This window comes from Schistocerca piceifrons, chromosome 2 (genome assembly GCF_021461385.2).
Source record: "Schistocerca piceifrons isolate TAMUIC-IGC-003096 chromosome 2, iqSchPice1.1, whole genome shotgun sequence".
NCBI classification, from domain to species: Eukaryota; Metazoa; Arthropoda; class Insecta; order Orthoptera; family Acrididae; genus Schistocerca; species Schistocerca piceifrons.
In genome coordinates this window covers 116970526-117042614 of record NC_060139.1, presented here as the reverse complement: position 1 = coordinate 117042614, position 72089 = coordinate 116970526, and the positions used below count along the sequence as shown (strand labels likewise).

The window sequence follows — 72089 nt, the reverse complement described above, 5'->3', positions numbered from 1 at the left end:
GTAATATAACGCGGAATTTAAACCTCATACATAACTGTATTACAAATAAAGTAAAAAGAATTGCTCGTAATGAGGACTGATCTTGAAACGTTGCATTTTGAGTCCAGTACGCTATCAATTACGATGTATGTGATTACGTAATGCAAGTACTACATAATGGGCTAATATTTAAGCTCATTGTTAAGTAATCTACAATGAGAGATATGTTTCTTTATTTCATGTAGTCTAGCAGACTCGTATGGAAATGTCCTTCCTTCTACTTCGATACAGCCGTATATAGCATCTTTCCGCAATCCTGCCCAGTCAAAAACGAAAAAAAACCCTGCCCCACCCTCTGCCATCGAATAGCAGTTTACTGCACGTCACTGCGGCACTCTTCACAAAAGATTACTTGACACGTTTTATTATGTTCTTAATTCGATATAAAACGAGTCAGTAAGTTTGACACGCCACTGGCCATAAAAATTGCTACACCACGAAGATGACGTGCTACAGACGCGAAATTTAACCTACAGGAAGAAGATGCTGTGATATGCAAATGATTAGCTTTTCAGAGAATTCACACCTACTACGTGCTGACATGAGGAAAGTTTCCATACCGATTTCTCATACAGAAACAGCAGTTGACCGGCGTTCCCTGGTGAAACGTTGTTGTGATGCCTTGTGTAAGGAGGAGAAATGCGTACCATCACGTTTCCGACTTTGATAAAGGTCGGATTGTAGCCTATCGCGATTGCGGTTTTTTCGTATCGCGACATTGTTGCTCGCGTTGGTCAAGATCCAGTGACTGTTAGCAGAATATGGAACCGGTCGGTTCAGAAGGGTAATACGGAACGCCGTGCTGGATCCCAATGGCCTCGTATCACTAGCAGTCGAGATGACAGGCATCTTATCCGCATGGCTGTAACGGATCGTGCAGCCACGTCTCGATCCCTAGTCAACATATGGGGACGTTTGCAAGACAACATCCATCTGCACGAATAGTTCGACGACGTTCGCAGCAGCATGCTCGGAGACCATGGCAGCGGTTACCCTTGACGCTGCATCACAGACAGGAGCGCCTGCGATGGTGTACTCAACGACGAACCTGGGTGCACGAATGGCAAAACGTCATTTTTTCGGACGAATCCAGGTTCTGTTTACAGCATCATAATGGTCGTATCTGTGTTTGGCGACATCGCGGTGAACGCACATTGGAAGCGTGTATTCGTCATCGCCATACTGGCGTACTAACCGGCGTGATGGCATGGGGTGCCATTGGTTACACGTCTCGGTCACCTCTTGTTCGCATTGACGGCACTTTGAACAGTGGACATTACATTTCAGATGTGTTACGACCCGTGGCCCTACCCTTCATTCGATCCCTGCGAAACCCTACATTTCAGCAGGATAATGCACGACCGCATGTTGCAGGTCCTGTACGTGCCTTTCTGGATACAGAAAATGTTCGACTGCTGCTCCGGCCAGCACATTCTCCCGATCTCTCACCAATTGAAAACGCCTGGCCAATGGTGGCCGAGCAACTGCTTCGTCACAATACGCCAGTCACTACTCTTGATGAACTGGGGTATCGTGTTGAAGCTGCATGGGCAGCTGTACTTGTACACGCCAACCAAGCTCTGTTTGACATAATGCCCAGGCGTATCAAGGTCGTTATTACGGCCAGAGGTGGTTGTTCTGGGTACTGATTTCTCAGGATCTATGCACCCAAATTGCGTGAAAATGTAATCACATGTCAGTTCTCGTATAATATATTTGTCCAATGAATACCCGTTTATCATCTGCATTTCTTCTTGGTGTAGCAATTTTAATGGCCAGCTAATAGACCATTCTTCCCACTTACTCACATGTACTGCTTGGGTCCAAATTGGCAGCCTTGTACCAAGTGATGCTCAACTGCCCAATGGAAGCGCTCGGTTATCGGCAATCCACATATAAAAGCTTGTTGCTCTTTCTTTATTCAGGGCTTTAGTATGGCATATTGAGACACACGAAACGTATACCCACGTCGCATAATGCCTGAGCGTTCGACAGCACGTTCAACGGCGACTGTTTAACGTCACCATAGTCCACGTTTCCGCATGCACGTCGGAAAAACACGAATGCCACGCTATTCCCTTGCGTACGTCGGTCTTACATACTCGCGTCCGAGGCGCTACGTCACATATACGCTGCAGCAGTGCCCTCAAACGGAAACTTTTTGATCGCGTCTTACATTTTTAGTGTCTTTATATTCTGATTTAATTCCCTCGACATTTAACTCGACTTCATCCAGTTACCCTTTCTCACTTTTGTTGATGTTCGTCTTTAATATCTTTCTAAATACTGCCCACTACTTTCAATTGAAGTGTGCCGTCGGCAAATCTCAACGTTTATACCTCTTCTCCCTAAGTTTAGATTTGCTTCCCAAATTTCTCAATCACCCTCTGTCCTTCCCACCGTCTGTATTCCCACATCTGCTTCACCTCTGCCTATGATCTCCATATTTCTCCCCCCTAATAGACCCCTACCCCGCCACCTCTATGAAACATATTCTCTCCTCCCACAATACGTTTTCACCCAGTGCAGGTCCTTCAGGTTTTGAGTAAAAGTGCAGTGCTCCACCGCTTTTTTTCTTTTTTTCATGGAAGAATATCACCTCATCACCACTGTTTTTAAATTGTGTATATTTTTTCACCTTTTAGTAGTCCGCCATTAATCTTTTAACTTAAAACGTAAACAGTCCTCATATTTTTATTTTTCTATCATATTTGGCATCTTTTATGAATACTCTTGGCTGAAGAGCGGAGTACTGTAACGCGCAGACACCTTTCCCCCCACCCCCACCCCACTACCCCCGACCATCAAACATGTGGGGCGTTGGGATGAAATAACAACAAAGAAAAGAAATTTTCTCAATGGCTTCCTTTACTGGTTGCTGAATTACATTGGTGATAGGTTATTACCATGTCACATGCCCTTCTAAACTACTGCTTCATCTAAATATCCTTCAGATTTTTAGACTGTAGTCTGGTTTGTGTAAAAATAGTAGCTAACTGTTCGCTTCCTGTATTTTATCTCCTGCTACCCTTGCCGGCCGAGGTGGCCGAGCGGTTCTAGGCGCTACAGTCTGGAACCGCGCGACCGCTACGGTCGCAGGTTCGAATCCTGGCTCGGGCATGGGTGTGTGTGATGTCCTTAGGTTAGTTAGGTTTAAGTAGTTCTAAGTTGTATGGGACTGATGACCTCAGAAGTTAAGTCCCATAGTGCTCAGAGCCATTTTGAACCCTGCTACCCTTCAGAATTTGACGTGGTCGATTCCAGTCAACACTGTCAAAAGATTTTTCTAAATTTAGAAATTCTATCAGGGCAATAGGGCGGATGCTCGACTGTCTCGCACTTGAGTTGGCGTATGCAATGCGACTAATGTTCGTAATTCCACTTTTGCGGAGCATTTATTATTATAGGATTGCAATCCAAAAGGTGTAGTGAAATGACGATTCTACATAAAGAGAAGAAAGGGTGGAAACTTGCTCTCTTGGAAGAACTTGATATCGAATAAAAATCTCTCGGTGTACATGCCGCGTCAATTCAGGACAAAACTCCAAGCTGTCGACCACTACCCCTATGGTCGTCGCCTGAATTGACGCGGCATGTACACCAAGAGATTATTATTCAAGAAATACGTCGCGAAAGACTTCGTAGCCAGAACTTGATATCTTTAGAATATGGTCAGTAACGATGGCCTCATCTTAAACAAACAATTACAGTCGCGAAACAAAAGCTTCCTCGACGTCTTCAAACCACTGGTAGCAACTAAATGGTGCTGTGGTTGATGTTTCCGTTCAGTTCCATTTCGGAAACGTTGTTTGTCCCTTTCCTTTATCGACTCTCTACTTCCTCACCGATTGTACAATGTGGTATACCACAGTCTGTTTTGCAGATTTTATCTAAAGCACATTTCTCCCCCCCCCCTTTTTTTCATATTATAACATCTTGATTAAATCCTGCTACAGTACGTTCTTTATTCTCAGAACGTGTTTAGGATTAACCATTTTATTCATTTATGGTACATATTGTCTTAGTCATTTTAAATTAAATATATTTTATTAGTTTTGTATCTTTTACACAGCCTGTCTTTTACGCTACATACAATTTATTTTGTTTAAAACAACGATATATGTATCATGCCGATGTATAACTGTGCCTTGCCGCAGGGGTAACACCGGTTCCCATCAGATCACCGAAGTTAAGCGCTGTCGGGCTGAGCAACCACTTGGATGGGTGACCATCTTGTCTGCAGAGCGCTGTTGGCAAGCGGGGCGCACTCAGCCCTTGTGAAGCAAACTGAGAAGCTGCTTGATTAAGAAGTAGCGGCTCCGGTCCAGTAAACTGACATACGGCCGGGAGAGCGTCGTGCTGACCGCATACGCCTCCATATCCGCATCCAGTGACGCCTGTGGGCTGAGGATGACACGGCGGCCGATCGGTGCCGTTGGGCCTTCATGGCCTATTCGGGCGGCGTTTAGTTTAATTTGATGTGTTATTGTAACAGTTAGGTATTTCATACAGCTGAGCGTTTACCACGCTACTATCGCGTAAGTGGCACGCTCTAAACCATGTTTTGTAACTAGTTGCCACACCATCTGTCCAATGTGTGCTCTTGTAACAAGCTGTACCTGTGTAACAATTTTTGCTGTTTGTATGGAGGACTTTATTCCATATTTTCTACCGTTTGACTTGAGCTCCTTAGCTCATCATGTATATTTACAATTTTAACGTCATGTAATTAAGTACCATTTTTATTCCAAGTTCACCTTTTCAGTAGTGTCAAATATTAAGTACTTTAGATGTTTCTTTTATAATATGTTTACTTTACAATTTGTTTCGTTCTGAAGAAAGATACCCTTAGAAGTATTGACACCCGCTCAATGTATTTTCATTGTAACAGAAAAGTTATTTTCTAAAATTTTAAGAAACGTATTTTTGAAGACATTGTTCTTTTTATGTATTTTTCAGTAAGGATCCCTTAACAATGATTTAAAGTTCACAGGCTCGGTGAGGTTTTGAAGTTGATGTAGTCATTGAGAATGTTAAGTATGTATGTGAACGGTCAGTGTGCCCCAGAGTGTAATAATGCTGAGGTAAAGTGTAAGAGGAACGAAAAACTACATTCAAATTGGTATAACCTGACTTATTCAGCTGCTTCAGAATGCAAGCTACAATTACATATTAAACAAAATTAATACTAAAAATTCTTGAAAAAAATTCAAGTCCTTTACAATATTCATTGAACGTAAAACATTTAGACTGATGTCAAATTAAATGTATCCCTGCTGCCTTTTGGTTTTACCCGAGCAAACAGATTTTCGTAAAACTACTGCTAAAATGGAAACTTTCATGGCTGTAAATGTCACACTTATTAAAATATTCCAGGGTATTGTGTTATTGTCAGGTGAATTTTTCGTTCACACTCAACAACAAGAAATTCATCCAACAGTGGAATAACAGGCCAGAACATATTAATAAAAAACATTGCAACACTTTTCTGACACAGAATTTATGTCGTATCAGCTGTAAGTGAATATACGTACGCATTTGGATTTTTGGTCCCGCTATAGAGATATGTCGCTTCCTAGTCACTATCATGACCTTCATTCCTCGTCTGAGTTCTTGCCAGGCAGTCCTATGAAAACATAACTGGCACAAACATCTGGGCTAATGCTTTCTTCTTTGCCCTCATTTTTACCTTAAAAATATCTCCATTGTCTGATTAATCTAAAGGATTACACACTTTGCATTTCATTGTTCCATGCGAGTCATTTTCTTTGGAAAATGGATTTCTATTGTTGGTTGTAGTTGTCATTTCGCGTATCGTCACACACTGTCTTAAATGATCTTCAAACATCTTTTTTAATTGGCTTATCCGTTGTAATACAACTTATTCCCCTCTTTGTGTTTCTTTGGTTGTTCACTTTTAGGGCAGCCTCGAAAAATATCAGGACAAACAAAATCCTGGTATGGTACTTCCTCATTTGGTGTATTACATAGGTCTTCCTGTGACTCACTTTGGCCTTCCTCACAATCAGTGGCCCTAGGACTTATATTGCACAGTTTACACTACTGCAACGGTGTTACAATGTGCCCCAAGTTAAACTGTTACACTGTACCCCATACGGCAGCTTTGTATATTTTCGTAATTTTAAAAAAAGTGCAAAATGTTACGAATTTTTCACAGTGCGCTTTGATGATGGTCGAAGTAGAGAGGATATAAGAAGTAGACTGGCAATGGCAAGGAAAGCGTTTCTGAAGAAGAAAAATTTGTTAACATCGAGTATAGATTTAAATGTCAGGAAGTCGTTTCTGAAAGTATTTGTATGGAGTGTAGCCATGTATGGAAGTGAAACGTGGACGATAGATAGTTTAGACAAGAAGAGAATAGAAGCTTTCGAAATGTGGTGCTACAGAAAAATGCTAAAGATTAGATGGGTAGATCACATAACTGATGAGGAGGTATTGAATAGAATTGAGGAGAAGAGGAGTTTGTGGCACAACTTGACTAGAAGAAGGGTTCGGTTGGTAGGACATGTTTTGAGACATCAAGGGATCACCAATTTAGTACTGGGGGGCAGCGTGGAGGGTAAAAATCGTAGAGGGAGACCAAGAGATGAATACACTAAGCTGATTCAGAAGGATGTAGGCTGCAGTACGTACTGGGAGATGAAGAAGCTTGCACAGGATACAGTAGCATGGAGAGCTGCATCAAACCAGTCTCTGGACTGAAGACCACAACAACAGTTTGATATGCTCGTACATGACTAGTCATAATACTCAGAATTACAGCCATTTTTCATGGGCATAAATAATAGAGATAATATTATTTTATGGTAAAAATTTACTTCACATACCTCAAAAGATATTTTTTCCCTACATATCAAATATGAACTTTAATCGCTTCCAAAGTGCGCTGGCAAAAAGTGGAAACAAACGTACATTGTAAAAAGCTAAAACACAAAGCTACCAACATGATAATGTACACAAAAATCGAAATGTTACACTGTGCACCATTTTAGACTGTACACCACTTTCGACTACGTATTATGCATTGAAAATTTATTTACAGTTGCTGCTATGAGCCAATGTTTAAAATTGTGAAATACCATAAACGTAGATTTGCCGAATTCTAATCTTAGAATCTAAGATAAAACGTAGGGTCAGTATTACTCGCTTCTTGGCTTATAAGGGATTCTATATTTTGTACCACAAAAGTCGCGTGGAAAAAGCGCGTACTTATTACTCAGACGTGCTTATCTGAGTACAGCTTTCCTTAACACGTCACTCGCTAGAGAGGCGCAACCCAGTTCCTTGTGACACACCCGGGCCGCGGAAATCTACTCCGCCTGGGAGCAAGTGTTTGATCTCCCGAGCACGTGGGCGACGATAAGGGCACTGGCGCGGAGGAAGGGGAAGTCCCGTGCAGAGTCAGCTCCGGCTGACGCCGGCCCAAGGCCGCACTGCCTGCCCACTGCTGCCAACGCTCCGCACGCCGCTGCCCGGGCACGCGCGCGCGACACAGGCGGCTGATCCGTATCAGCCGTGGACCCGGGTGCGACGCCTCATCAGGGTCGAGGAGTCACGGTCCTGTCCCCATACCACATTTTAATATAAGCGTCTATACAAGGTGTCGCAGGGGAAATACACTGCCGGCCATTAAAATTGCTACACCAACAAGAAATGCAGATGATAAACGGGTATTCACTGGACAAATATATTATACTAGAATTGACATGTGATTACATTTTCACGCAATTTGGGTGCATAGATCCTGAGAAATCAGTACCCAGAACAACCACCTCTGGCAGTAATAACGACCTTGATACGCCTGGGCTTTGAGTGAAACATAGCTTGGATGGCGTGTACAGGTACAGCTGTCCACGCAGCTTCAACACGATACCACAGTTCATCAAGAGTAGTGACTGGCGTATTGTGACGAGCCAGTTGCTCGGCCACCATTGACCAGACTTTTTCAATTGGTGAGAAATCTGGAGAATGTGCTGGCCAGGGCAGCAGTCGAACATTTTCTGTATCCAGAAAGGCCCGTACAGGACCTGCAACATGCGGTCCTGCATTATCCTGCTGAGATGTAGGGTTTTTGCAGGGATCGAATGAAGGGTAGAGCCACGGGTCGTAACACATCTGAAATTTAACGTCCACTGTTCAAAGTGCCGTCAATGCTAACAAGAGGTGACCGAGACGAGTAACCAATGGCACCCCATACCATCACGCCGGGTGATACGCCAGTATGGCGAAGACGAATACACGCTTCCAATGTGCGTTCACCGCGATGTCGCCAAACACGGATGCGACCATCATGATGCTGTAAACAAAATCTGGATTCATCCGAAAAAATGACCTTTTGCCTTTCGTTCACCCAGGTTCGTCGTTGAGTACACCATCGCAGGCGATCCTGTCTGTGATGCAGCGTCAAGGGTAACCGCTGCCATGGTCTCCGAGCATGCTGCTGCGAACGTCGTCGAACTGTTCGTGCAGATGGATGTTGTCTTGCAAACGTCCCCATCTGTTGACTAGGGATCGAGACGTAGCTGCACGATCCGTTACAGCCGTGCGGATAAGATGCCTGTCATCTCGACTGCTAGTGATACAAGGCCATTGGGATCCAGCACGGCGTTCCGTATTACCCTCCTGTACCTACCGATTCCATATTCTGCTGACAGTCATTGGATCTCGACCAACGCGAGCAGCAATGGCGCGATACGATAAACCGCAATCGCGATAGGCTACAATCCAACCTTTATCAGTCGGAATCGTGATGGTACGCATTTCTCCTCCTTACACGAGGCATCACAACGACGTTTCACCAGGCAACGCCGGTCAATTGCTGTTTGTGTATGAGAAATCGGTTGGAAACTTTCCTCATGTCAGCACGTTGTAGGTCTCACCACCGGCGCCAACCTTGTGTGAATGTTCTGAAAAGCTAATCATTTGCATATCACAGCATCTTCTTCCTGTCGGTTAATTTCGCGTCTGTAGCACGTCATCTTCGTGGTGTAGCAATTTTAATGGCCAGTAGTGTAGTTCCATTTTCGCTTCGTTATTATGAGGTTTACTCTGAGAAAAAGTGAGGGGTGATAGTAGTAGTGATTCTGAGCAAAAAACTTCATATCGATATACGCACTATTCAAATGTTTTCAGAGATAGAGCACATTTAATATCACTCTAGTACGATTTTCTTGAATAACACGCTAACGGAACACTACAGCGAAAATGTGTCACAATTAAAAATTAAACTATATTAAATTTCCTACGAAAAGTCCTATTAATTATTTTGTCCATGACTAATAACTTGCGTGAAGACAGCGCCAGAATATTGAAAATCTCGCGAGACGCGCATGCGCCGTAGCTTACGTAGGTTCAGTAAGACAGTTTGAGGTAGTTTTCCAACTTGACAGACCACAAGAAGTCCTGCATCAAATTGTTCTTCTCAGCTTCCTCTACATTACTGTGGTACGTTGTAAACAAAACCAGTGTCTGAATAACGCAGATAATAAATAACAATGTAAATCAAATGTGTTCTATCTCGGAAACCATTCGGTGCAGGGCGTATGTCTGTATGAAGCTTTTGTTGAGAACCACTACAGGGGAAGTTATGCAGAGAGATAATTGTTACGAAAAAAATCGATATATTGCGCTGTTTCCGAGTTATTTAACGTCGAAGTTAGCCAGTCCGACCGATATGCTCTCAAATGCAAGCCTCTGTAAGCGCTAAAATGCGGTAATTCACAGACATCTGTGGGTCTTTGAGTTACCACTTGCTACCAGTTAAAATGTGCCGTCCTCGAAAGTGATGAAACATAAGCTAGATGAGCAAACGCTTCGTTTGTTCGGTTTAAGGAAACCAAACAAATTTAGCTACACAGTCTCTGGCAGGATGCTTGAATCTGCGCGTGCGAGGACATGATTGGCTAATTTCAGTGCCAAATAACTGGGAAATTGAGCAATGCATAGAATCTTTTTCTTAACGATTATTTCTCAACTCAACCTTCCCTGCAACACCCTTACAAGCTTTACATACTGTTTCTGACCAGCCTATAAATAACTATTCTACACAAATTCCAGTCGCTGAGAAGCTAATCATAAGTTTATTTCTTTAACAGCACATCACACAAATGGCCTACATCATTGCCTACGAATTGCTGAAGCCGTTCGCAAAAGTTCCTCATTAAGTTCTCAGTCATTTCTATAGGATTGGCCTCTATCTTTTCCCAGATTACGGCTTTAAACTCACCAGTATTGTGGAACAGCAGTGGAAAACCTTAGTTCTCCACAGAAGAAAATCTGGGGATGAAAGATCAGGTGATCTAGCCGGCCATGGCACATCACCGAATCGTGAGAGTTATCGATGTGATATGTGGCGCCGAAGTGCAGTCAATGAATTATGGACCGTAGAGGTTTTAGCTAGGTTCAAGCTATTTACGGCAGTGTCCGGTCAACTGTATTCAAGTTCGACCTATGCGGCTTTCATTAGGCTTTTTAGCGCTGAAGTAGAGAACGCACAACTAAGACCCGTTCCAAGCTAATGTATGATCGAGCAGTTAGTGTAAGGAGATACACTATACACTATAATATATATACCAACCGATGGTCTTCTTAAGGCCGGCCGCGGTGGCCGTGCGGTTCTAGCGCTGCAGTCCGGAACCGCGGGGCTGCTACGGTGGCAGGTTCGAATCCTGCCTCGGGCATGGATGTGTGTGATGTCCTTAGGTTAGTTAGGTTTAAGTAGTTCTAAATTCTAGGGGACTGATGACCACAGATGTTAAGTCCCGTAGTGCTCAGAGCCATTTGAACCATTTTTTTTCTTCTTAAGGCTGTGTCAAATGTTTTTCTTTGCAGGACGAATAAATTACTTTTAGCTTATTTTAACAAAAGATTATCTTGGAAATAAGACAAAGCACTTAGTTGCTATCATAACACTGCAATTGCACTGGAAAGTTGACTGACAGATCGCTGTGGACTTCACTGTAGAGCTGCACGAACTCGTCGGACATTTTCCGGCATTTGAACTGCATTTCAGCCCGCTGCTTTTTGATAATCATGGATGAGGTGATCAAGAAGGTATTGGTTGGTCGTGGTTATAGAATGGAAGACGAAGAAATAAAAATCATATTTTACGCTGACGATGCAGTTCTGCTGGCAACCAGAGCAGATAGCCTACGGAAGCTTCTGTATATATTTAACGTGGCAGCCAAAAACCTAAATACGAGCATATCCATTCAAAAACCAAATCTGGAACTAATTAGACGCAAACTGAAAGTGAATGAAAAATTATTCAATACGTAATGGCATTTAAATATCTTGGTACGGATCTTTTCAGCAGTGGGAATGTCGAAAAGAAAGTTAGAGAAAAAGTAGCAAAAGCAAACAAAGTGGCAGGGTGTTTAAATGATACTATTTGGGAAAAGAAGCACATAGAAAAAGATGCAAAGGCAAGAACATACAAAACAATAGTGAGACCAGTTATGACATACACAGCTGAGACAAGTACGGAAACATAAAAAACTAAGAGACGAATTGTAATGATGAAGTACAGGAAGATCCTAGATAGAAGCGAAAGGCATGAAACGCAAATAACGACCAAAACGAATTTTATCTGTGCAGTCACAATAATGTGACCAACTGTCAAAAGCCCTAATGACCCCCTCTTTAACCATGAAGACCTCTACGACACCTTCAGGAAGAGATATAGAATTTCCTTGAGACAGAGAAGTTGCTGTCCATCCATCAGCCCGGCTTTAGAAAGCATCGCTCTTGCGAAACGCAACTCGCCCTTTTTTCACATGATATCTTGCGAACCGTGGATGAAGGGTATAAGACGGATGCCATATTCCTTGACTTCCGGAAAGCGTTTGACTCGGTGCCCCACTGCAGACTCCTAACTAAGGTACGAGCATATGGGATTGGGTCCCAAATATGTGAGTGGTTCGAAGACTTCTTAAGTAATAGAACCCAGCACGTTGTCCTCGATGGTGAGTGTTCATCGGAGGTGAGGGTATCATTGGAGTGCCCCAGGGAAGTGTGGTAGGTCCGCTGTTGTTTTCTATCTACATAATGATTTTTTAGATAGGGTGGATAGCAATGTGCGGCTGTTTGCTGATGATGCTGTGGTGTACGGGAAGGTGTCGTCGTTGAGTGACTGTAGGAGGATACAAGATGACTTGGACAGGATTTGTGATTGGTGTAAAGAATGTCAGCTAACTCTAGATATAGATAAATGTAAATTAATGCAGATGAATAGGAAAAAGAATCCCGTAATGTTTGAATACTCCATTAGTAGTGTAGCGCTTGACACAGTCACGTCGATTAAATATTTGGGCGTAACATTGCAGAGCGACATGAAGTGGGACAAGCACGTAATGGCAGTTGTGGGGAAGGCGGATAGTCGTCTTCGGTTCATTGGTAGAATTTTGGGAAGATGTGGTTCATCTGTAAAGGAGATCGCTTATAAAAAACTAATACGACCTATTCTTGAGTACTGCTCGAGCGTTTAGGATCCCTATCAAGTCGGATTGAGGGAGGACATAGAAGCAGTTCAGAGGCGCGCTGCTAGATTTGTTACTGGTAGGTTTGACCATCACGCGAGTGTTACGGAAATGCTCCAGGAACTGGGGTGGGAGGCTCTAGAGGAAAGGGGGCGTTCTTTTCGTGAATCGCTACTGAGGAAATTTAGAGAACCAGCATTTGAGGCTGACTGCAGTACAATTTTACTGCCGCTAACTTACATTTCGCGGAAAGACCACAGAGATAAGATAAGAGAGATTAGGGCTCGTACAGAGGCATATAGGCAGTCATTTTTCCCTCGTTCTGTTTGGGAGTGAAACAGGGAGAGAAGATGGTAGTTGTGGTACGAGGTACCCTCCGCCACGCACCATATGGTGGATTGCGGAGTATGTATGTAGATATGTAGATGTAGAGTCAGTGGGGTTGCGGAAGATACCGACAGGGATATGCAGCCGTGCTCACTCCAGTACTGTGGCCAGTTGCGCTACGTTTCTCGGCTGAGGATCCGTTGCGCGTACAGCCCAATCGAGATGGTCCCACAGATTCTCGATTGGGTTTAAATCCTGAGAGTTTCGTGGTCAGGCGAGTACAGTAAACTCATTCTGTTGCTCTTCGAATCGCACACGTACACTGAAATCTGTGTGATAAGTTGCATTGTCCTGCTGGTAGATGCCATCGTGCCGAGAAAAACAAACTGCATGTAGTGATTGACTTGGTCATCAAGGGTAGATGCCTTCTTGTGTTGATCCATTGTCCTTTCCAGAATGGCGAGATCATCCACGGAATGCAGACATTTCGCAGACTATAACGCTCCCTCCTCCGGCCTGGGCCCTTCCGACGATTGTTGAAGGATGTTTGCTTTCAGACGGTTCAACCCGAACACGTCTACAGCAACATCTACATCCATACTCCTCAAGCCACCTGACGGTGTCTGGCGGAGGGTACCTTGAGTACCTCTATCGGTTCTCCCTTCTATTCCAGTCTCGTATTGTTCGTGGAAAGAAAGATTGTCGGTATGCCTCTGCGTGGGCTCTTATCTCTCTGATTTTATCCTCATGGTCTCTTCGCGAGATATACGTAGGAGGGAGCAATATACTGCTTGACTCATCGGTGAAGTTATGTTCTCGAAACTTCAACAAAAGCCCGTACCGAGCTACTGAGCGTCTCTCCTGCAGAGTCTTCCACTGGAGTTTATCTGTCATCTTCGTAACGCTTTCGCGATTACTAAATGATCCTGTAACGAAGCGCGGTGCTCTCCGTTGGATCTTCTCTATATCTTCTATCAACCCTATCTGGTACGGATCCCACACTGCTGAGCAGTATTCAAGCAGCGGGCGAACAAGCGTACTGTAACCTACTTCCTTTGTTTTCAGATTGCATTTCCTTAGGATTCTTCCAATGAATTTCAGTCTGGCATCTGCTTTACCGACGATCAACTTTATATGATCATGCCATTTTAAATCACTCCTAATGCCTACTCCCAGATAATTTATGGCATTAACTGCTTCCAGTTGCTGACCTCCTATATTGTAGCTAAATGATAAGGGATCTTTCTTTCTACGTATTCGCAGCACATTACACTTGTCTAAATTGAGATTCAGTTGCCAATCCCTGCACCATGCGTCAATTCGTTGCAGATCCTCCTGCATTTCACTACAATTTTCCATTGTTACAACCTCTCGATATACTACAGCATCATCCGCAAAAAGCCTCAGTGAACTTCCGATGTTATCCACAAGGTCATTTATATACATTGTGAATAGCAACGATCCTACGACACTCCCCTGCGGCACACCTGAAATCACTCTTACTTCGGAAGACTTCTCTCCATTGAGAATGACATGCTGCGTTTTGTTCAATTCAATCACACAATTGGTCTGATAGTCCCTATGCTTTTACTTTGTTCATTAAACGACTGTGGGGAACTGTATCGAACGCTTTGCGGAAGTCAAGAAACACGGCATCCACCTGGGAACCCGTGTCTATACCCTCTGAGTCTTGTGGACGAATACGCGAGCTGGGTTTCACACGATCGTCTTTTTCGAAACCCATGCTGATTCCTTCAGAGTAGATTTCTAGTCTCCAGAAAAGTCATTATACTCGAACATAACACATGTTCCAAAATTCTACAACTAATCGACGTTAGAGATATAGGTCTATAGTTCTGCACATCTGTTCGACGTCCCTTCTTGAAAACGGGGATGACCTGTGCCCTTTTCCAATCCTTTGGAACGCTACGCTCTTCTAGAGACCTACGGTACACCGCTGCAAGAAGGGGGGGGGGGGGGGGGCAAGTTCCTTCGCGTACTCTGTGTAAAATCGAACTGGTATCCCACCAGGTCCAGCGGCCTTTTTACTCTTTTGAGCGATTTTGAGTGGACGTTTGTCCGCTGGAGCATTAAACATGATTCATCAGTAGACGTCCAGCTGTGCTACTGGCTTGCAAATTCCAGCCATCGTCGCTGATTAATAGTAGTCAACATGTGTGCCATGAACCATCCGCGTGCTACAGAGGCCCCTAGGCAGCAACGTTCGCTGAACAGTCGTTGAGGAGACGCTGTTGGTAGCCTCTTGGTTCATCTGGACGTCAGTTGCTGAACAGTTGCGCGTGTATGCGCTCGTACACATATCCGCAGCCGTCGTTCGCTCCTGTCATTGATGGCCCCTATTGCACCACAGTTGCATCGGGGCCGGTTTTGTGTAGCGCCATTATGCCATGCGTGGCATACTATAACCCCGGTGCCAAGCGAACAGTTTACAGTTTTAGCCATTCTGAAAATGCTTCTGCCCATGCCCCGAAAGCGAATGATCTTGGACATCCGTATTACAACAACAACTGCACTGTTTCCCGCGTCCCCCGACACGCTTCGTATACCCTCCACTGTTAGTGCTGCCAACTGCCGTCTGTGAGTGGTTACTGCACGCTGACGTCGAATGTAAGCGGTCGTCACATTAATGTGGCTGGCCCACATTGTGAGCGAAGCCGTTAAAAACAATTGAAAGTTCGGTTTCTTACCTATAGGTATACAGGGTGTTACAAAAAGGCACGGCCAAACTTTCAGGAAACATTCCTCACACACAGAGAAAGGAAATATGTTATGTGGACATGTGTCCGGAAACGCTTACTTTCCATGTTAGAGCTCATTTTATTACTTCTCTTCAAATCACATTAATCATGGAATGGAAACACACAGCAACGGAACGTACCAGCGTGACTTCAAACACTTTGTTACAGGAAATGTTCAAAATGTCCTCCGTTAGCGAGGATACATACATCCACCCTCCGTCGCATGGAATCCCTGATGCGCTGATGCAACCCTAGAGAATGGCGTATTGTATCACAGCCGTCCGCAATACGAGTACGAAATGTCTCTACATTTGGTACCGGGGTTGCGTAGACAAGAGCTTTCAAATGCCCCCATAAATGAAAGTCAAGAGGGTTGAGGTCAGGAGAGCGTGGAGGCCATGGAATTGGTCTGCCTCTACCAACCCATCGGTCACCGAATCTGTTATTGAGAAGCGTACGAACACTTCGACTGAAATGTGCAGGAGCTCCATCGTGCATGAACCACATGTTGTGTCGTACTTGTAAAGGCACATGTTCTAGCAGCACAGCTATAGTATCCCGTATGAAGTCATGGCGGTGAATCGAGGAAGTACAGTACATACTGACGAAACTAAAATGAGCTCTAACATGGAAATTAGCGTTTCCGGACACATGTCCACATAACATCTTTTCTTTATTTGTGTGTGAGGAATGTTTCCTGAAAGTTTGGCCGTACCTTTTTGTAACACCCTGTATAGTCAACAGATTGCGCCATTCTATAAAAACAATGAAAACAAATTTTCGAAATCTGAGGTGTACAGATTGAAGTGCAGAGACTGTGATAAACTTTATATACGTCAAACTGGCAGGAATTTTGGAATAAGGTATAGGGAACAAACTAACGAGACAATAAGAGTTCATTGGGAAACCATCTAAATTTCGAGGACCATAACCTTGACCCCAGTAAAGAAAGCCTTATAACTCTACATAATGAGCCTGAAGATCATGTTCTCAACAATTTAGAGGTGCTTGAGATACGTTTACACAGAAAAAGACAACCAGAACTGGTGGTAAATGAGCAGAATGATTATAGTGAGAATTTGTTGTTTGATAATTTTTTATGACTTATTACGACGTCCGACTGCTCCATCAAACACTTTCCTCCTCATACTTTCTCTTGTCTTTCTTTCGCCTACATCTTCATCATTGAGACTGCATTTTAACTGCTGACTTTTTACTTTCATCCGGGTTCCACGATTTTTCTCACCTTAAAGTAAGTGTTACTTTATTTAACATTTTATGCCATTTTAATATTTTGTGAACTCTTTTATTTTTATCATGTACGTGATACGTTTATATTTTTGGCATCCTTCCTTCGCTTCTAATTTTGTTTTGACGTTTTACATCTTTTTTTATAAAGCTTTCTCATATTGTTTATGGTTATGTAACGACATGTTTGTTGAAGTTTTACGAGATCTATAAACATGCGTATGCATTAATCTACAGGGTGTTTATAAATGAATATCGAGGTTTTAACGCTTTATAATATTTATTACATTAAACTTACAGTTATAAATGATATGTCAAATGAAAGAGCAACTCAGTTTTAGCAAGAACGTTATAAATGTTCAAAGTTTTTTTTTGTGCCGTATCCCGTCGGGAAGTTTACGGGACTTTCTTTTTTGTGAACCTACTGTAACTGGTACTTCTTACCTTGATACACTAATGCAGTGGCTCTTCCCCCAGTTGGAAGAAGATGAGCTAGAGAACGTCATTTTCCAGCAAGATGGTGCGCCACCTCACTGGCATAGCGAAGTATGCGATTGGTTGAACTTCACTGTACCCAAGCGCTGGATAGGCCGCAAGGGGCCCAATGACAGGGCTTGCTTTGCATGGCCTCCACGTTCACCCGACCTAACACCATGCGGTCCGCCTCCGTAGCGTAGCCGTAGCGTTACCGCTTACCAAGCAGGGAGCCTGGGTTCGATTCCTGGCAGGGGACTGCGTGTTTTGTGTCCTTCACCATCACTGACTCGCAAGTCGCTGATGTGGCGTCACCCAAAAAGAAGTTGCAATAGGGCGGCCGAACTCCCCCTGATGGGGCTCCCGGCCGACAATGCCATATGATCTCTTCATTTCATTTCAACGCCATACGATTTTTTACCTTTGGGGCTTAATCAAGGATCGTGTGTACGTGGCTCCGCTACCAGCAGACCTCCCTGAATTAAGAAACCGGATTGAAGCAGCTGTTGCTACAATCACTGAAGACACACTTATCAACGTTTGGGAAGAACTTAGCTATAGACTTGATGTGTACCGCGTTACAAATGGTGTTCACATTGAACATTTATAAGGTTCTTGGTAAAACTGTTTGAGTTGCTCTTTCATCTGACATATCATTTATAACTGTATGTTTAATATAATAAATATTATAAAGCATTAAAACCCCGATATTTATTTGTAAACACCCTGTATATGGATGTCTCATTCATTGTTTACTGAAATATGGAAACAAATGAAAGGTGTAACTTGTATTTTGCTTATTTCGAACCCGTTCTACTTTTATTAAGGCAGATTGCCCTTTTCTTGGGTTTAGGGTGCCTTGTGGTGACGGATGAAGCATTGACTTTCACGTCTGTGACCTTGTTATCCCTAGTAAGTGTTTAATGTTGAGTACGATCATGTACCATATAACGTAATACACTGTATTGATTCCTTACGTTATAGGTATGTATCTTTCATACCTGTATACTGCGTTTCTCTTTCATCAGTTTGTGAGCACATCTCCTTTCTAGTAATAAATGAAATAGCGTGTTCCCATGTTTATTCGTTTTTGTCTTGCGACAGAAATAAAGTGCGAACTAGACAGAAAAAAAAAAAATGTATAAGTGCATCATGGCCGCAGACCGCAACAGAGACTTCTCGACATCCATTTCCTAGGAAATTACGACTTATCAATGAGCAGAACACAGCCAGATGTTGCGTGTTTTTTTTTTTTTTTTTTTTTTTTTTTTTTTTTTTTTTTTTTTTTTTTTACTTCCACAGGTTTCCATCGTCTGAGGCGAGTCTCCTCAGATACTCATTAAGCTAATGGAAACACGTGACTATTTAAAGGGACCCCTCGGTACCATTGTCGACACGAAGTTGCGCGATGTTGGGCGGTTCTGTTAGCGTGTAAAGTGTTTCCACTAGCGCAATGAATATCCGAGGTGACTCGCGCCTGACGAGGGAAACCGATCAAAATAAATCATATACGAATAACACGCGACCTCTGTCTGTTTTCTGTGCATTCATTACAACGGTCGCTGTGCCCCTGGCAGTCGAAGCCTGAGTCTGTTAAGTGCGAGTTACGTTTCACGGCGTGTGCTTTCCAGTTGCTTGCCTGAGGGTTCAGCTCGCGTAGATGGGCTTGTGGCCTGGCCGGCATAGGAAGAAAGGAAAAAAAAGTGGCAGCCAGGAAAGGTCGCCGGGTCACTTATTGAAAACACATGCTGCCAACAACAAACCAGACAAGTTGAGTAAGACAAGACAGACAGGAGAACAGCCCCCAGCAAGGAAAAAAATACAGAGAGACCAGCTGTCTGAACGGAGATGGAGAAGATTGAACGAAACAGCATTTACGCACTCCCGTAACCTTAGTCTGCGATCTGTGCTCGCATACTGTGGGTCCACATTTTGATTTCATAACGTGTACTTTACGAGAGTTGTGACAGTTGATTCCTACTATAGCTCTCAAATCATTTACATGACAAATGTAGTAGGTGGTTATAATTAGAGTACAGCTACTCACAGAGATCCAGTGTGGGCTGTAATTGGCTGGCTCTGAGCACTATGGGACTTAACTTCTGAGGTCATCAGTCCCCTAGAACTTAGAACTACTTAAACCTAACCAATCTAAGGACATCACACACATCCATGCCCGAGGCAGGATTCGAACCTGCGACCGTAGCGGTCGCGCGGTTCCAGACTGTAGCGCCTAGAACCGCTCGGCCACCCCGACCGGCTGGGCTGTAATTATCGTATGGCAGCGAAACTTGGCAGATTTTCTAATGCATTAATGTGGAACCGATTTACGCTTGGGAAAAAATTAGTTCTAATTTTTGCCACCAGGTGCAAATCTGGCAATGTGAATGCAAGAAAGATGTATAGAAATGTTTCAGTGTGTAATGAATTAGTAACAGGATGTGGGCAGAAAAGGTAAAACAACTGAGAAAGGCACACACTTTATTATTAACCCGCACTTACACAATTTGTTCAATACGAGCGCCAGAGATGTAGAGAAGATGCTGCACAGCGCCAGATTTGCACCTGGTGGCCAAAACTGGAACTAATTTTTTCCAAAGTAAACCAGTACCGCATTACCATATCTACCATGTTTCGCTGCTGCACAATAATTGTGGTACACACTGGACCTATGTCAGTAGCTGCATTCTAATTATAACCGCTCAGTACTTCCACAGTTTTGTGATGAATTATTTTCAAATAATGTATTTTTCTGAACTCCAGTTCCGTGGAAGTTATACTAACGCGATGTACTAAGCACTGATGTAACAAAATCCAAATCAGTGGTGACGAGAAGTTGTACTTGCGGCGGGTTTCAAAATGAACCATACCACCTAGAAACTAACCTTGGAACCGTGCCTGATCAATGCATCTCACACAGCGATGCCACAGGCTCCGCGATGTTTGGGAACCAGCAGGCGCACTGGGGGAAATTAACCGCCCGAAATTTTGAAATGAAAAGAATAGCATTGTTTTGGCTTATGTACCTATTATTACGCACCGCTTAAATAATAGATTATTGACATACAATTGTGTGTACTTGAAGAATACATTCGTTCTAGTTCTGCTTTATTAAACCACATGTTACGTAGAGCCTATATTATTACAAAAGGATAGAAAAGTTTTAATTGCTCTTTCTGTTGTACCCTGGTTTGCTTTACATTACTATGAACTTGCGCCATAATATTTTGACAGGGATTGTTTATTTCTCATTGTTAGAAAAACTCGCCAAAAAATTCTTCGTTGTGTACAATTTACGAAACAGAGGAACGAGTGGAGTTGCTATACCTAGCTGTGACCTCTTTGGACACTCTGAGATGGGAGTGTAGAAATGAAGTAAAATATTTATTTAATATAATTAGCTTTTATTTAGAACACAGTTACATGGCGGCAGAAGTGTTCTGGCAGCAGCCGTTTTCTTTCACCAGTCCATTGGGCCGACATCAACAGAAATGCTCTTTTCGCCGTGGCGTCGTGTGCGGGGACAGAAAACAAGTACTAGCATAATTTTAGCAGTTGCCATTTGCGTTCAGGATTTTCGGTTTCCTCAAGAAAGTAAATCCAACATTCTTTCATGGAGTGTTTAGACCTCCATTCTTTCGAGTCACGCTTAGTTACTACAAGGCTCTTCAGATACATGTCCAGACGGTTCAAATGGCGCTAAGCACTATGGGACTTAACATCTGAGGTCATCAGTCCCCTAGACTTAGAACTACTTAAACCTAACTAACCTAAGGACATGACACACATATCCATGCCCTAGGCAAGATTCGAAACTGCGACCGCAGTAGCAGCGCGGTTCCGGACTGAAGTGCCTAGAACTGCTCGGCCACAGCAGCCGGCGTACATATGTTCCTGAAAACAATTGTCGCCTGAAATCTTTACATCATTTTTATTCAGGTATATAATGTTGTGTTTTCAATCATCACCCAATCTGGCGTTTCAGATAGCGTCATCCAATCAAATACTTGATATTTATTCAAACAAATAGTCCATTTCTCTAAGTAATTAAATGCTATGGTATGGAAGGCCTTGTCTATTCCTCATATTTCAAAAACAAATTAATTATCTCTCCGTTAGGATTCTCATTCTTTAATATGTTCAAATTCATCTTGGTTTGCGTGCCAATAACATTGGCAGTCTTCCTTTCATTCAGACATCTTTGAGTGAAGATTAATGATTTCTTATTTCAATTATCGAGACTCTATTGTTCTCCACGCTTTTTATTTTTTTTTTTTCAGAGTCTAGTTTTAGTGCAGAAACATCAAGTAAATTTCAGTAACAGGACTGCTGAAAAAATCTGAAATTGTTTTAGGTGGTCTGCCTTCAGCGTTAAAAAATTATTTTAATGGATTCCAAACCTTAAGGATTCTCTCAACTGCAGGCATTAACGACAGCCATTTGTTTTTCAGTGAGACAGAAAAGTCTGATGATTTACATCAACGTATAAGCAGAACTATTTCAGCTTCTCTGTCCTTGCCGTTTATATTGAAAAATAATTAAATATTTTTATGACTATTATTTCAACGCCGACAATTAAGACTTCAGCAGCGCTTCGTGTAGTATTGCAGAGAATATGGGCAGGGCATCCAATTGCTTCTACATTTTTTTCCTAGTTTTTCTTTAATTTAGTGAAAGAAATTCCTCTGGCAGCGTCGATAAAGCCCTCCAAAGTTGGTATGGGTATTGTCTCTACAAAAAGAGATTTATTTATCTAACGGAATTTTGCAGTTGTCTTATAGTGCTTAGACCTTGCTTTGCAATAGTCTCCGATGTTTCTTTATTCAGCGAATCAAACTTCAACAACTTCTGTTGGATTCCGTCAGTTCCAGTATTGAACAACTATAGGAAAAAAATCTTCGTGGTTCGATGGCTCGGTGCCTATGCCGCAGAATGAAACTTCTTGAAAACTGTCTGATGCATTCTGACACGGAGTGTGGTGTGAGAACATTTTTAAAAATCGCTGAAGTTTTGGTCCTGCCTGTAGACTATATTGCGGCGACTTTGGAGTCGAAAACGTTGCGACATTCAGTTTTACGGTACAGTCAAGGAACGGAAGGACTAGCGATGCTTGGCAACTTTATAAGCTGTTGTTAGTTTTGCAGCAGCAACGAGCAATTGTTCCTGGGTATCTTATTTAATCACGAATGTAGAAACAGATTTTGATATCGATGCCACCGCGAATCTGTTTGTATGATTCTTCATAGAAATGTGATGCTTCACATCCGCCTTACCTCCGTGAGTTACTGTGATGCAACAGCTACAAATCTCACACAACGCTTCCTGATCCGTACATCCTATTCTTGACAAAAGACAACTCTTTTGTGTAATCATCCGAAAAGTGACACTCTCTCTTTCCATTCTTAGGTATTTTTGTAATCTGTGATAAGAAAAGTTTATTAGACAGCAAACAGTCGGGAATAACACTTTACACTCGTCACTATACACTCCATGCCCTGTATAACCACAGTAAACATTTTAACATTACTAACTTGCAGACATAGCTAGTATTACGTTACGAAAGAATCATCTTATCATTTCACTATTCAAATCAGAACTGCGCGACTCACCCACGTGGACCTGCTTAAATAGTTCGAGCCCTGTACTACTGGAGAAGTCTGGTATTTTCTCGAATGATGGCTCCGGATCTAGAAGATGCATCTTCGATACAAGATATGCAACATACAACGCCATCTGTGAGACGACCTTGTCAACATAAACTTGTTGACATAAAACTGAGGCTGCATTTACATGTTGCTCTAAGAGATGGCGTTACTTAAGTACTTGAGCCAATCTCGGAACATTATTTTGTAAAATCGGGAAGTCGGGACAAGAAGGTCCGTAACGGTGACTGACCCGATATATCAGTGCGGATAACAACCCTACGATCGAGGAGAACTCGTTTAAATGTAAGTTGGAGCTGTGAAAAGTGGCGAGGGCGACGATTCCTGTGTTGCAGCGAAATTGTGTACAGCACTCTCACAGCAGTGTTTGTATTGGAGCACACTCAGCAATAGGCTAAGTAAGCAGCGATAAGGATGTCGATAATCCCTCCTCCCTAGTAAAATAGCTGTCAGCCCTGCATTACCGGATCAGCAGTACAAAAACTATCATAAGTACGTTCACTCTGAACAAATATTGAACTAACAAGCCAGTTACATTCTAAGCTAACACTTATTTGAAAAAGTTTATTTTTACAGTGTAACTGCTATTATTTGCAACTGTTTGCGCTGGTCTTTCAGCGGAAGCTAGGTTAGATGGCACATTTATTGGTCGGTAAGTTGTTTCCCCTGTACAACAATGTTCGATACCCTATCTGTGAATTATTAGATTATGCAGCAGCACACAAATCTGACAATATAAGCAGCCACATCTACATCTGCATCTGCATGGTTACTCTGCAGTTTACTCTTAAGTGCCTAGCAGAGGGTTCATCGAACCACTTTCATACTACTTCTCTACCACTCCACTCTTGAATGGCGCGTGGGAAAAAGGAACACCTAAATCTTTCCGTTCGAGTTCTGATTTCTCTTATTTTTTTATGATGACCATTTCTTCCTGCGTAGGTGGGTGTCAACAAAATATTTACGCATTCGGAAGAGAAAGTTGGTGATTGAAATTTCGTAAATAGATCTCGCCGCAAAGAAAACCGCCTTTGTTTCACTGACTGCCACCACAACTCGCGTATCATATCAGTGACACACTCACTCCTATTGCGCGACAACACAAAACGAGCTGCCCTTCTTTGCACTTTTTCGATGTCCTCTGTCAGTCCTACCTGGTAAGGATCCCATACCGCGCAGCAGTATTCCAGCAGAGGACGGACAAGTGTAATGTAGGCTGTCTCTTTAGTGGCTTTGTAGCATCTTCTAAGTGTTCGGCCAACAAATGGCTCTGAGCACTATGCGACTTAACTTCTGAGGTCATCAGTCGCCTAGAACTTAGAACTAATTAAGCCTAACTAACCTAAGGACATCACACACATCCATGCCCAAAGCAGGATTCGAACCTGCGACCGTAGCAGTCGTTCGGTTCCAGACTGTAGCGCCCAGAACCGCACGGCCACTCCGGCCGGCTCTGCCAACAAAGCGCAGTCTTTGTTTCGCCTTCCCCACAGTATTATCTATGTGGTTTTTGCAATTTAAGTTGCTCGTAATTCTTAGGTATTTAGTCGAATTGACAGCCCTTAGATTTGTACGATTTATCGTGTGCCCAAAATTTATCGAATTTCTTTTAGTACCCATGTGGATGACCTAGCACTTTTCTTTGTTTAGTACTAATTGCCACTTTTCACACCATACAAAAATACTCTCTAGATCATTTTGTAATTGGAATTGATCGTCTGCTGATTTTACTAGACGGTAAATTACAGTGTCCTCAGTAAACAATCTAAGGGGGCTGCTCAGATTATCACCTAGATCATTTATATAAATCAGGAACAGTAGATGGCCTATAACACTACCTTGCAGAACGACAGATATCACTTCTTTTCTACTCGATGATTTACTGTCTATCACTATGAACTGTGACCTCTCTGAGAGGAAATCGCGAATCCAGTCACACAACTGAGACGATACTCCATATGCACGCAATTTGATTAATAGTCGCTTGTGAGGAACGGTATCAAAAGCCTTCTGGAAATCTAAGAATATGGAATCACCCAGAGATCCGTTGTCGACAGCACTCGTTACTTCGTGGCAATAAAGAGCAAGCTGTGTTGCACAAGAACGAATTTCGGTTTCTTGCTTTAATTTTGGACATAAGTGTACTCCCGGTCCTCAGTTTTAACACTTACTCGAGCTCATTATAACCTACTGTTTCAGCACTTTGTGTCAGTACCCAAATGAGCCTTCGATTATGATTTAACGTCCTAGGCAAAGATGGACAAACTTCAAAAGATATAGTGAAATCATGGTTTTGCGAAGCACTATCATCCGTCTGACAAATGGAGAAACACAGCTGAAAACCGAAGTTTTCCACTACCCCTTTGTTTGTCCGCCCGGTTAGCCGAGCGATCTAAGGCACGGCTTTCCGGAGAGGGAAGGAGCGCCTGCACGAATCCTCCCGGCGAAATAGTGTCGAGGTCCGGTGAGCCGGCCAGTCTGTGGATGGTTTTTAGGTGGTTTTCCATCTGTTTCGATTAATGCTAGTTGGTTCTCCTTATTCTGCCTCAGCTACACTATGTCGGCGATAGCTGCGCAAACAAGTTCTCCACGTAGGCGTGCACCACCATTACTCTACCACGCAAACTTAGGGGTTACACTCGTCTGGTGTGAGACGTTCCCTAGGGGCTCCACCGGGGGCCGAACCGCACACTAACCCTGAAAGAGTGTTTCGGTGTGGGGCGGCGGAGGGGTGAAGTGGACTGCGGTAGTCGCCGTGGGTTTGTGGACCGCTGCGGCAGCGGCAGGGACGGTGCTTCTCCGTCGTTTCTAGGACCCCGGTTAACATACAATTCAATACCGCTTTGTTTTGCGTAATCAACATCATTAATCCAGAATGAGATTTTCACTCTGCAGCGGAGTGTGCGCTGATATGAAACTTCCTGGCAGATTAAAACTGTGCACTTGCCAGCGAAATGCAAAGGTCCCGAGTTCGAGTCTCGGCCCGGCGCACAGTTTTAATCTGCCAGGAAGTTTCATATCAGCGCACACACCGCTGCAGAGTGAAAATCTCATTCTGGAAATATCCCCCAGGCTGTGGCTAAGCCATGTCTCCGCAATATCCTTTCTTTCAGGAGTGCTAGTTCTGCAGGTTCTCAGGAGAGCTTCTGTAAAGTTTGGAAGGTAGGAGACGAGGTACTGGCAGAAGTAAAGTGTGAGAACGGGGCGTGAGTCGTGCTTGGGTAGCTCAGTTGGTAGAGCACTTGCCCGCGAAAATCAAAGGTCCCGAGTTCGAGTCTCGGCCCGGCACACAGTTTTAATCTGCCAGGAAGTTTCAACATCATTAATGTTTATGAAGTTATTATTAACGTCAAACAATCTCTGTAACACAATAGAACATCACGTTTGAAATTTTTGAACATTGAGAAAGAATGAACGCGCTCAATAATACTTCCCGTGTTTTCTGTCTGCACTTTCTAAACAGGAAAATCTCTAGTATTAGTCTTTGAAATCGTCGACGTCTGTAGTTTTAAATTGTGGCAAGTTGAAAATATTCCAGTAAAACAATACTCATCTTACGATTTCACCAATACCTTCAACTCCAACAGTAAAATAAAATATTTTACTTCTAAGTTACTGACCAGCAGACATTTACATGAAAAAAATCGGAATGCTTAGTAAAGCTCATTATTTCAGTTTATCGCCTGTTTATAATCATGCAGTGTGATTTTGAAGAGCAACGTATCGTTAGACACGTGTCGTTTGATTTTTCATCAATTGCAGTACGAAATAAATAGGAAAACTTACGAAATACGTTTAGGATTATCTTTACGTCCATCGAAAAGTCAAAACAACTACACTGCCCTGTAATGAGCACGTGCTGTCGTCGGAGTTCCGCTATGAACGCCCCATAAAAGCTGAGTCACGCGTTGTCTCAGTCGCTTCTCACTTCCACGCTCTTATCGTTCACACGTTCCCCACATAAACGTACCCTTGATGATAGCGAAGCTCTCTTAGTGCTGTATTTGCGATCCTGTTTTATGTTCCTTTTACTTATTTTGAGCTCAGTGCCATTACAGTTGCTTCGTCCGCCACGTTTCAACGCATTTCTGCAAAAAACTTATGCACACTTTAATGTTTAACGCGTGCGAAACGCCATTGTGCCCATATTCTCTCGACGAATGTCGCAGTGTTACGTTTCCGGCGTACACGACGAGGCCAGGCGCAACTGGGACGTAGCCGACGGAGGGCAGGGCAGGGCAGCGAAGTTTTTTGTGGCTCGCGGACGTAAATACAACAGCGACAACTGAGGCGCACGCATAACAGTGCAGGGCAGCGCAGTGCCTGCTTCCGCCTTTACCGCACGGTGTCCGGGACACAGTTTTTGGACATTTCATCAACAATCGAGCACCGATGTGGCAAAGGATAACCAAAGAAAATGAAGAAACTTTATGTTTCCAAGTTGATACAAGATTCAATTGTGCAGCGTGAACAAATGGCAAAGAAAAGAGCGATTGAACGTAAAAATATTCAAGACTCAAAATCTGCCAGTGACTCACTCTACCATTTCTTTATGTCGACGTATCAAGCAGCTAAAAATATCGAGTTAAAATACCTGAAGTGATTTCGCAAACTGAGGCATCTCTTCTAGGAAATCAGAGTCCTTCTAGTGTATATCTTGTCTGTGTGTAGTGTAATTGTAACGTGTTGAGTGTAATTGTCTTTTATACACATAATGGTTAATTATTTTTATAATAGATCTTCTTACAATCATTTAAGCTGTAAAAATGGTAACACAGACTTATTACACCCAACACTTCGGCGTGCTAAATAATTGATTATAATTATTTCCTTTTATTGAAATTAGGTTATCGTGCCGATACACAGTGACAATTATTGAACTATATGAAAAAAAACATAAATTAGTTACAAACTACGGTATGTACACACTTTATTCAACATGTAAACGTCACTACAGATATTCGGAATTAGCTTCTGACATGTTCGATGTGCCTGATATCATTGGCGAAGATGTGGCGCAGACGAATAGCGAAATTCTGCATGGCCCGCTGAAGTGTCGGAACAACGATGCTGTCGATGACTTCCTGAACGGCTGTCATCAGCTCAGCAATCGTTTGGGGGTTATTGCTGTACACTTTGTCTTTATTACAGCCCCACAAAAACGAGTCGCAAGTGTTCAGATCCGGAGAATATGGCGGCCAATCGGGGCCCATGCCAGTGGCCTCTGGGTAACCCAGATTCAGAATGCGATCTCCAAAGTGCTCCTCCACGACATCAAATATTCTCCTGCTTCGATGGGATCCAGCTCCGTCTTGCATGAACTACATCTTGTCGAAATCAGGGTCACTTTGGATAAAAAGGTTGAAATAATCTTCCAAAACTATCACGTACCGTTCGGTAGTCACCGTGCCTTCAAGGAATACAGCATCGTTTCACTAGACACTGCAGACCACAATCACTTGTCGAGGGTGAAGAGACTTCTCGATCGCGAAATAAGGATTCTCAGTCCCCTACATACGCCAATTTCGCTTATTGACGAAGCCAACCAAATGAAATTGGGCTTCGTCGCTAAACAAAACCATGTATACGCATACTAATTTCCAACATTCCCCGCGGCCGACAGTGCACTTTTAACATCCTAACGCAAACCGTTCAGAAGTTATGACAATTTTATTTCATGTAGTTCAATAAATGTCACTCTATACGTTATTGCACACCAAAGCAAAAACAATATATGAACGTGATCTCCTTTTGTCTCAGGGTTAGAAACCTTATGGTTCGAATGTATCTATAGTTATTACTACAGTCTGGAACCGAGCGACCGCTACGGTCGCAGGTTCGAATCCTGCCTCGGGCATGGATGTGTGTGATGTCCTTAGGTTAGTTAGGTTTAATTAGTTCTAAGTTCTAGGCTACTGATGACCCCAGAAGTTAAGTCGCATAGTGCTCAGAGCCATTTGAACCAATCCTTTCTCTTCTTCGTAACAGCGAGAAGAAGAGCAAATACGGTCGTTCCGCGGCCACGTTACCACGTTACGCTTACGACGCAAGTAATTCCATGTATAACAGTGTCATAGCGAGGGGGGTTGGGGTGGCCAAGGGGGTCTACCATGACCCGGGCACAACAGAGGTGCGCCAAATGGTCTCCAAGAGAAACAAGATTTTCCGGAAAATATAATGCTATATAGTATTCTATTGTGTGTTTCCGAAAGGGGAGCGCCAATGAAGCTTAGTGTCGCACCCCAGGCGCCGAGCAGGGGGGAGGGGGGCCGCCAATAAAGAGTCGTGTCCCGGGCGTCAGTTGTGTTCCCTACGCCAACGTACACGACTAATTGCACACTGTAATATAATGGCCCCTTGTCAGCTCCCTGCACTACGGTACTAATTTTGCAGTATCTAGACAGTACATCCGAGATTTTAAAAAAAAATGCCCCTCGTCAATAATACACACACATTTAATCATCGAAAACTGTGATTTCTTAAAAATAAAACAATTGCGACAGTAAAATCGTTAGAAGATGTAACTAGGCTGTTTAGATTCGTATATTGGTAACGCCACCGCCACGTAGCGGTCTGTATGAAAATCACTGGCTGTGCTGTGTGCAGTCTGTGGCTGGGTGGCATTGTTGGAATTTGCTATTGTAGTGTTGGGCAGTTGGCTGTTAACGGCGCGTAGCGTTGCGCAGTTGGAGGTGAGCCGCCAGCAGTGGTGGATTTGGGGAGAGAAATGGCGGAGTTTTGAGAGCGGATGATCTGGACGTGTGTCCATCAGAGACAGTATATTTGTAAGACTGGATGTCATGAACTGATATATATATATATATATATATATATATATATATATATATATATATATGATGACTTTTGAACACTATTAAGGTAAATACATTGTTCGTTCTTTATCAAAACCTTTCATTTGATAACTATGCCTATCAGTAGTTAGTCTCTTCAGTAGTTAGAATCTTTTATTTAGCTGGCAGGAGTGGCGCTCGCTGTATTGCAGTAGTTCGAGTAACGAAGATTTTTGTAAGGTAAGTGATTCTTGAAAGGCATAGGTTATTGTTAGTCAGGTCCATTCTTTTGTAGGGATTTTTGAAAGTCAGATTGTGTTGCGCTAAAAATAGTGTGTGTCAGTTTAGTGTTGATCAGAATAAGTAAAGAGCGAAATGTCTGAGTACGTTCAGTTCTGCTCAGCTGTTTGAAAATCGAATAACGTAAGGGGTTTATCAGCACAGTAATTCATTAATTTTTCTAAGGGGACGTTTCAAAGATATGCTGAAAATGGCACGCAGAACGGTAACATCGATTGTATAAATATTGTGGTGTGTGTTTTTCGTCTGTTCGTGTACCGCTTTGGGCTATTTCCGTACACTTTTCCTTTAAAATACACCCATAGACAAGAATCATCAGCAGACAAGCCCAGCGACGAGACGCCCTCAGAACTTTTCTTACCGTTCGCTCTTTTGTGAATGCTTGATAAAAACGAGACAGCGACTGACGAGACGAATAAATCCCCATCTTGCTGAAAAAGCTTCATTGCCAATCATGTTTAACTGAGAGTAGAAGTTGCCCAAAGTCTGAAGAAAGCGTCTGTGTTCACAGTGATTTCAAAGAACAACGGGACGATGGTTTTGCTACCATAAACTACATCTACATGGATACTCTGCAAACAACATTTAAGAGCCTGGCAGAGGGTTTATCGAACCACCTGCACAATTCTCTATTATTCCAATCTCGTATAGCGCGCGGCTATATTTTTCCGTGGGAGCTCTGATTTCCTTTCTTTTATTATGGTGATCGTTTCTCTGTGTACGTCAGCGTCAACAAAATATTTTCGCATTCGGAGAAGAAAGTAGATGATTGAAATTTCGTGATAAGATTCTTCCGCAACGAAAAAAGCATTTGTTGTAATGATGCTCGCTCCAAATCCAGTACCATTACAGTGACACACTCTCCCCTATTTCGCGATCTACATCTACATCTACGTGATTACTCTGATATTCACAACAAAGTGCCTGGCAGAGGGTTCAATGAACCACCTTCAAGCTGTCTCTCTACCGTTCCACACTCGAACGGCAGGCGGGAAAAACGAGCACCTAAATTTTTCTGTGCGAGCCCTGATTTCTCTTATTTTATCGTGTTGATCATTTCTCCCTATGTAGGTGGGTGCCATCAGGATGTTTTCCTAATCGGAAGAGAAAACTGATGATTGAAATTTCATGAGAAGATCCCGTCGCAACGAAAAACGGCTTTGTTTTAATGATTGTCACTCCAATTCACGTATCATGTCTGTGGCACTATCTCCCCTGTTTCACGATAATACAAAACGAGCTGCCCTTCTTTGTACTTTCTCGATGTCATTCGTCATTCCCACCTGATGCCGATCCCACACCGCACAGCAGTACTCCAGAATAGGGCGGACAAGCGTCGTGTAAGCAGTCTCTTTGGTAGACCTGTTGCACCTTCTGTTCTGCCAATGATTCGCAGTCTTTGGCTAGCTCTACCCACAATATTATCTGTGTTATCGTTCCAATTTAGGTTATTTTTTAATTGTAATCCCTAAATATTTAGTTGAATTTAAACTTTCAGATTTGTGTGACTTACTGCGTAATCGAAATTCAGCAGATTTCTTTTAGTACTCATGTGAATAACTTCACACTTTTCTTTATTAAGAATCAATTGTTACTTTTCGCACCATACAGATATCTTATATAAATCATTTTGCAATTCGTTTCGGTCATCTGATGACTTTACAAAGCGCTAAATGAGAGCATCCACTGCAAACAATCTAAGAGGGCTACTCAGACTGTCTCCTATGTGGTTAATGTAGATCAGAAACAATAGAGGGCCTATAACACTTCTTTGGGGAATGCCGGATATTACTTCTGTTTTACTCGATGACTTTCCGTCTATTACTACGAACTGTGACCTATCTGACAGGAAACCAAGAATCCAGTCGCACAACTGAGGCGATATTCCATAGGCACACAGTTTGGTTAGAAGACGCTTGTGAGAAGCGGTGTTGAAAGCCTTCTGGAAATCTAAAAATATGGAATTAATTTGACATCCCCTGTCGATAGCACTCTTAGTTCATGAGTATAAAGAGCTAGTTGTGTTTCACAAGAACGGTATTTTCTGAATCCGTGCTGACTATGAGTCAATAAATCGTTTTCTTCGAGGTAATTCATAATGTTCGAATACAGTATATGTTCCAAAACCCTACTGCAAATAGAGGTTAGTGATATGGGTATGTGATTCAGCGGATTACTCCTACTTCCCTTTTTGGATATTGGTGTTACTTGAGCAATTTTCCAGTCTTTAGGTACGGATCTTTCTGTGAGCGAGCGGTTGTACATAACTGCTAAATATGGGGCTATTGTATCAGCATACTCTGGGAGGAACCTGACTGGTATACAGTCTGGTCCGGAAGCCTTGCTTTCATTAAGTGATTTAAGCTGCTTAGCTACACCGAGGATATCTACTTCTATGTTTCTCATCTTGCCAGTTGTTCTTGATTGGAATTCAGGAATATTTACCTCGACTTCTTCGGTGGAAGAGTTTCGGAAAACCGTGTTTAATAACTCTGCTTTAGTGGCACTGTCATCAGTGACTTCACCGTTGTTATCGCGCAGTGAAGCTATTGATTGCGTCTTGCCACTTGTGTGCTTTATGTATGACCAGAATCTGTTTGGGTTTTCTGCCAGATTCCGAGACAAAGTTTCGTTGTGGAAATTATTAAAAGCATGTCGCATTGAAGTACGCACTATATTTCGAACTTCTGAAAAACTTTGCCAATCTTGGGGATTTTGCGTTCTTTTAAATTTGGGATGCTTTTTTCGTTGCTTCTGAAACAGCGATCTGACTCTTTTGTGTACCATGGGGGATCAGTACCATCACTTATTTACACAATTCAGTACGTGCTGCCCTTCTTTGAACTTTTTCGATGTACTGCGTCAATCCTATCTGGTAAGGATTCCACACCGCACAGCAGTATTCTAAAAGAGGAGGGACAAGCGTAGTTTAGGCAGTCTCTTTAGTAAATTCGTTACATTTTGTAAATGTCCTACCAATAAAACGCAGTCTTTGATTAGCATTCTCCACAACATTTTGTATGTGTTCCTTCCAGTTTAAGTTGTTCGTAATTGTAACTCCTCGGTATTTACTTGAATTTACGGCCTTTAGATTTGATTGATTTATTGTGTAACCGAAGTTTATACCGTGCGCCAATCCTCATTTTTTTTTTCTTTATCGTAAAGATAAATTTGATGCACTATGTCAAGGTTTGCGGTGGGCCAGTGGAGATCAGTCGGGCTATTCTCGTGGCCAGAAAAGATAAAACCTAGTTTCGTCACCCATTAAATACAAATTCAGCATGCACAATGTTTTAAGCATCCATCGCAGTTCTTAACCCCCTTTTTCTTTATCAGCTGGAAGTAAAGTCTGAACAAATGAAACGTAGTAAGATTTCAGGAGTAAATATTGAAGTACAGAATGACGAGATGCATCCTTAACAAATATCTGTTGTGAAAGCCGCCTGGTGGCTTATATCTAGCCAGATGTAACTTCCTGCAAAATGTTTGCAGCCTTTTCTGGGTATAACATCGAAGTTGTTCGCCGCGGCAACCTCGTATAAAACCTTCTCGGTATTCAGACGGCATCAAGAGCGGATTTAAAACTCGAGTTTTCGGAGATTAACACCATGTAGTTCGTTAGGAGATATCTGCTGGGAGCGAAGTCTGCTTTGTTTGTAGTGGCGTTCAAACTTGTTTTTGATTGGGTGCCGTCGCTTGGAATTCTGCTATTGGTGGTTAAGTCATTTGGAGGGCGGGATTCGCAAGCGCAAATGCGGGGAATCATTTATATGGCAGTATACCCAGTACCATATATTCCCCTTAAGGGTTATGATTTTTGGTTGTATTTCTTTGAAGACAAAGACGAACACTTTAGACGGAGAGTCCGGGACACTCCCTCCACAGGATCAACAATCAATTCGCCCTGTATCCTGAGAATAGCTCTCAAAATTTGTTGAACTTGTGAGGTCCAACAGCCAACACCACTGTGGCGACAGTAAGACTGGTTAGATTCTCACTCAAGGGCGCACTATTTAGACTCCTCCACAGTTAATGACGGCTCTGTGTTTGGTGTTGCAGCCTTATTGAATCACTGAATACCTTTCTACAAATTACTAATAAGAAAGTTTCGTGACTTGTCGACGTGAAACCCCGGGCCAATGACTAGTAAAGTATTATTCACCATGCATTGAAGGTCTCGTTTGTCTCTGTGGTGTAACCGCTCTGCTGGGGATAGCAACATCGAAAAAATAAATAAATCAAAGTAAAAGTCAGTACGAAGATCAATTTTGAAGAAGGTAGCTGAAACAGAAGTTACTGAAATTGGACGGATGTAACTGAGACTGTTAAAAGAAAATGGCGTGAATCTAACTTCTTTTCGTTGGTCCGTTGCAGCCGATCCTTCCTTTAAATTTCTTAGGGGATGACGGGTCAGAGAATACCATGGTCCTCCAGAACGCGAAAGATCAAAAAATGATTCAGGTGTACTCAGATGTAGAACTCTGAATATTGTTTATTTCTTGACTTGATATTACGTCACATAGTACATTTCAAAATCTCACATTGTATTGGCGTCCTTGCACGATTTCTCGTAGATCTTATACACACTCGCTGACAATCGTAACGTTGTTACATGTAGTAATTTCGTTAATTACAGTCGCAGAAGTTCAAATTCGCGGAAAATGTTAATCATTCGGTGGTTTCAATTGAAATACATGAAAAAGGATGGAAGATCAAATACATATCTGTCGGTTTCACGAAAAAATAATTAAATTATTCAAATAAACAATGCTGAATACATTTTTACTAACTGCATTGAAACTATATTATCCCAAGTATTGCTAGCATGTTTTCTGCTTCAAATATGAGTACATTACTGTTTGGTGTAGACGGAATTTTAATATATAATCCATTACCCTCAATAAGCACTTCGTTTACATTGTCATTTCAGCTTCACATTGTGAATTATAGAAATTACAAAGTAATTTCACGTCGTTATGTTAAACCTTAGCACAGCAAGTTCACCACATGACAGAGCTGTTACAGGTTTCTAACATTATAAAGTACAGTACAGTTGGTGTACTTTTGTTATCCGACTGTATGTAAACGAATACTACTGCAATTAAACGAATCTACAGTACATGTTCCTATCAATGGATGGCCATGCTCTTAGCGAATACTTTGCCATGAAGTTGTTCAAAATCACATTGCACAGCTCAAACGATGAAATTACAAAAATGGTTCCTACCTAATGAAATAATAGTTAATCAAGCCATCCAAATTACTTTCGAAATCATGTGAAAAATCGGCTGTTACATTTCATCCCTCGCTATGTTCTGACTGATCCCTTTAAGGTTGCCACTATAGGAAATATCACACCCGCTATTTGTTTCAGATATCTTCCGGAATTCCTGCTAATGATTGCGCCTTTCTCAATAGCTACGGCAATCTCTCGCCACATAATTAACGCTCATACTATCACTTTACCTGTATAAATTTGGATGGAGTACTGACTTCTCCGAATACCCTTTCCAAGGCTTCTGAGGATACGTTACGTGAAGCTTTTTATGGAAGCGAGGGCATGTGAGGTTATGATAAAGAAGGCGGACTTTATTTGGAAGTAGGTTCCCGCGAGTTGTAGGTTGGCCAAACTCTTGCGATTTAATTGGTATATCTGGACAGCGTCAAACTATGGAAGCACTGCTGGAGGTCTCTGGAGCAGTTTCCTTTTGTCGAATAAGTTGTTAATTATAAAGCGATTTATTATTTTAATCCTACCTTCATTTGGATATATATATACAATAAATTCACACATTATAGAATAATTTGTCCTCTGTAAAATTTACAATATTACAATTCTAATTTATAAAATAAAATACATGGAACATTATATATATTCATAATATACATTCATTTGGATAATAAACTTTTATGATTGATCGTGGTTTAGTTGCTAACACACTAATGTGTCATCCCCTGGACAAGTTTCTGAGCAATCAGCTGGCACTAAGCACTTATAAATTAGTACTGATAAGGGTGACAATAATTTAGCAGTTGAGCGATAGCGCATTTCTTCATGGATCGGAAACAGCGTAAATATCATAGTGTGAACCTACGTCGTTCAAATGGTTAAAATGGCTCTGAGCACTATGGGACTTAACATCTGAGGTCAGCAGTCCCCTAGAACTTAGAACTACTTAAACCTAACTAACCTAAGGACATCACACACATCCATGCCCGAGGCAGGATTCGAACCTGCGACCGCAGCGGTCGCGCGGTTCCAGACTGAAGCGCCTAGAACCGCTCGGCCACCCCGGCCGGCGAACCTTTGTCGTCTTACTGATATACAGAGTTAGCACTGAGCGCAAGAAGAATACAATTTCAAATTTACTCACTTTCCTGGTGATGTTGTTACTCTCTAAATGCAGTCATAAGCGAAGTAATTCCCGTAAGTAGACGGGAGCTCCCCCTACATTGTTTGAATAAATGACGGCGCTGAACCACCAGTCAGTGAGATCTTTTTAGCATATCGGAGCACCACGAGGTGGAATGGCAGCGTCATTGTTAAAAAAGTAAACTCCAGAGTGTGGTTCACTGGAGAGCTTCCGAGGTTGCGTAACGTCTTTCCAAACGAGGCAGGCTATATGACTCCAATACGACCTACCCTTGAAAACTTCACATCTGTATGAGGCCTCTGCCGGGTCTAATTCGTTGAAAAAAACAGGAAAAATTCAAGGGAGGCTTGTGTGACGTGTTCATTTGGCCGGTAAGAATGCAGTGCAGAAAGAATGCTATGACCTCATACTGGTCAACAACAAACGATAAAATATGTTAACTAGCACATGCCTGGGCTGGGATAAAATATCACTAACTAGCACATGACTGGGCTGGAATATTGTATGACGCTTCGTGGGAACGAGACTTTACTTCATAACTTTTCACGAACCCATTCTGTACTAGTCGCATCGCTGAACCGTGAACTGATAGGGTGAGCTTTAATACAACAAACGATAAAATATCGCGAACAAGCACATTCTTGGGCTGGAATTCGTCTCAGAGTAGCACTTGCAACCTACGTCCTCCATTATTTGCTGCACATATTCCAGTCTCTGCCGTCCTCTACAGTTTTCCTCAAAATGTCGAACAGCTTGCACAATTTGTTTCAGTAATCCTCTACAGTTTCCACTCCCTCTAGTACCGTGGACGTTATTCCGCGATGTCTTAGCAGATGTCCTGTCGACATGTGCCTTCTTCTTGTCAGTCTTTTCCATACATTCCTTTCCTCGCCGATTCTACGAAGAGCCTCCTCATTCCTTACCTTATCAGTTCACCTAATTTTCAACATTCTTCTGTAGCACCATGTCTCAAATACTTTAATTCTCTTCTGTTCCGATTTTCCGACAGTTCATGTTTCACTACTTACATTGCTGTGCTTCAAACGTACACTCTCAGATATTTCTTTTTCAAATTAAGGCCTGTTTGATACTAGTACACATCTCTTAGACAGGAGTGCCCTTTTTTGCCCTGCTAGTCAGCTTTTTATGTCCTCTTTTCTCCCCTCGTCGTAGATTATTTTGATACCTAACTTTGTCTACTTCGATATCACCAATTCAGAGGTAAAGTTTCCCGGTGTTGTCATTTCTGCTACTTCTGATTACTTTCGTCTTCCTTCGGTTTACTCTCAATCCATAGTCTGTACTCATTAGACTGTTTATGCCATTCAAAAAATCCTCTAATTCTCTCCACTTACACTGAGGATTGCAGTGTCATCAGCAAACCTTATCGTTGACATCTTTTCATCCTGAATTTTTATCGCACTCTTGAACCTTTCTTTTATTTCCGTCGTTGCTTCTTCGGTTTGTGGATTGAACAGCAGGGGTGAAAGACTACATCCCTGTCTTATACCCTTTTTAATAAGAGCACTTCGTTCTTGGTCTTCCCCTCATACTGTCCCCTCTTGGTTCTTATAACATTATACATCACCTGTGTTTCCGCATAGCTTACCCTATTTTTCTCAAAATGTCGAACATCTTGAACAATTTTACATTGTCGATCGCTTTTTCCAGGTAGACAAGTCCAACGGAAGGGTCTTGTTTTTCCTCCAGTCTTGTTTCCGTTATCAGCCGTAACGTCAGAACTGCCTCTCTGGTGCCTTCACATTTGCTTAAGCCGAACTCATCGTCATCTAACAGATCCTCAGTTTTGTTTTCCATTCTTCTGTACAGTGTTCTTGTCAGCAGCTTGGATGGATGAGATGTTAAGCTGATTGTACGATGACTCTCGCATTTTTCGGCTGATGCAGTTTTCGGAATTGTGTGGATAATGTTTTTCCGCCGCCCGGGATTAGCCGAGCGGTCTCAGGCGCTGCAGTCATGGACTGTGCGGCTGGTCCCGGCGGAGGTTCGATTCCTCCCTCGGGCATGGGTGTGTGTGTGTTTGTCCTTAGGATAATTTAGGATAAGTAGTGTGTAAGCTTATGGACTGATGACCTTAGCAGTTAAGTCCCATAAGATTTCACACACATTTGAACATTTTTTTGAATGTTTTTCCGAAAGTCGGATGATATACTTCCAGTCTCATACAATCTACACACCAGTGTGAATAGTCTCCTTGTTGCCACTTCTTCGAATGATTTTAGAAATCACGATGGAATCTCTACCCTGCCGACTCCTGTTTCTTCTTCAGTCACGTCATTGGACGTGTCCTTCCCCTCATAGAGACTTTCAACGTACTCTTCCCACCTATTCGCTCTCTCCTCTGCATCTAACAAAGGAATTGCCGTTGCCATCTTAATGTTACCTCTCTTGCTTCTAATTTCACCGAAGGTTGTTTTGTGGCTTATGGGGCATCAATGATGACGTAGACACAATAGCGGTCTTCATATCGTAGCAGCTGAGACCGTCTGCCATCGAACCACATTCCCGTCATTATACTGTGTACATCGTCTATGACCTCAAAAATGCTTGCTGTAAGAAAAACTGAGCACAGTGTGCTACTTCCAGGCAAAACGGATCCTCATTTGAAAAAAAGTCTAGTTTCCAGTCCGTTTATCGTTATCTGTGTTGGTTTGGTCACTGCCGGTTGAAGCGGCAATGAGTCACTCACTGTCTTGCTGCAGCAACGTCCCAGTGCGTCAGACTGCACAAACAGTGTACGTCAAGGTGTGAGGCGCCACAGGGTATCAGCAGTCGCTTTCTGACTGATAATTCCGCCGCACTGGCAGTAAATGAATCGATTAAAATACACCATTTTCGAGTGACTACTGCGCAGTTTCGCCTTTGAAGCATTTGACAAGTCACACATCTCATACAGGCCTGTCACTGCTCACTAAAGCAGTGTTCTTTTGCAGAAATGAGAAAGAAATACGAGGGTGAGTCAAATGAAAACCTTAAATATTTTTTTAAATATTATTTGTTGTGCAGAAGTGGTACAAGGCTGTATCATTTTTCAACATAATCTCCCCCACGCTCAATCAAGTCCTCCAGCGCTTACAAAGTGCATAAATTCCATTAGAAAAAAATTCTTTTGGTAGTCCACGCAACCACTCATGCACTGCGTGGCGTACCTCTTCTTTCCTCCCACTGCGTCTTTGAGTGGTCCAAACATGTGGAAATCACTTGGGGCAAGGTCTGGTGAGTATGGTGGATGAGGAAGACACTCAAAATGCAGGTCTGTCATTGTTGCAACTGCTGTACGGGCAGTGTGGGGCCTTGCATTGTCATGTTCCAAAAGGACACCTGCTGACAGCAATCCACATCGCTTTGGTTTGATTGCAGGCCGCAGATGATTTTTTAGGAGATATGTGTGTGATGCACTGGTGACAGTGGTCCCTCTAGGCATCTAATGCTACAAAATGACGCCTTTTTCGTCCCAAAAGCGAGTCAGCATAACCTTCCCTGATGATGGTTCTGTTCGAAACTTCTTTGGTCTTGGTGATGAGGAATGGCGCCATTCCTTGCTCGCTCTCTCCGTTTCCGGCTGGTGGAAATGAACACAGGTTTCGTCCCCAGTAACGATTCTTGCAAGGAAGCCATCACCTTCTCGTTCAAAGCGCCGGAGAAGTTCTTCACACGCATCAACACGTCGTTCTCTCATTTCAGGAGTCAGCTGCCGTGGCATCCATCTTGCAGACACTTTGTGAAGCTGGAACACATCATGCACAATGTGGTGTGCTGACCATGACTAATCTGTAAACATGCTGCAATGTTATTCAGTGTCGTTCGGCGGTTTTCCTTCACTATGGCTTCAGCTGCTGCAATGTTCTGTGGAGTCACAACTCGTTGTGCCTGACCTGGACAAGGAGCATCTTCCACTGAAGTCACACCATTTGCGAAGTTCCTACTCCATTCGTAGACTTGCTGCTGTGACAAAAATGCATCACCGTACTAAACATTCATTCGTCGATGAATTTCAATAGGTTTCACACCTTCACTACGCAAAAACCGAATAATAGAACGCTGTTCTTCCCTGGTGCAAGTCGCAAGTGGGGCGGCCATCTTTATACTGATACTGGGACGGTATGTGTGCATCTGCACTATGCTGCCACCTACAGGCCATTCTGCCGTGTCGATTCTGCACGCTGTTTGTAGCACGCTTACCAACTTACAGGATAACGGGGCGAAATTTAGATTTGTTATTACAAATTTAAGGTTTTCAAATGTTCAAATGGCTCTACGGGACTTAACTTCTGAGGTCATCAGTCCCCTAGAACTTAGAACTACTTAAACCTAACTAACCTAAGGACATCACGCACATCCATGCCCGAGGCAGGATTCGAACCTGTGACTAGCGGTGCGCGGTTCCAGACCGTAGTGCCTAGAACCGCTCGGCCACTCCGGCCGGCTTAAGGTTTTCATTTGACTCACCCTCGTACTTCAGCACATCAAACTGTGGCTACTGCTCTACCCTTCTGAAGTGTTATTACGGCGTAGAATGTGCATGTCGAATAGACACAGCACGTTTCCGCCCCTAGATGTCTTTCCGGCATTGAAATTACCAAGTGTCTTGTTGCCAGAACTCGAAAAGGTCAGCCTTCCGTAGCTTAGGCAGTGTGGTATGTATAAACTGCAAACCATTCAACCTTGAAGATTCTCGTGCGGCTATATACACGAAGGATGCTGTCAGTGTGCAGTAGACATCACCTCTAATCCAGCGATTGTGTGTTCGTTGGTATTGGCTGACGTTTGTAGAGTCTGAGTATACCTTGTGGTGACAAAAGTCGTGGGATACCTCCTAATATCGTGTCGGACATCCTATTCCCCGTCGTAGCGCAGCAACTCGAAGTGGCATGGATTAAAGTCTAAGTCCCACCCAGAAATACTGAGCCATGCTGGCTCTATAACCGCCCATAACTGCGAAAGTTCTGACGGTGTAGGATATTGTCCACCAACTGACTTCTCGATTATGTCCCATAAATGTTCTACGGGATCTGGATGGCTTTAAATCGTTCGCTCGAATTGTCCAGAATGTTCTTCAAAGAAATTGCGAACAGCTGCGCCCGCGTGTCATGACACATTGTCAACCATAAAAATTCCATAGTTTCAGAAGAGGACCCAGTTCATTCCATGTAAAGACAGCCCACACTATTGCCATCCATAACTGAAGTCCATTAATGGTTGCAAATGGTCTCCAAGTAGCCGAAAATAACCATTTACAGTCAATGGTCGGTTGAGTTGGACCAGAGGACTCAGTCCATTCCATATGAACACAACCCAGAGCATTATGGAACCGTCAGGAGCTTGCACAGAGCTTTGTTGACAACTTGGGTTCATGGCCACGTGGGACCTTCGCCACACTCGACGTTACCATCAGCTCTTACTGACTGAAATCGGACTCATCCGATAAGGCCACGATTTTGAAGTCGTCTACGGTCCAAACGTTATGGTCACGAGCCCAGAAGGTGGCACAGGCGATGTCGCTTCGGTTGTTTGCTGCCATAGCACATTACCGATAAATTTCGCCCCATTGTCCTAACTGTTACGTTCGTCGTCCGTCCCACATTTATTTCTGTGGTTATTTCATGCAGTGTTGCTTTTATGATAGCACTGACAACTCAACGGAAACATCGCTCCTATCGCTCGTTAAGTGACGGCCGTCGGCCACTGCGGTGACCGTGGTGAGAGGTAATGCCTGAAAACTTGGTATTCTCGACACACTCCTGACACTGCAGATCTCGGAATATTAAATTCGTTAACGATTCCCGAAATCGAATGTCCCATGCGTTTAGCACCAGCTACCATACCTCGCTCTGAGTTTAATTCCCGTCGTGCGGCCATTATCACGGCGGAACCCTTTTCACATGACTCACTTGAATACAAATGACTGCTCCGCCAATGCACTGCTCTTTTATACCGTATGTACGCGATACTACCGTATCTGTATATGTGCATACCGCTAACCCGTGACTTTTGACACATCAGTGTATTACATCAACAAAGAGTCGTGCCAATGGCAGCAGAAGAATCCCCAAGTGCTCAATACAATTGCTGAAAGCGCTGTACCACAATCAGCCCCTTTCTGAAAACTTATAACGATTACACATAAACTCTCCAATTTGAGCACCGTATCTGACAACTACAGAAAATCGCGTGGAGGACTACAATCACTCATTGCTGTCATTTGCAACGATCGTATAAATTTGATGCCGCCATTTTATGTCTCTATTAACTATGGAACAAAGGGCAATGGACTACAATGAACTCGTTTACAAAATCTTCAGCTTGTTGTACTGTCTCGGCGAAGTGCAACAATTTTCTTACTTTTTTTTATAAGAAGAGAGCTTGTAAGGGAGAATGAAAAGAGTACCTAGCTGAAAGGCAAAAGGTAATGTAAATGCTAATGCACGGAGAATGCGCCTGCAGGACTACATCATTGAGTAGAAAGCTCAGATAGGTTGCACGGGAGGATCGCTGGTTGTAGCGGAATTTAATCCGTTTAGCTACGCCATTCACAGCAGCATTCACGTTGTTTGTTTCTGCAACCGCTCAACCGCTTATTTGGCTCTGAGCACTATGGGACTTAACATCTGAGGTCATCAGTCCCCTAGAACTTAGAACTACTTAAACCTAACTAACCTAAGGACATCACACACATCCATGCCAGAGGCAGGATTCGAACCTGCGACCGTAGCAGTCGCGCGGTTCCGGACTGAAGCGCCTAGAACCGCTCGGCCGGCTCAGCCGCTTATTTGAGCGCGTGCCGCCTCAGTGACAACTGTCATTCAAGATGAACATGAAAAACATAAGAATTCCACTCGTAACAATGTGATAGAATACGGACACTATTTTGTGTACTCTCATTAATATTAGTAACAGTCCGTAGCCGTTTTCCAGGGTTAATACAGGCGAGCTGTATAGTGTGTATTATAATTATCAGCGAAACCGATACGGGTGAAAATACAGGCTGTTAAAAAAAAGTACTCCACGTTTTTAGAGGTAGTAGTATGGACCAAAACAAGGAAAACACATAAGCTATAAAAAGCGTACCTGACCCCAAAACATATGATCCCTTATGTATCACCGCTGCTGTGAAACACATCTCTTCTACTGGAAGCTCTTTGCTATTACGAGCGACCTACAAAATTCAGTTAACAAATGAGTAAGCAAATGTTATCTGCGCTAGTGAGACATTGCTAAAAGAAGTGCTCAAAATGGCGCCTATTAAAACTAAAGTATGCGGCGTGGACTTACCCAGAACTGTGAATACGTTTTCCAGTAACAAGACTAAATGTTTGTCGCATGCTGTATCCATGGACAGTAACAGAGGAATGTGTCCTCATTTGTTTACTCTGTGGGTATAGCCCAAGGAGGTGAAAAGCGAAGGGAGTGCTTATTACGTCACAAACTTGAAGCCGACGTCCGACATCTTACAATGCCCAAAACACTATGTTCATCCATTTATACCTCCATAATTCACCGCGGTGATACTGCCCCGTGATGTCACTCTTTTGTTAGAGCCTGTGCCTAATTTCGACCGTTGCGGATATTTATCGACTTTCGTGGTCGTATCCTAAACAGCATCTGGTGCTTTGATTCTGTGGAAACGTAGTTGTTTCATCAAAAATCCCAGCTTGTGCCGTTTATGTGTGTACTAATCGAACCGAACGCAATTTAAACTTTAAAGGAATCACATTTCATTCGTTAAGTGGCGTCCAAGCAAAATTTTCTTTTGCATACATGAATTATGGTTGCGCTGTTTACTGTTTCCTGTGTTTTGCACTGCCTTGCAAACTGCAAACGCTCCGATATCCGAGCCACACTGTATCAACGGGATCGTCCCCGCACAACAAACGGCTGCGTGACTGCGCTGACGGTTGGTGTAGCATCTCATGCCTTAAATTCCTCCCTCCAATGATTATTCATTGTTCACATTTTCTCACTCTTTAAAAAAGATTCTGGCTAGAATAGCCGGAGAGGGCGGTCAGCTGTGTGTGTGAGAGAGTTATGTAAGTATGACTATGAATGTGAGTGTGTGCTTTGCTTACTTTCTGAAGAAAGCTTTGGGCGAAAACATGTGTGAACACTCGTTTCGCCATGCCTGGTTGCTGCTCGGCGTGTGAGTAGCAATCTATCCACTTCACAGTATAATTATTTCCACGTGAAGTTTGTAGTAAGTCATACACTGTACTTCAGCGGGAACAATGATGTCAATAATTGCAATATCAGAAGAAAAAATTACATTCATTGCGCCACACTAAGGTTGTCTGTAGCGCAAACAAGGGTTTACAGTGCTGCAATTAAAAGTTTTGATCATTTACCTAGTGACATTAAATGTCTGACAGATAACAAGCTACAATTTGAAACTAAACTGAAAACGTTTCTCTTTGACAACTCCTTCCATTCCGCAGAATAGTGATGGTTAGTAATCACAAATACCTGTCCTTAATTAAAATACAAAAAAAACTAATAAGTAATCAACATGGAGGCATATCAACAAAAAATGTTAATATAAAATGACTCGTTCCATATCATTACGATTTTCTTGCAAATGACACATGGAACATGAAACTAACTATTGTTAGATCACAAAGCATGGTATAGATTTATGTACTTTGTAAATCTCAAAATTAAATTCAAAAGTAAAATGAAGCAGATAATCAACTACCTTCTTTTTTTTTTGCCTCATGGGCGATACCCTCACAGTAAACAAAGGAGAACACATTTTTCTGTCATTGTCTATGGATACAGCATCCAATAAACATCTGTTACTCTTGTTACTGTAAAAAGTATTGACAGTTCTGGGTAAGTGCAGCACATGCATTCCAGTTGTGATATGTTTGGTTATTCCTGAAAAACTGACGGAGTTACTGGCGAGAAACATTTCGGAAAAAGAAACAGATAGGCTGCTGCTGTAAAGGCAAGCCTTTATGTTATACAGGTTAAGCTACCATTGCTTAAAAAAATGGTTTACATACATGTTAAAGCAAAATATGCATTTTACGTGGTCTAAGAATTTGAGACTACACCCTTAAACATGTTTACAGTGTTGCAGAACGCTGGAACATGTTTAAAAAATTATATATATATATATATATATATATATATATATATATATATATATGTATATGTATATATATTTTTTACCCTGTAAATTGCTGTTATTGGTCACACACTGAATGGCATCATAGGTAAGATTTCAAAGCTGTGTAAATTAAGTGATACTAAACAAGAGCTCTTATTCTGCACTGAGGTACACCTCCATGCAGCTCTGTTTCTTTGATATTTTAATAATCGTTTACTTTCTTGACATGCGCTAGATACGATAGCATGCCTTGAGTCGTCCCTCGATGCACGCGTTTATGATCTAGCAAAGAACGCCTAGGTAAGTTTTCTTGCAAACGTGAACATTAAAAATGTTGTGTATATGAGCTGAAAGCTGAAACTTTAACGAACAAGAAGCAGTACCAGTAAGTAAACAAGCATTTTTTCAGAGTTCCGGTTTCATTTGCTATCGACAAAAATATGATAAAAGTGGAATTAAATGGATTACGAAAGCATGCTTTCCGCATCACTTCCTTCTCTTCCTGGTTATTCGAAATACATGAAAAAAAAACAAGTTACATCAACGAGGCCAGAAGTGTCGTATCACTAGAGCAAATACGCATTGAAGAACCGAAAAACGTTCGAAATTGCCTTATTCACATCATGTTGTCCATGTAGGCACTGTAATTTTTAGTATTTAAAACAGTTGTTGCGTGCATACGACAGAAATAATGAACAAGAAGCAGTCGTAAATAACAGTCTGCTGATGTTTTGGGCTATTTTAGATGGCGACAGATCCCGCTCACTCTCGCTTCAAAACAGTATACAGCGTTTAAGTCTATAAACAGAGACCGCTTTTATGTTATGCATGCCCTTTGAAATTTTGATTACTCTTTGTTTGTACTACTTAGAGTTGTGATTTATTGTCGATATACAACAAACAGTCATTTTAGAGCAGTAGTAAGACTGCTTACTTGCTACTTAAAACGTCATGAAAAACAGCTCTACGGAACTGCAAATTAAGCACATATGGCCAGCGGGGGCGAAGACATGATCTGATGTGACGTGTTTCCAGCCAGACGGAGACTTTTCTTACAGAGTGTCTCCGCAAGATGTTTTTTGATAATGTGCGTAGCTTTGCTCACCCAGGCGCGAATACGAGTGTAGAACTAATGACTGAGAGAGTCATAAGGCCCAGCATTGAGAGGGATTGCCGCAGACGGGCGAGGGAGTGCGAATGTGCCATCAATGCAAGGTGGGCAGACATGTGCGTAAACAGATCGGAGAGTTTCCAAAGACAACAGAAATAGTCTCACACATACTGATACCGTACGACCACTGCCCCCCCCCCCCCCCCCTCCTGAAGGGTATCGCTACTTTTGGCCTGCATACTCGATGGGCTGAAGCAGCACCGATCGCAGGCATATCAGCGGAAACGGTAGCAAGGACCTTTTTATCAACTTGGATAGCGCAGTTCGGCTGCCCGTTACACGTCACCACAGGTCAAGGGCGACAGTTTGGCTCAGCCCTGTTTCGTGAGTTATCCAATCTGTGCTGATTTCGGCATCATCATACCATCAGTTACCACTCATCGACAGGATGAGGGAGCGGTGGCACAGGACATCAAGGAACACACTCATGCGCCATAAATACAGTTGGACCTTCGCGCTGCCACTGGTTTTATTGGGCCTCCGAACCGCGTGTAAACCGGACATTGGAGCTTCAGCAATGGAGATGCTATATGGAGAAAAAAATGGCTCTGAGCACTATGGGACTCAACTGCTGAGGTCATTAGTCCCCTAGAACTTAGAACTAGTTAAACCTAACTAACCTAAGGACATCACACAAATCCATGCCCGAGGCAGGATTCGAACTTGCGACCGTAGCGGTCTCGCGGTTCCAGACTGCAGCGCCAGAACCGCGCGGACACTTCGGCCGGCCGCTATATGGAGATGTTTTACGTCTACCATCAGAGTTTTTTTCCGCACAGCCCGGAACGGAATCCACAAATTCATCAATTTGCTTCAACGAGTGCAGAGCCAAACTGCGATGTTACGCCCAACTCTAGCATCACGGCATGGGGATAACGGTATTTTCATCCATAAAGATTTCCAAACATGATCACATGTAATGTACGGTCTGATGCAGTGCGCCCCCTTCGCAACCACCGTACAACGGGCCGTACAAAGTGTTAACAACGAGGTGAGAATACCTTACGCAAAAGATGTAAGGGTAAGCACCAGACGCTGTCCATTGGACAAGTAAAACTGGTTTATATCCTCACTCAGATGATGCGGCAGTTGAGAGGAGCAGACACAACCGGCACCTGCTACACCCATACAGTGTGGAGGAGAAGAGGAGCTAGCAGAGGAAACGCAGCTATTACCACTCCAGCCAAGCCAGGAGTAATTCATGCCAGGCAGAGCGACAAGTGCATTTCAAACAACCCATACATTCCGAGAGATCCGCTCTACTGCGGGGTGGGGGGTGGGGGGGTGGGGGGGGGGGGTCCTGTGTGGGAATTTGTAATTTATTTTCGAGAGATAGTAAAAAGTCATTGTAGAGCAGTACTGTGATTGAAACTTCCTGGCAGATTAAAACTGTGTGCGAAACTTGCAGAATTAGCCCTCCTGGAAGAAAGGATATTGGGAGACATGGCTTAGCCACAGCCTGGGAGGTGTTTCTAGAATGAAATTTTCACTCAACAGCGGAGTGTGCGCTGTTATGAAACTTCCTGGCAGATTAAAACTGTGTGCCGGACCGAGACTCAAACTCGGGACCTTTGCTTTTCGCGGGCAAGTGCTCTACCAACTGAGCTACCCGACACGACTCACACCCCGTCCTCACAGCTTTAGTTCCGCCAGTACTTCGTCTCCTACCTTCCATACTTCACAGAAGCTCTCCTGTGAAGTTTCATATCAGCGCACACTCCGCTGTAGAGTGAAAATTTCATTCTAGAAACATCCCGCAGGCTGCGGCTAAGCCATGTCTACGCACTATCCTTTCTTCCAGGAGTGCTAGTTCTGCAAGGTTCGCAGGAGAGCTTCTGTGAAGTTTGGAAGGTAGGTGACGAGGTACTGGCGGAATTAAAGCTGTGAGGACGGGGCGTGAGTCGTACTTGGGTAGCTCAGTTGGTAGAGCACTTGTCCGCGAAAGGCAAAGGTCCCGAGTTCGAGTCTCGGTCCGGCACACAGTTTTAATCTGCCAGGAAGTTTCATATCAGCGCACACTACGCTGTAGACTGAAAATTTCATTCTAGAAACATCCTCCAGGCTGTGGCTAAGCCATATCTCCGCAATATCCTTACTTCCAAGAGTGCTAGTTCTTCAAGGTTCGCAGGAGAGCTTCTGTGAAGTTCGGAAGGTAGGAGACGAGGTACTGGCGGAATTAAAGCTGTGAGGACGGGGCGTGAGTCGTGCTTGGGTAGCTCGGTTGGTAGAGCACTTGTCCGCGAAAGGCAAAGGTCCCGAGTTCGAGTCTCGGTCTGGCACACACTATTAATCTGCTAGGAAGTTTCATATCAGTGCACACTCCGCTGTAGAGTGAAAATTTCATTCTAGTACTGTGATTGCTTAACTGCTGCGTAAAGCGTCATGCAAGAGAGTTACAACTGTTTTCTGTAGGTCGTTCGTAATAGAAAAAAGGTTAAAGCTAAAACGGTCCAATAAACACGGGTCCGCAAAGGAACGATTTGCGTGATAATTGCGAGTGTATGGTTATAAACTGCGACTGATTTCAGTACGAAATATTATCCATTTTGTTACACCAGTGTGTGAAATGTAACTTTTCCGATTATGTCGTCCTCTAATTGGGTTCATATTTCACCTAAAGCCTACCTTAGCAAGATATATTGCTTGAGCAGGTTACATACTACAATTTACGGTGAATTCGTATTTGTTAAAGGAGATGCTCCACGTCTCGTTCTCGTATATGCAATACTGCCCTCGCCTTTGCAGTGAACTACGAATTATTTCAAATACCGCTGGATCATCTAGCGAAACTCTGAAACGATGTAAAATTCGCTTGTCCGGTTACGAACTGTATCAATAGAAATGTTTTTCACTTCACTTTTGAGGTTATTACGGGCACAGAAATCCAGAAGATTCAGATCAACTGATCTTGGAGATCCATTTGTATCATAAGACGCGTTAGGTATTGTCTTACGTCAGCACTAAAATATGCTGGTACACCATGATGCAAGTACCATATTCTCCAAACCATTAGCTACAGGTGAAATTTGAGGCTAATTAGATGCGAACTTGATCGAAAAGTTAACATTTCAAAGGGAATTCTCGTACCTGACTTCCTCAAGTCGTACTGAGGTTTCTGTTAACCGAAAGCAAGAGCAAAAACGGCTAAGCGAGGGACTATGGATCGCAATACAGTAAGAACGCCAAACAAACGCGGCTCGACAATCACTGCGTGGGGAACAGGAGATAACCGCACCGGCCCTCAGCTGACTCTGTGAATTACACTGAAGACCGAAAGAAACTGGTACACCCGGGAGCATGCAGAAGTGCCGCAACACTACAAGGTATGGACTTGAGTTGCCTGAAGTAGTGCAGGAGGGAATAGACACTATCAGTTCTGCAGGGCTGTTCATAAATCCGTAAGAGTACGAGGGGGTGGAGATCTCTTCCGAACAGCAAGTTGCAAGGCATCCCGGATATGCTCAATAATGTTCATATCTGGCGAGTTTGATGGGCAGCAGCAGTGTTTAAAGTCAGAAGAGCGTTCCTAGAGCCACTCTGTAGCAATTCTGGACTTGTGGGGTGTCCCATTGTCCTGTTGGAATTGCCCAAGTCCGTCGGAAAGCACAATGGATATGAATGGACGCAGGTAGTCAGACAGGATGCTTACGTACGTATCACCTGTCAGAATCGTATCGAGACGTATCAGGGGTCCCATATCACTCCAACTGCACTCGCAACACACCATTACAGAGCCTCCACGTGCTTGAACAGTCCCCTGCTGATATGCAGGATTCATGAGGTTGTCTCCACACCCGTACACGTCCATCCGCTCGATACAATTTGAAGTGAGACTCGTCCGACACGGCAACATATTTCCAGTCATCAACAGTCCAATATCGGTGTTGACGGGCCCAGGCGAGGCGTAAAGCTTTGTGTCGTGCAGTCATCAAGGGCACACAAGTGGAATTCGGCTCCGAAAGCCCATATCGATTATGTTTCATTAAATGGTTCGCCCGCTGACACTTTTTGATGGTCCAGCACTGAAATCTGAAGCAATTTGCGGAAGGGTTGCACTTCTGTCGCATTGAACGATTCTCTTCAGGATGTTTTTCCGACCTCTGCGATGTTGGAGATTTGATGTTTTACCGGATGTTGGAGACTTGATGTTTTACCGGATTACTGATATTCACTGTACACTTGTGAAACGATCGTACGGGAAAATCCCCCACTTCATCGCTACCTCGGAGATGCTGTGTCCCATCTCGTGAGCCGACTATAACACTACGTTCAAACTTAAAGCCTGATAACCTGCCATTGTAGCAGCAGTACATCTACATCTACATTTATACTCCGCAAGCCACCCAACGGTGTGTGGCGGAGGGCACTTTACGTGCCACTGTCATTAACCGATCTAAGAACTGCGCCAGACATTTGTTGTCTTATATAGGCGTTGCCGACCTCAGTGCCGCCTTCTGCCTGTTTACATGTGTCCGTATTTGAATACGCATGCCTATACCTGTTTGTTTGGCGCTTCAGTGTAAGAGGTTGGAGGAGAGTTGACTCGAGCACTTAGTGTAGAGTACCCACACCTGCAGCTCGGTGCCACCGCTGTCTCTGCCGGGTATTCCCCGAGCCCTGCCATTTACAGTGCACAGTGGTTTGCAGCCGCTTGTGCTGTGGATTCGCGGTTAGAGCGCGCGCGACCGGTGGACCAGCCATCAACACGGGAAGTCCCTCTTCCTGTGGGTCGCCGCCTGCCGCACGCCAAGCTCCGTGTCGCTAACTAGTTTTCCATTCATTAGCATCCGGCACCCCGTTGTTTTTTGAACGCTTTGCGTGTCGCTGCTAAACATTGCAGCTATATAAACAGATAGAACTAGAGTTCATTTACACGCGCTCTTACAAATAAAATGCCCTCTCACAATGTGGTGAAGTAAGGCGTCGCTCATTAGTTTTCAGGCTAGTCAACTCCAAAATATATTGTATCAGTGCTTAACTCAATGAAAGACGTAAAATACCGCTGCTATACAGGTTGTCTGAAAAATGTTCCAATGTGTGTGAATTCTGAAGGGACCAAATTGCTGAGGTCATCGATCCCTAGACGTACACACTACTTAAACTAACTTAGGCCGTGTCCTATATGAGCGACAGAAGAGACCGACAGCGCGGGACAGCTTCAGGCGACAAAACACCACCGCAGGTGTAGTTACGGAAGTGTTGTACGTGAGCGACATCTGTGTCGCTGCCTGTCTCCCGCTGCAACTGCCGACGTTTGAATTCAAACGTGGTTGAATCTTGTCGCTGCAACACGCGAGACATAGAGCAACAGCCACGTGTCTTCATGGCAAAGCAGTGGAACGGACGCGACGACAGCTATGAATTACTTAACATCAGATTTTAAGAAAACTATTCAGTCAAAAAATTTGATTCTTGCTCAACCTATAGTTTGATATCCTTAAATGATAAGTGTCAGAATTTATTTTCGTTATTCGTCATAGTTACTGTGCTGCACGAAATTGAGTACATGGCTGCACGAAATTTTTAAGAATTTGCAGAGGTAAAATCACATTGTGTAGATTTTCTGTATAGTTCATTTAAGGCCATACATTATTGCGTATGCAGTGTAACCAATAAATCTAAATTGTATTTGAAGCTGAGACCGGAATGATATCTCCTTTCATTCTTGAGATATTGGATGTTATATCCGCGGATGGGTCGCTCGCGGCGCGTCCGAACCTTTCCTGCCCTTCAAAGTGGTCGTAAAGATCGTCGTATCTCATAAAAGGTTCAAGATATCGAAATGACGAATTTTGGAAATGACAGCACGCAGAAAGGACTATTTTATCACATGATTAACACTCGATACGTTTTTGTAAACCCGTGAGCAGAACGAAAACAAGACTCCCTAGAACCTACACCATGAGGTTTTGTCCAAATTTTCATAGCCAATCAAAGGGAGGGAAACAGGTAAACGGGGTATCAAAGTGACCAGCATGAGGTCTAGTTTGGCATGAAAATATTTGACTGCTTGAAAGTAATCAGCGTATTGAACGAAAACTTTATTAATATGCTGATGAAAAATTGAAGTATTTAACGAAAAGCTGCTGTAAATGAAGTGAAAAAGTCATCTGTTCAAGACCTAGCTATTTTGCACATAAAAAGATACATTGGTGCGGTATTTAAATGTCAAAAAGGCTTCCTTCGAATCAAGTACGTTAGGAAGGCACACGAGGAGTCAGTAAGATCATGATTTCTGAATAAAACTTGAAATTAAAAAATGAAAGAAATCAGTCAGATGCTCGAAATCATGAACAGAAAATGAGGTGCACCAAACGTTTCCCCGATATTTTTTATTTCATACTTTTAGACAAATCATTACACAAAACGTTCGACTTTCTTTTCAAAAATTTTGTAAGCTTTACATCTACAGACTACTTAGAGTAAATGAAACGCTTGGCCTTAACACTGACTGCTGATCAATTACGTTCGCAGCCGGCCGTGGTGGCCGAGCGGTTCTAGGTGTTTCAGTCCGGAACCGCGCGACTGCTATGGTCGCAGGTTCGAATCCTGCCTCGGGCATGGATGTGTGTGATGACCTTAGGTTAGTTAGGTTTAAGTAGTTCTAAGTTCTAGAGGACTGATGACCTCAGATGTGAAGTCCAATAGTGCACAGAGCCAATTACGTTCGCAACATCAAATATCTTAAATTTCATGGTTCATTGTAACTTATTAAGAATTAAATGTGTGTGATATATTGGGATAGGTGTGAAGATCAAGTTCTTTGGCAAGCCCTGCAGTTTAAACGGTATACATAAAACTTAGTATACAGAATCGTAACTCAGTCAGTAAAAATTCAAGAACGGCCGGGAATCGAACCCAGGACATATAATTATGAACTGTGTACACTACCCCTACACCAGAGCCCTGGTATGTTTGCATTTAGTGTAGTTAGTCATGTAATAGTCAATCTTCCGCATTTATCGGCTGTTAAAAGTTCTTGATCATGTAAAAAAACATTCGTATTTAATTTATTGATGAGATAGTCGAATGCTCCTCTGCTCATTCACGTGTATTCGAAGAACTTGTCTGGTGATATTCGTAGTTGACGATGCTTACGAAATTCTCCGTGGAGATCCCTCCCTTTGTAAATTTCATGCACAGCATTCCTTTTCGCTTTGTTTTCTTAAGTAAACCTAATTCTGTAGCCTTACTCTCCAGCTACAGTATTCTACAAGTCAAGGACGCCGTTTTAGAGAAACAGGTGGTTGGCTCTAAGAAGCCATCTTGTAGCGCGACATGGTCACTCGCACGCAGGACAGCAAAGGTTTTCGCCCGATGCTGCTGCTTGTCGCTGGAGTGTCGCGCATCCTGAAGTCGCTCGCTGTCGCTCGCTTCTGTCGCTCACGTAGGACACGGCCTTATGCCAAGAACAATACAAACGCCCATGCCCAAGGGAGGACTCGAACCTCCAACAGGTTGTCTCTCGTACGAGTCACCTGGCGCATTTTCTCTGGTATTTCGGCAGATGTTTGCAATTTCAGTTTTTCTATGTGTAGCTGGACTCATCCCAAACAAATACTGATCATCCCGTCTTTCGTATGATGGGAAGAGTAGATTTTACAAACAAAATTATTTTTTAAGCGAAGTTTTGCATGCCCATTCGAAGGAGCGGTCTCAAATTAGTCTAGCGCGATATTTGTGTTATCGGTATGTATTACGGGGGACAGTATAACACGATGGATAACGAGTATTCCAGCAGCGACAGTCGCGACCTGGCTCGCGCTGACTGCTACTGCCATGTAGGGGCAACGGTGCTCAGACGTTGCTGGAATACTCGTTTTCCTTCGTGTTATACTGTCCCCCGTAATACATACCGATAACACAAATATCGCGCTAGACTAATTTGGGACCGCTCTATCGAATGGGTAAGTAAAATTCCTCTTTAAAAACCATTTTGTTTGTAAAATCTACTCTTCCCGTCGACACTCAAAGTCGTACAAAAGATGAGCAGTATTTGTTTGGGATGAGTCCAGCTACACATAGCAAAACTGGAATTGCAAATATCTGCCGAAACGCCAAACAAAAAGCGTCTGACGACGCTTAGGAGAGAGACCCTGTATTTACGAGGGCAGTTCAATAAGTAATGCAACACATTTTTTTTCTCGGCCAATTTTGGTTGAAAAAACCGGAAATTTCTTGTGGAATATTTTCAAACATTCCCGCTTCGTCTCGTATAGTTTCATTGACTTCCGACAGGTGGCAGCGCTGTACGGAGCTGTTAAAATGGCGTCTGTAACGGATGTGCGTTGCAAACAACGGGCAGTGATCGAGTTTCTTTTGGCGGAAAACCAGGGCATCTCAGATATTCATAGGCGCTTGCAGAATGTCTACGGTGATCTGGCAGTGGACAAAAGCACGGTGAGTCATTGGGCAAAGCGTGTGTCATCATCGCCGCAAGGTCAAGCAAGACTGTCTGATCTCCCGCGTGCGGGCCGGCCGTGCACAGCTGTGACTCCTGCAATGGCGGAGCGTGCGAACACACTCGTTCGAGATGATCGACGGATCACCATCAAACAACTCAGTGCTCAACTTGACATCTCTGTTGGTAGTGCTGTCACAATTGTTCACCAGTTGGGATATTCAAAGGTTTGTTCCCGCTGGGTCCCTCATTGTCTAACCGAACACCATAAAGAGCAAAGGAGAACCATCTGTGCAGAATTGCTTGCTCGTCATGTGGCTGAGGGTGACAATTTCTTGTCAAAGATTGTTACAGGCGATGAAGCATGGGTTCATCACTTCGAACCTGAAACAAAACGGCAATCAATGGAGTGGCGCCACACCCACTCCCCTACCAAGAAAAAGTTTAAAGCCATACCCTCAGCCGGTAAAGTCATGGTTACAATCTTCTGGGACGCTGAAGCGGTTATTCTGTTCGATGTCCTTCCCCATAGTCAAACGATCAACTCTGAAGTGTATTGCGCTACTCTTCAGAAATTGAAGAAACGACTTCAGCGTGTTCGTAGGCACAAAAATCTGAACGAACTTCTCCTTCTTCATGACAACGCAAGACCTCACACAAGTCTTCGCACCCGAGAGGAGCTCACAAAACTTCAGTGGACTGTTCTTCCTCATGCACCCTACAGCCCCGATCTCGCACCGTCCGATTTCCATATGTTTGGCCCAATGAAGGACGCAATCCGTGGGAGGCACTACGTGGATAATGAAGAAGTTATTGATGCAGTACGACGTTGGCTCCGACATCGACCAGTGGAATGGTACCGTGCAGGCATACAGGCCCTCATTTCAAGGTGGCGTAAGGCCGTAGCATTGAATGGAGATTACGTTGAAAAATAGTGTTGTGTAGCTAAAAGATTGGGGAATAACCTGGTGTATTTCAATGCTGAATAAAACAACCCCTGTTTCAGAAAAAAAATGTGTTGCATTACTTATTGAACTGCCCTCGTAGTATACAGTACACTGCGTAAGACCGAGCGAGGTGGCGCAGTGGTTAGACACTGGACTCGCATTCGGGAGGACGACGGTTCAATCCCGCGTCCGGCCATCCTGATTTAGGTTTTCCGTGATTTACCTAAATCGCTCCAGGCAGATGCCGGGATGGTTCCTTTGAAAGGGCACGGCCGACTTTCTTCCCCGTCTTTCCCTAATCCGACGAGACCGATGACCTCGCTGACTGGTCTCCTTCCGCAAGCAACCCAACCCACCGCATAAGAGAGATTACTAGAGTTGTATTAGAGCTGCTGAAACACTTATTTTGTTCACTGTCGTTTTTTTGACACGTACAAGCGCATTTTATTTTATTTAATCACAAGAACACGCCATGCGGGATTAGCCGAGCGGTCTAGGGCGCTGCAGTCATGGACTGTGCGGCTGGTCCCGGTGGAGGTTCGAGTCCTCCCTCGAACATGGGTGTGCGTGTTTGTCCTTAGGATAATTTAGGTTAAGTAGTGTGTAAGCTTAGGGACTGATAACCTTAGCAGTTAAGTCCCATAAGATTTCACACACATTTTTGAACAAGAACACGAGGTTAGCGATCAAACACACATGTAAAAGTCTGTCAAGTAGGAAAAAATTGTTTAAATATAATTTAACGTCGTCTCTTCTTGGCAACTTTTGCATATTTCATACAGCGGTTCTTAAAGAGAAATAAACAGCCCATTACGTACTTGTAAATGGTCGCTACTTGTTGCGTTAATAAACAAAAAATGAGTTTACCAGGTGTAGAGGTATGAAACCGGAATTTCCTATAGATGGTGCTAGCCGTCAGTGGTTCCCTTGAGACCGTGTCTGCACCGCCATCTGTTTCCCGTAACGGCTGACGGCGAATGTCAACACACAGTAACCCAAGTTGCATATATCGGTATCTGTTTCAAACCCGTAAACATATCGAGTTTTGTGCCCACGAACTACGATTTGCGGACAGCATTGGTTTACCGTTATCACTGGAAGAAAACTGCTGCATAGTCGCATCGAATGTTTGTCGAAGCTTTCGGCGAACATGCCCTTCGGAAAACACAGGGTTTCGAGTGGTTCAAAAAATTCAAAAGTGATGATTCTGACGTGAGAAACGACGAGCGCGAGAAACCAGCGAAGAAGTTCGACGACAACGAATTTCAGGCATTAATTGATGAAGATGATGCTCAAACCCAATAGGAACTCGCGGAACAATTGAATTTGACGCAGAAAGACGTTTCTCTTCGGTTGAAAGCTGTAGGAAAGGTGCAGAAAGTGGGAAAACGGATTCCGCAGGAACCGAATAAAAGACAGCAAGTAAGTCGAAAGTCCACTTGTGAAATGCTGCTCGCCAGAGACAAAAGAAAGTCGTTTCTCCATCGAACAGTGACAGGTGATGAAAAATGGATATAGTCTGAGAATCCTAAGCGCCGTAAGTCATGGGTGAATCCAGTCAAACCATCGACATCCGCTGCAAGACCGAATCTCTTTCGAAAGAAGCCAATGTTCTGTGTCTGGAGGGATCATAAGGGTGTCATCTATCATGAGCTGCTAAAACCTGGTGAAATCATTAACACTGATCGCTACCAACAGCAAATGATCGATTTAAATCGAGCATTACGTGAAAAGCGACCGGTATATGGAAAAAGGCAACACAAACTCATATTGCTCCGTGATAACACCCCATCACACACAGCAAAAGCGATCGAAGCGTTCAGTTGGGATATACTAGGGCATGTGGCTTGGCTCCGTCCGATTGACGTCTATTTGCATCACTGGGACACGCTCTCGCTGAACGACGCTTCAGTTCATATGAAAATGTACGAAAATGGCGCGCTAACTGGTTCGCTTCAAAAGAAGAACTGTTTTTTCGGCGTGGCATTCATAGCCTGCCGGAGAGGTGGGAGGAATGTATAAATAGCAATGGAGATTATTTTTAATAAAATATAGTTTATAAGTTTCAAACAACAGACGTGTAATTATTGCAACCAAATTTCGGTTTCATACTTCTACACCTGATATATGTCCTGAAAATGAGATACCCCACGTCATGAAGTCTATCACAGAACATCTAACTAACTAACCTACGCTTATTGTTATGAATCGTCTAAACCAGGGGTCTCCAAACTACGGCCCGCGGGCCGAAACTGGCCCGCGAGGGCCGGCAAACCGGCCTGCGTTAGCTGGCCGGACACCCCTGGTATCCGGCCCGCCAAATATTTGAGGTGGTACCTATACTGCCAACAATTGAGTTTCGAGGCCTATCGCGACCAATACACCGCGACATTGTCAGAGCTCTATCTTTACAAAGCGGAAGGTCATGGTTAAACTTGTGGCTGTCTACAATAAACAGACAGACCATTCTCCGTGCGATAGTGAAAAAAAAGGAACGGTTGACAGACTAGTTTGGCGAAAACATTTTAAGTAAAAAAATTCTTTGCATTTTACTCTACTCACGAGTCTGGTGCAAGTCTTTGAAATGGACGCCACTTCGGCGACTACCCTTAGTAATCAATCATTATGGAAGATGCTTCTTAAGCGAGGTTTCACTAAAACACTAAAAAACTCGTGAGACACTCGCAACAGAGACACAATCACGCAACAGAAGTATCAAATATATGCTCTGGCTCTGCTACTCGCTACAAGACTTCATAACTAAACTTATTGTTGCGCCGCTTGAAATAACAATGCGTTGACATACTCTACCTCTGGTACGTCTTGCAGTAATAGTGTTGCTAACAATGATTTTGAGATTTCGTTAACTTCGCAGGACGGTTTCGTGAAGAATGTGCAGTAACATACTTTTTTGTCGGTGAAATTCACCAGAATGAAATACGCCAGAATTTCGGTCAGGTACGTCCACCAATCAAAATTATATAATTAAATAAAAATCGTAGTTCGTTTCAGTGCTAGCTATTCCCACAGCCTTAGATTTTTGCGATTTCATCTTTACTTTAGCCTTACATTACGGTGATCATGGTGTGCTAGAGTGCTTTAATCCCACAAGGTAGATATTGACCCTTATGACTTTGTGAAGGAGTCAATGTGGCCCGCGGACTAAAAAGTTTGGAGACCCCTGGTCTAAACGATGCGCGATACGGGTCTCTCAAAGCTTCGCTGCCTCTGGAAGAAGCGATTAAAGGCTATTCGCTGGCCTCCAAAATATAAAATTTTATGCTTCTGTTCTTTCCAGGGAGCAATTTCGTTGATGTGTTATGGAAGGTAGAATTGACCAGGCCCTTGATTCCTGTCGCTCTTTGTTGTTTGTTTTTTTAGGGGAGGGGGGGGGGTGGGGGTCGGAATAAGAAAGAGAGAGCAGAATCTTGCAGTAACACACAAAAAGTTTCTTAGGGTTTGGACAATTTTGCAAAAACACACAACAAGTTTCGTAGGGACTAAACGTCTGTAAAGGCATAACTTTCATCTCGTTACTGTGACGCAACGGCGGAAATGGGACCTCCCTTCGTGCTTCGTGTCAGCATCTACAAAAATTAAATGTGCGTTACAGAGATTATGAACATTAGAACCTGTAACCGAAATTAAAATTATGCTATAATCTAAAAGTAGCATGTAATGGTATTTTTCCCATATCGTGTCAGTTCCACAAAAATACGAAATTAAAAAAGAGAGAGTTTGTGAGACTACTACTGCTGTGCTCCAATACTGTAAATACAACAATTGACCGATGTACTCAAGACCCTGCCAAGGTCATGTATGGGCGTTGTTTCTGCAGCTCCAAAAAATGTAGTTTGTCAGATTTTTTAATAAAACATTTATTTAGAAGTCTGCATACGTTCAGTTTGAAGACTTAAAAAATTAAAATTAAAAACATAAACCGAGCGAGGAGATTCAAGAATAACCGACGAGCACTGTCTGAATGCACTTGTCCTCTTGTACTGGTGTGCTGTGAACTGGCCCGCGAGAGAATTATATGTCCGCTCGACATTGTCTGTTGGGAACGTGTCCTTTGTCCCATCTGCGTATGTCTGCCGTAGAGATACGACACCCCACGCTGAACGTATTAGGTTCATTGTTTTCTACAAATTACTGTACCGACCGCCTCTTTGAAGTCTCTAGCGAACAGTCAGGTGCGATGGACACGTTTGCGTCTCTTCGATCCCAGAATTTACTGAATTATTAAATTTCATTGACGATGGTTTAATGAACAACTTTCACGGTGGGCGGATTCTAAACTTGAGACCAGTGGGTTAGGCGTTTCGTGAGGACCAAAGCTCGAAGTCAATTAAGTGGATCCAGCTATACTTTTTACTTCCTGTGTGAACAAATTGTAATGTTGTTACTTTAATTTGCTATGATGAGCGGTACTGATGGACAATGAAAGCGGGTTAAAAGCTGTGAGCTGTCTGGGGAAGTTAACCGTGCATTACTGCGCAACTGTTTCACCAGGTAACTAGTCTAGGTTTACCGAATTCCCAATCAGACTAATATTGATTATAATCTTTTAATAGTCATACAACAACCGGTAATATATATATATATATATATATATATATATATATATATATATATATATATATATGTAGGAGAATTTAAATAAAAAGAAAGAAATCAGTTTATATTTGGAAATTTATTTTAAGATTGATCATTGAAATTTCAGCATATTAAACGTGAGTTATAACTGAGCTGGTGCCTTATTTAGGACTGAAAATGTGAGATTGTAATCTTACAGAACACATAAAATATGGAGCCAAGATTAGGAGACTGCATACAACACTGCATTCATAAAATAACACACGAAGAACGTTGAAACATAAGCAAGAGGAAATTAACCACAACCAACAGATTCAGTTTTCACCCAAAGAAATTACGTTCGTAGCACAATCCTGTCCGTCATGTAATTACCACACACTGGTATACTAAATTCATACTAACTCTCTGTGAAATCTTCCCAAAAAGAATAGCTGAGGGCTACTTTGATGATTACACCACATGCTTCACGTGGTCAACTTGGTTTACACAAAGCGTATAACTCCACAATAATTTTGATAATTAAAATAAATTAGATCGAAAAGCAATTTACAAAAGAAAAACCTCGAACTGGTTACTAACGTCTTACTATTAACCTGATGGGTCAAACAGTTACTGACCAACACGTGGTTCCACTTTACTCACAAAGTAGTGACAAAGCAACTACCGGAAAATAATTTGAACTTCACACGAGAATTACACTGCGCTGCAATTTAAGATAACATTAGATATTTTAGAGCTAAACCTGAAATAAAAGTGATTGAATTTTCAGTTAGGCTGAACTTAAGAAATCCATTGTCCTACGGACTTAGCAGACACGCGCTTAGCCGGAGATCTTACCACTTCAGACGTTCGCCACGGACAGACTGACCTGTGCGCTCCTACCGAGCGTGCTTCCCAAATACAAACGGAAGTGGCCAGAGGGGCAGCTTCCTATACCAACATGACAACGGACGGCCAGGATCATACTAAGAATAGAAACCTCTTTGCTTTTAGAAAGGGTAGCTACCTGTTCCGACGTTGGTCCTACTGTTCTCTAGCGGACAGCCTTGTCTGCTACCCTCAAGCATGCAACTAGAAATACATTTGCTCATTCATCCTCTCACACAGAAGGGAAGGGGGATGACAGTATCTTATCATATACAGTATATAAAAGAAAGCGGATGTAGGTTCCGTATGAGACTGTGTGACATGAATTACATATAAACTGTGTTTTAAAGTGTAGTAGTGTGACAGATCGTTCTTGTTTAGGCGTACAAGTAACATGTTTCACTGCTCAGTCTCCTCCCAGATAGTCAGAAACACCACAGTAAATTTAGAAGAGGAATTTATGCCGTAAATGACAACAGACTTAAGAAATTAACATGAAAGGAATCCAACAGAGACCTTTCAAAATATACCGATGCACTGTGTTCAGCTGTGCTCTAGACTGCTCTGGACAAGTCTCCAGACAGTACAGCAAAGCGTTGTTCTCTTCCGCCACCAAGCGTTGAAACACAATACTTCTGGGTAATTATTTCTGGTCTATGTTCTGATGCCTTTGCATCTGACAATAGCTAATTCTAAGTGATAATGAAAAGCGCGTCCTCGTTAACTGTCTTCGTTGTATGACTGACGCGCTGAGACACCTGAATAATTGATTCCTGGTCCCCTTTAATTGTCTGCAGAGATAATCTCGCTGGCAGCGGGCGGAATCGATAACAGAAATTAACAGCTTGCCAGCAACTTCGCGTATTGCAGTACGCAACACCGCCCCAAGGAAAGATTACAACTCTCACCACTTGCCTAAGGACACTTTATGTGCTACCTATTTTCCACACGTCTAACAGCGATTGCCTGCTTTCATATGTTTAATTTTCCAGTGGTATTTCTCTATTACCTAAGCAGTTCTACTGGATTACATTATTATGTGTAGTCCGTTGCGATTTACTATGAAGTAAACAAGTGCTTTCGGCTTTCTTGGAAGATGAGGATTGGTCGAGGAAAGAAATTTGCATCTCATAGATTACTGATAAAATTTATAAGAAAGCAATTTGCTGAAATGAAACTCGTAATATGTACGTAGGTCGACAGAACTGTAATTAGAGACTATTAAGTACGGTATGTGTCAGTCGTAAACCCGTTTATAGTCCCGTAGATAGCTGCGCAATGAGAAGCTGCGTACACCACTCCTAGATGCAGCGATCGAACTCCTGGAGTGAAACCAGTTTGAACCGGACCTTTCTGCCTGAACGTTGTGCAGAAGGTGCCGATCTAACGGCCAGATGCTCAGTCTGTACAAAAGGAAAAGGAAGGTTTGCACGCACTTTTAAGTGGAGGGAAGTTGGTAATGCAAAATCTCTTCTTGAGTAAAAGTTATGGCACAGATGTCGTAGTTTTCAGTCCGAAGAAGGTTTTATTGCAGCTATTCAAGTACTCCATCACATGAAAGCTTCTTTATATGTATATAGTAGGTGTCACCGGCGGCTGCGCTCGCATAACAGTAGTTCCCTTACAATGAATTATGGTGAGGAAGTATGTTAGTAATTTCAAATATCTACGTATTCAGTTGTATAGATATGTATGTGTGTACGAACAGATGATTGTAGAGCTTGTATATAGGTACATAGTGAGTTTATTTTTGTTTTTTGCCGAATGTTAGTTAAAAATATTAAAAACTACCAAAATTAGCTCTTTCTTATCAATCATTTATTTCAAGATCTTAACGTAGTTATATAAACAATAATTTTGCTCATTCCTTCTTTTGCAAGGATGTACTGATGTTGTGGGCTGGACACACATGATCACGCCACATAGAGTTGTTCACGAAAAAAACTCATATTTTTTTCTAAAACGGCACCGAAAACTTTGAGTGTGTAGCTTGGGCTTTATTTATGGTCATTGCAAAAACAATTTTTAACGGGAATTGCAATATCTTAAACAGGAAATTTAAATCCGCCGATATAATTCAGATTCGTGGAATCAAAACACTTTCTGCCTTAGCTGAGCTACTAATTATAGTAGCCCTAACAATATTTGGGCACAGATGTATAATTTGTAAGCGCGTACCGCTAAGCATTCTGGTCGCATCAAGATTTCTCATTAAGAGGATTGGAACATCAACCTTTAAGCTAAGCTGATGGAAGGCACTCCTGATTATTTCAAAGAGTCAGGGAACTTTACAGGGTAAGAAATGCTTTTTTCAGTGCCTATAATACTGTCGACAGAGAGATACTCTACAATGTACCCTTGGACCTATGATATAATTTTTTCATTCAGCTGTCCTATAAATTCATTAGTCGGTGCCGCAATTGGCCTTTCACACAGCAATTCGTTATTTGCCATATATTCTTGCAGTTCAGGGTAAACTTTGCTCAGCAACTTTTATGAACTATGAACAATATTACAGATATCATGATATAATGTAATCAAGCCCTTGGCATCTATACCAATACGATCTTCACCGATTTTAAGAAGAGCATTTCACATATTGTGCAGACTCTGTGTTACTGTACAATTGCACGCGCATATTTTCTTCAAAACTAAATTTCTAACATGTTGCCTTAATGTTGACATCTTGAAAATGCATTTACTTCATCTACCTGTGTGCCTTCAGTTATTGCGGGCGAATCTGTCAAGACATTATACATTCGTCCCAAATCAACATCTTGCATTGCTACAACATCTGTCCACGCTGTTATTTTTAATGATGTTGCAAATAGTTATATCGTCGTGAGCTAAGTTCAACAGTACCTTTAGTACTGAAAGCGCCGTTCGGCCACCGTTGAGCAACATGGAAGGTATTCTGGAGGCTGCTAGTGTAGCAGCAACTCTTTAATTTTTCCGAATTTGGGCTAAAAGCAAATTTAAAACAGAAGTCTTGTCAGTTCCTCCCAGGATCTCGGTGCAAGTCTTTTTATTTGAACCGCATCAGCGACTTGCTCGTCGACGATGATAAAATTACGGTGAGGACAGCACACGTACACTCAGTCGTGAGCGGAAAAAATCTGACCTCGACAGGAATCGAACGTGGTACCCCACTACTGGAAGTTAGCAACGTTACCCACAGGAGCACGACTTGCTCAAGTACATCAGGGCGCGACTCACAGTCAGAAGGTAACATAGTCACGAGAAGCTGGGCGGCTTAAATGCGACCACATTGTGATATTAGTACGGAAGTACGGATTAAACACGTAGAGGACTGTCTGCGCATTGTATTCATTACTTTGAATCGTATTATGTACAACATATCAAACAATAAATTGATTTTCACAAATATGTTCAAGTCCTAAAGCCAAAGAGTAAATAGCATTTCAAGCGGTAAAAGTTTTTCCTCATTTGCATTATATTCTTTAAATCAATAAACATATTGTAGTAGTCACTTTCTAAAGTAACCTATATTCTTCCTCAGCCTTCAAATTATCTCTGTTATATAGCTAGGGAAGGCCGAAATGCACGCTATAAGCTCATGCAGGATGGCGTGAGGTCTGAAACAGGATACGTAATGAATGCTATAAAGAAAAGTACGTAGCTGCTGGAATACTTAACTTTAATCCATCATTTGTATACATCGTTCTTGATGAGACATGCTTCATACGATAACTATCAATTGCTATGGCGCCTTGCTAGGTCGTAGCCATTGACTTAGCTGAATGCTGTTGCATCGCTAGCTAAGTCGTCCGTACAACTGGGGCGAGTGCTAGTAAGTCTCTCGAGACCTGCCGTGTGGTGGCGCTCGGTCTGCGATCACTGACAGTGGCGACACGCGGGTCCGACATGTACTAATGGACCGCGGCCGATTTAAAGCTACCATCTAGCAAGTGTGGTGTCTGGCGGTGACACCACAATCTCCATATCAAATTTCATCAAAACCGGTTCAGCAGTTTAGTCGTGAAAACGTAACAGACAGAGTTACTTTCGTATTTATAATATTAGCATAGAGATATGAACATGGATAACAACTGCAACCTACATTCACTTAAAGCTGCTTACTGTATTCAAGCCTTGGCTCACTCTACAATTTTTACGCCCAAGACTTCATTACGAAATTATGTCTTCCTTGATGCCTAATAATGTGACTTACCAACCTATCTCTTCGTTTAGTTAAGTTTCATCACAAATTACTTCTCTTCATTGATTATCCCCCCCCATGAACCATGGACATTGTCGTTGGTGGGGAGGCCTGCGTGCCTCAGCGATACAGATAGCCGTACTGTAGGTGCAACCACAACGGTGGGGGGTTTCTGTTGAGAGGCCAGACAAACGTGTGGTTCCTGAAGAGGGGCAGCAGCCTCTTCAGTAGTTGCAGGGGCAACAGTCTGGATGATTGACTGATCTGGCCCTGTAACACTAACCAAAACGGCCTTGCTGTTGTGGTTCTGCGAACGGCTGAAAGCAAGGGGAAACTACAGCCGTAATTTTTCCCGAGGGCATGTAGCTTTACTGTATGATTAAATGATGATGGCGTCCTCTTGGGTAAAATATTCCGGAGGTAAAATAGTCCCCCATTCGGATCTCCGGGCGGGGACCACTCAAGAGGATGTCGTTATCAGAAGAAAGAAAACTGGCGTTCTACGGGTCGGAGCATGGAATGTCGGATCCCTTAATTGGGCAGGTAGGTTAGAAAATTTAAAAAGGGAAATGGATAGGTTAAAGTTAGATATAGAGGAAATTAGTGAAGTTCGGGGGGAAGGAGGAACAAGACTTTTGGTCAGGTGAATACAGGGTTATAAATACAAAATCAAATAGGGGTAATGCAGGAGTAGGTTTAATAATGAATAAAAAAAAATAGGAGTGCGGTTAAGCTACTACAAACAGCATAGTGAACGCATTATTGTGGCCAAGATAGACACGAAGTCCAAACCTACTACAGTAGTACAAGTTTATATCCCAACTAGCTCTGCAGATGATGAAGAAATTGATGAAATGTATGGTGAGATAAAAGAAATTATTCAGGTAGTGAAGGTAGACGAAAATTTAATAGTCATGGGTGACTGGAATTCGACCGTAGGAAAAGAAAGAGAAGGAAACGTAGTAGGTGAATATGGATTGGGGCTAAGAAATGAAAGAGGAAGCCGCCTGGTAGAATTTTGCACAGAGCATAACTTAACCATAGCTAACACTTGGTTCAAGAATCATGAAAGAAGGTTGTATACATGGACGAACCCTGGAGATACTCAAAGGTTTCAGATACATTATATAATGGTAAGACTTTTCCAGGGGCAGATGTGGACCTTGACCACAATCTATTGGTTATGAACTGTAGATTAAAACTGAAGAAACTGCAAAAAGGTGGGAATTTAAGGAGATGGGACCTGGATAAACTGAAAGAACCAGAGGTTGTACAGAGTTTCAGGGAGAGCATAAGGGAACAATTGACAGGAATGGGGGAAAGAAATACGGCAGAAGAAGAATAGGTAACTCTCAGGGTTGAAGTAGTGAAGGCAGCAGAGGATCAAGTAGGTAAAAAGACGAGGGTAACAGAAGAGATACCGAATTTAATTGATGAAAGGAGAAAATACAAAAATGCAGTAAGTGAAGCAGGCAAAAAAGAATACAAACGTCTCAAAAATGAGCTCGACAGGAAGTGCAAAATGGCTAAGCAGTGATGGCTAGAGGACAAATGTAAGGATGTAGAGGCTTATCTCACTAGGGGTAAGGTAGATACTGCCTACAGGAAAATTTTAGAGACCTTTGGATAAAAAAGAACCACTTGAATGAATATCAAGAGCTCAGATGGAAACCCAGTTCTAAGCAAAGAAGGGAAAGCAGAAAGGTGGAAGGAGTATATAGAGCGTCTATACAGGGGCAATGTTCTTGAGGACAATATTATGGAAATGGAAGACGAGGTAGATGAAGATGAAATGGGAGATATGATACTGCTTGAAGAGTTTGACAGAGCACTGAAAGACCCAAGTCGAAACAAGGCCCCGCGAGTAGACAACATTCCATTAGAACTAGAGACAGCCTTGGGAGAGCCAGTCCTGACAAAACTCTACCATCTGGTGAGCAAGATGTATGAGACAGGCGAAATTCCCGCAGACTTCAAGAAGAATATAATAATTCCAATCCCAAAGATAGCAGGTGTTGACAGATGTGAAAATTACCGAACTATCAGTTTAATAAGTCACAGCTGCAAAATTCTAACGTGAATTCCTTACAGACGAATGGAAAAACTAGTAGAAGCCGACCTTGGTGAAGATCAGTTTGGTTTCCGTAGAAATATTGGAACACGTGAGGCAATACTGACCTTACGACTTATCTTAGAAGCTAGATTAAGAAAAGGCAAACCTACGTTTCTAGCATTTGTAGACTTAGAGAAGGCTTTTGACAACGTTGACTGGAATACTCCTTTTCTAATTCTGAAGGTGGCAGGGGTAAAATACAGGGAGCAAAAGGCTATTTACAATTTGTACAGAAATCAGATGGCAATTATAAGAGTCGAGGCACATGAAAGGGAAGCAGTGGTTGGGAAAGGAGTGAGACAGGGTTGTAGCCTCTCCCCGATGCTATTCAATCTGTATATTGAGCAAGCAATAAAGGAAACAAAAGAAAAGTTCGGAGTAGGTATTAAAATCCCTGGAGAAGAAATTAAAACTTTGAGGTTCGCCGATGACATTGTAATTTTGTCAGAGACAGCAAAGGACTTGGAAGAGCAGTTGAACGGAATGGACAGTGTCTTGAAAGGAGGGTATAAGATGAACATCAACAAAAGCAAAACGAGGATAATGGAATGTTGTCGAATTAAGTCGGGTGATGCTGAGGAAATTAGATTAGGAAATGAGACACTTAAAGTAGTAAAGGAGTTTTGCTATTTAGGGAGTAAAATAACTGATGATGGTCGAAGTAGAGAGGATATGAAATGTAGACTGGCAATGGCAAGGAAAGCGTTTCTGAAGGAGAGAAATTTGTTAACACCGAGAATAGATTTAAGTGTCAGGAAGTCGTTTCTGGAAGTATTTGTATGGAGTGTAGCCATGTATGGAAGCGAAACATGGACGATAACTAGTTTGGACAAGAAGAGAATAGAAGCTTTCGAAATGTGGTGCTACAGAAGAATGCTGAAGATTAGATGGGTAGATCACATAACTAATATGATGTATTGAATAGAATTGGGGAGAAGAGGAGTTGGTGGCACAACTTGACTAGAAGAAGGGATCGGCTGGTAGGACATGTTCTGAGGCATCAAGGGATCACCAATTTAGTACTGGAGGGCAGCTTGGAGGGTAAAAATCGTAGAGGGAGACCAAGAGATGAATACACTAAGAAGATTCAGAAGGATGCTAGTTGCAGTAGGTACTGTGAGATGAAGAAGATTGCACAGAATAGAGTAGCATGGAGAGCTGCAGCAAACCAGTCTCAGGACTGACCACAAGAACAACATTGATTATTCGATCTACACATGTAATCTTCTGCAGACGATTCGCCATTTCCTGACGGAATGCCATTTTTTAACCACTTACATTCCAGTTTATGCTTACTGTGTGAGTTATCGGCCGTTTTAGCGTACGACGCGCGGGCTGTCGGCCTGGTATTACTTTTTATCCGTCGTAGGAATATGCGAAGGACATTTAGTCAGGACCTCTATTTCACTATGACGTATTTTATGGACTTTTCTCCAAGAATCTGTTTTTAGCTGTCTTTCCTTCCGTCGACTGGACTTAACGTGTAGTCGCTTTCAACTCCTTTTTTGTCCTTGTGCTCTACAGTTTTGACATGGGCGCGTATGATCTTCTGCAGTCTTCTGTCAACAATATTTCAAAACTTCTGTTCTCTTTTTGACTGTTCTGTTTATTGTCCACGTTTCATTTCCCTGCAGTTCTCCAGTTTCCGCAAATACTTTCAGAGAAGACTTCTTAACACTTAATTTTATATTTGACGTCAACATAAGAAGTGTGATCAAAAGTAACGGGAATTTTTTTTTAATTTTCCGGGCTTTATACATCCGATTTTCAATTTTTTTTATCTTGTTGGTACACACCTCCCTGACGGATGCGAGCATTTTCTTAAAAAAAAAACTAAATCCCTCCCGAACAGGCCATGAAGGCCCAACGGCACCGACCGGCCGCCGTGTCATCCTCAGCCCATAGGCGTCACTGGGTGCGGATATGGAGGGGCATGTGGTCAGCACACCGCTCTCCCGGCCGTATGTCAGTTTCCGAGACCGGAGCCGCTACTTCTCAATCAAGTAGCTCCTCAGTTTGCCTCACAACGACTGAGTGCATCCCGCTTGCCAACAGCGCCCTGCAGATCGGATGGTCACCCATGCAAGTGCTAGCCCAGCCCGACAGCGCTTAACTTCGGTGCTCTGACGGGAACCGGTGTTACCACTGCGGCAAGGCCGTTGGTGCTTGCATTTTCACCTGTTTTGAATATTTAGCTTATAGTTGACAGTCGAAAAGATTATAACGTGTCGAGAGCTCAGCGAATTTTTACTTTCGAAAAAGATAGATCAAATAATCTGCATAAAATTTTGCTTGAAAAATGGAGTAAAGTGCAGCATCGCATTCGAAATGTTGAATGTGGCTTTTGGTAAATCTACCTGAGTAAGACAAGAGTTGCCCGCTCGGTTGGCGGTCTAACGCACGGCTTTCCGGGCGGGAAGGAGCGCCTGGTCCCCGGCACGAATCCGCCCGGCGTATTTGTGCGGAGGTCCGGTGAGCCGGCCAGTCTGTGGATGGTTTTTAGGCGGTTTTCCATCTGCCTCGGCGAATGCTGGCTGGTTCCCCTTATTCCGCCTCAGTTACACTATGTCGGCGATTGCTGCGCAAACAAGTTCTCCACGTACGCGTACACCACCATTAATCTACCACGCAAAGCCGGCCGAAGTCGCTGTGCGGTTAAAGGCGCTGCAGTCTGGAACCGCAAGACCGCTACGGTCGCAGGTTCGAATCCTGCCTCGGGCATGGATGTTTGTGATGTCCTTCGGTTAGTTAGGTTTAACTAGTTCTAAGTTCTAGGGGACTAATGACCTCAGCAGTTGAGTCCCATAGTGCTCAGAGCCATTTGAACCTACCACGCAAACATAGGGGTTACACTCGTCTGGTGTGAGACGTTCCCTGGGGGGGGGGGGGGGGTCCACCGGGGGCCGAACCGCACAATAACACTGGGTTTGGTGTGGGGGCGGCGGAGGGCTGTAGTGGTGCAGTGGGCTGCGGTAGTCGTCGTGGGGTTGTGGACCACTGCGGCTGCGGCGGGGAAGGAGCCTCTCCGTTTCTATTTCCCCGGTTAACATACAATACAATGCAAGAGTTTATCAGTAATATAAACGTTTCAAGCAGAGTCTAGAAGACTTTCAGGAAGACGACCGCTCTGGACGCCCTAGCACATCTGTTACTGACGACAATGTGGAACAAGTAAAGCAAATGGTTCTGGACAATCGCCGAATCACCATCTGACAGGTTGCTGTTGATGTCGGCATATCCTTTAGCTCATGCCAGGCGATGTTTTCGGGTGTTTTGGGCACGAAGCTTGTGGCAGCAAAGTTTGTTCCGACATTGTTGAATTTCGACCAAAAACGACGTTGCGTAGACATCGCTCAGGAATTGCTGAATGAAGTCAACAAATTTACTTTTTTGCAGTAAGAATGATGTCAGATGTAGGAGATATAAATATAAAAGAACTTGTATACTTTGCTTACTTTCATTCTATTATGTCATTTGGGATCATATTCTGGGGCAACTCTTAAAACGGAGCAAAAGTTTTTAGGGTGCAAAAGCGTGTGATAAGAATGATTTGTGATGTAAATTCAAGAACATCATGTAGAAACCTGTTCAAGGACCTTTGTATTCTAACCACTGCTTCTCAGTTTATTTATTCCTTAATGAAATTTGTAGCAAGTAATACATCTATATTTCCAACCAATAGCTCAATGCATAGTATCAATACTAGGAATAGGAACAATCTACATAAAGACCTAAAATCACTTACCTTGGTCCAAAAAGGGGTCCAATATTCAGGAACACACATTTTCAATAAATTGCCAGTAACCATTAAAAACTTCGTTTCAGATAAAGCATAGTTTAAACAGAGTTTGAAAGACTTTTTGATAAGCAACTCCTTTTGCTATGTAGATGAATATCGTAACACAGACTGTTAAGCCATCTTAAGTAAAAATGCCTGTTAGATTTCAGTTTTGATAACACTTGGTCACAACAGTCAAGATTAGCTATTCTGTGTATGATAAATTTATTAATAGTGCATAACAGTGGTTCATTCTAACAGCGTGTTAATTCTGTAAATTTAGCTGCTCCAGTTTATAGCTTTGTATTCGCCGATTTCGACAATCTCCTGACAGATGATCAGGGTAGAAAGTACTACATTCAAATGTTTTATGTTATACTTTCTTACTTGTTCCGCCGGCCTGGGTGGCCGAGCGGTTCTAGGCGCTACAGTCTGGAACC

The 72089-nt window shown here is 42.9% G+C and overlaps 1 pseudogene; it reads right to left on the bottom strand.

The window, feature by feature from the left end:
* Nucleotides 1-69917: 69917 nt before the first annotated feature.
* On the bottom strand, nt 69918-70035 carry LOC124778257 (annotated as a pseudogene).
* Nucleotides 70036-72089: the final 2054 nt, after the last annotated feature.